Below are 72,089 nucleotides of genomic sequence, written 5' to 3' on the forward strand. Positions count from 1 at the left end.
CATCATCAATGCCTATCCGCGTTGATATAATAAGTACACCGGCCGATACATCCTCCCTCGGGCAACAAACAAAAGAGAGACTTAGACACATATACACATTTGCCAAAACTTATGACACTTGCTGGAAATGTTCATCATAATGAAGCTTCTGGGGAGGCCGGACGACACGAGTCGACCTTCTAGTAGCATGCGTCGGTTGGATGCCAGGCGAAGGATCGCCGTCACTTGCTGGTAGCATTGATGTGTGCCTACTACAGGCGCTTTGTCAAGGACTTTTCACGCATCGCGGAGCCGCTAACACATCTAACCAAATGTGATATTGAGTTCAAGTGGGAAACGCCGCAGGCCGATGCATTTCAAGAAATCAAACGACGCATGCAGTCGCCGCCGGTAGTTGCACACGTCGACGAGGACGCCGATACCGAAATCCACACAGACGCCAGTAGCGTAGGCCTCGGTGCCGTCCTAGTCCAGAGGAAAGACGGAGTTGAACGGGTGATATCTTATGCTAGCCGGTCGCTGTCAAAAGCGGAAGGCAATTATTCTACGACTGAAAAGGAATGCCTCGCCATCATTTGGGCAACTGCAACATTCCGCCCTTACCTATATGGGAGGCCATTCAAAGTGGTCAGCGACCATCACGCGTTGTGTTGGCTAGATAACTTAAAGGACCCTTCAGGACGGCTGCCGCGGTGGAGCCTCAGACTACAAGAACACATCCCTGTAACCTACAAGTCCGGACAAAAACACTCAGATGCCGATTGCTTATCACGCGCCCCCGTTGACCCGCCGCCGCAAGATGACGAGGATGACGACGCCTTTCTTGGAATAACAAGCGCGGAAGATTTCGCTGAACAGCAACGAGCGGACCCGGAGCTAAAAGGCCTCGTCGATTATTTGGAAGGGCACACCGACACCGACGTTGTCCCTATAGGGCATTTAGGCGCGGATTGTCTTCGTTCACGCTTCAAAACAACCTGCTCATGCAGAAGAACTTCTCACCAGTCCGCGCCAACTACCTTCTTGTTGTTCCGTCAGCGCTGTGTCCAGAAGTACTGCACGCCCTACATGACGAAACGCCCGATGGGCACCTCTGTTTCTACTGGACGCTATCGAGGATACAAGAAAGGTATTACTGGCCGCGCCTAACCACGGATGTCGCCCGTTATGTCAAGACATGCCGAGACTGTCAGCGACACACGACACCACCGACAAGGCCAGCGGGATTACTGCAGCCGATCAAGCCTCCTTACCGACCTTTTCAGAAGATCGGGATGGACTTGCTGGGTTCGTTTCCGACATCAACTTCCGGAAATAAGTGGATCGTCGTGGCCACGGACTATCTCACCCACTTCGCTCAAACTAAATCTCTACCGAAAGGCAGCGCAGCCGAAGTTTTTCGTCGAGAACATCCTGCTGCGACATGGTGCTCCAGAAATCCTCGTCACCGACAGAGGAACAGCTTTTACAGCTTAGCTCACCCAAGCCATTCTGCAATACAGCCAGACGAGCCACAGGAGGACAACTGCGTACCACCCGCAGACGAATGGTCTCACGGTGCGCCAGAACAAGACCCTCGCCGACATGCTAGCTATGTACGTCGACATCGAACCCGAGACGTGGGATGCCGTCCTGCCGTACGTAACCTTCGCTTACAACACGGCGGCGCAAGAAACAGCACAGGTCACGCCGTTCAAGCTGGTTTACGGCAGGAGCCCGACGACCGGCCACTCTCGACGCCGTGCTGCCGCACGTGACTGACGAAGAGAATGTTGACGTGGCTACCTGTCCCCAACGCGCCGAAGAAGCCTGACAGCTCGCCCGCCTGCGAATCAAGAGCCAGCAGAGGACCGACAGCCGACACTACAACCTCCGACGACGCTTCGTCGAGTACCAACCTGGCGACCGTGTTTGGGTCTGGACCCCAATACGTCGACGAGGACTCAGTGAGAAACTATTGCGACGCTATTTCGGACCCTACAAGGTCACCCGACGTGTTGGAGAACTGTACTATGAGGTAGTGCCAGACGGCATTTCCCATTCACAGCGGCGCCGCTCACGGCCTGAAGTAGTTCATGTTGTGCGTCTTAAGCCCTTTCACCAGCGCGAATGAACTTTGAGGACGTCGCATAGCTTAACTTTTGATTCTTTTTTTTTTGGACATTGTCACCTTGGACTTTGTTAATTGTTACTTTGTTTAACAAGTGTCCTTTTGTGTTTTACTCCTGTTATGCTTGCAGCATCGGGACGATGCCTTTTGAGAGTGTGGAATTGACACGTGAACTCGTTTATCTTTTACGAGTGAGCGCTTTTACCGTCCACGAAATGCTATCGCTCAACGCGGGACGCGTCTACATGTATCGGAAGTCTCTGGAATGTTATCGATGCTTCTATCCGCTGTCTGTTGTCGCCGAACCTTGTGTAATCTGATTGCATGTATGCGCGACGCGAATGGCGTAGAACTTTGTGGAAGGCATGCGTGTCCCAGCGATTACTCTGGAACGTTCGACGACGATCGATAAAAGCCGACGCGCTTGACCTGCTGTTCAGATTTTCGACGATCGCCGACCGTGTTCGCCGCTATCGTTGTGCTATAAGTGTAGCCTGTTATCGTGGGCAAAGATTCACCCAATAAAAGTTAGGTTTGTCTTTCACACTATTGCTACTGTGTTCTCCATACGTCACTCCACGTGACAATATTAAAGCAGGCGGCGCAGGATCTACGGGCCACCCAAGCGGTAGCGGGGGGATCTAAGCTGGAAGCAGAAAGGCCCGTGGGTTGGGGCTCGCAGAGGCCTGCACGTGCCAGGGGCGTATAAGATCGGCTGTCCGCTATTGCGGACAGCCAATTTTTTATGCGAGCACCCCCTGGCACGCTTCGGCCTCTGCGGCCCCAACCCACGGACAAGTCCGGCTTTTAGCTTTGATGTCCCCGTTGCCACTTTGGTGTCCTGGAGGCGCCACCAATAATGCGAAATAATGACACATTCTTTTCATCAGTGAAAACATGATTGAATAAATATAATTGCGTCCAGCCGCCAACTTGCGACGCTAAGTTCAGCGCAATCACGCCCCGCGACTTCTGCCGGCACGCCTAGAGAACTCCAAGCCAACAAACTCCTCCATAGTACCTAGGCAGAGTCGTATTTTCAAGGAGCAAAATTCGCCGCATTTCCTCTCTCGCACACTCTCTTACTCGCGCATGCGCGCAAACGTCCGTCGTCAGCGCAAGTGCCACACCACGCTGTACCTGCTAGCAATTGGAAATACACATACGGGCTACTCAGCGCCTTCTCACCCGGCGCTATGATGTGAATTAGCGATGATGTGCGTGCTTGGACGCGCACGTGTCTGCCTTTTCAGTCATAAAAGGTCTCCCGTCATGCCAACACGGCTCCCCAAGCCTTCTTTTCACCTCGCAGTCGTTTCCACCATGTTCATCTAGACATGTTAAGCCCTCTACATGTGTCTCAAAGCTATCTTTATATATTGGCCACAACCTCCTATATGAATACTGCAGTCGAACCCCGGCACTCAGTCCCCAGCAGCTGCGAAGCAACTGACCATGGCGGCGGTCAGACCTGCGACGCAGCAGAGGGTGCTAAGACTCCCTGATACCGGACAGGCCGCCATTGGACTCTGAACCTGGAAACGCTTAATGCTAGAACGTTATCTAGTAAGGCGAGTCTAGCAGTGTTTTTGGAGGAATTACAGAGCAGTAAATATGATATAATAGGGCTCAGTGAAGTTACGAGGACCAAAGAAGCATATACAGTGCTAATAAGCGGGCACGTCCTGTGCTACCGGTGCTTAGCGGTAGCACTATACTGCCGCTAAACTGCACTATACTACCGCTAATAGAATATACTGATGGGCGACTTCAATGTCAGGGTAGGCAAGAAGCAGGCTTGAAACAAGTCAGTGGGGGAATATGGCATAGGCTCTAGGAATAACAGGGGAGAGTTATTAGTAGAGTTTCCAGAACAGAATAATATGCGGATAATGAATAGCTTCTTCCGCAAGCAGGCTAGCCGAAGATGGACGTGGAGGAGCCCGAATGGCGAGACTAGAAATGAAATAACTTTATACTCTGCGCTATCCCTGGCATCATACAAGATGTGGACGTGCTCGGCAAAGTGCGCTGCAGAACCATACGACGGTAAAAACTCGAATTACCCTAGACTTGAGGAGGGAACGGAAGAAACTGCTGCATAAGAAGCCGATCCATGAGTTAGCGGCAAGAGGGAAACTAGAAGAATTCCGGATCAAGCTACAGAACAGGTATTCGGCCTTAACCCTAGAAGAGGATGTTAGTGTTGAAGATATGAACAAAAATCTTATGGGAATGATTAAAGAATGTGCAATAAATGTCGGTGGTAAATTCGTTATACAAGATGCCAGTGAGCTATCGCAGGAGACGAAAGATCTGATGAAGAAACGCCAATGTATGAAAGCCTCTAACCCTACTGCAATAATAGAACTGGCTGAACTTTCCAAGTAAATCAACAAGCGTAAGATAGCTGACCTAAGGTAGTAAAATATGAATAGAATTGAACGTGCTCTCAGGGACGGAGGAAGCCTAAAACATGTGAAGAAGAAACTATGAATAGGCAAGAATCAGATGTATGCGTTAAGAGGCAAAGCCGGCAATATCATTACTAATATGGATGAGATCGTTCAAGTTACTGAGGAGTTCTATAGACATTTATATAGTACCAGTGGCCCCCGCGTCGATAATGGAAGAGAGCTAGAATAGTCTAGAGGAATTTGAAATCCCACAAGCAACGCCGGAAGAAGTAAAGAAAGCCTTGGTAGCTATGCAAAGGAGGGAAGACAGCTGGGGAGGATCAGGTAACAGCAGATTTGTTAAAGGATGGTGGTCAGATTGTTCAAGAAAAACTGGCCACCCTGTATACGGAATGCCTCATGGCTTCGAGCGTACCGGAATCTTGGAAGAACGCTAACATAATCCTAATCCATAAGAAAGGGGACGCCAAAGACTTGACAAATTATAGGCTGATCAGCTTAGTGTCCGTTGTCTACAAAGTATTTACTAAGGTAATCACAAATAGAATCAGGAACACCTTAGACTTCTGTCAACCAAAGGACCAGGCAGGATTCCATCAAGGCTACTCAACAATATACCATATTCACAGTATCAGTCAAGTGAGAGAGAAATGTGCGGAATATAACTAACCCTTATATATAGCTTTCATTGATTACGAGAAAGCGTTTGATTTAGTCGAAACCTCAGCAGTCATTGAGGCATTGAGGAACCAGGGTGTAGACGAGCCGTATGTAAATATACTGAAAGATATCTGTAGCGGCTCCACAGCCACCGTAGTCCTCCATAAAGAGTGCAACAAAATCCCAATGCAGAAAGGCGTCAGGCAGGGGGATACGATCTCTCCGATGCTATTCACAGCGTGTTTACAGGAGGTATTCAGAGACCTGGATTGGGAAGAATTGGGGATAAAAGATGTGCTGTCCCGTGTCCATTTCAAGTTTCCCGCCCGGGCGCCGCCTTCGTCTGCGAACATTGGACTCCTCTCCCCTCCCTCCTTCTTCCTTCTCCCTGTGCGCCGTCACTCTCGTTTCCTCCCTCTCGGATTGCATTGTTTACGCGACCGGCGCCTCTTTTGTTCTTTCGCGCTGCACGACTGTGGCAGCACCGCGTTTTTACGAGTATGTAAATGCACAGGATAAAGTTTTAATTTTCTTGGTGTTTGCGACTCGTTAACTATCTGAGGAGTGGCCGCAGCCCCAACGCGTGCCACGGAATCAGAACAGTAAAAACGCGATGAACGCCGAGTCGGCATCCCACGCGCGTCTCCAAAGCGCCTAGGCTTAGGCGGCTCGGCTCGCTGGCTCCGCGCTGCGAAGCTCCGTTTTCGCCTCGCAGCCACACACGGCATGGCGTCGCAAGACCGCAAGTCGCCCGCTGCTCAAGTGAGTCCGGACCAATCTCGTCTCGCATGCTCTGAGAAAATGGCAAGCTCTGTGCAGTCACGGCATTCGTCGCGCTCAGCCCGTTCGGAGCGTTCGACCGCCTCGACAACGCCAAGCATGCTCGCCGCCAGAGCAAGAGCGGAGGCCGCCGCGGCGCGAGTGCAGGCTTCTCTTATGAAGAAAGAAGCCGCGGTGAAACTGGAAAAGGCCAAACTCGAAGAACAAGAGAAAAATGCGGCCGCGGAGATCGAACGCAAGAAAGTCGAGCTAGACACCGAGTTACATGTGTTGCAGTTGGATAGAGAAGCGGCCGCCGCGGAAGCACAAGCAGAGATCCTGGAGGCTGCCGTAGATCAGCACGGCGGGGAGCATCACATCTGTCGGACTGTGGAGGAGGCATCCGAAGACCGCGCTCAACGTACCTTTGACTACGTGCTTGACCAGGCTCACGTGCGCATTGGCCCGCGCCAGCAATCGCAGCGGCATGACGGCGGAGAGCATTACGTCTTTCAGAACGTTGATGAAGCAGCTGAAGACCACGCTCCATGCACTCCTAGCGCTCACAACCAAGGAATCGCCCAGAACGTTGCTCGTCAGCAGGGAGATGAAGCTAACGCCCCAGAACTGACCGCCATGGCAAAGTATCTGATTCGACGCGACCTTGTGAGTACTTCACTTACGAAGTTTGACGACTGCCCTGAGAACTACCGGGCGTGGAAATCTACATTCAAGGGAATGACACGGACTCTCGAGGTTACGGCAAGCGAAGAACTTGATCTTCTCGTGAAATGGCTTGGTGCCGAGTCGTCGAGCTATGCAAAGCGGCTGCGTTCCGTGCACGTCGACTGCCCCGAAGCCGGGTTAGATGTAGTTTGGGAAAGACTTGAGGAATGCTATGGTCGTCCGGAAATTATAGAAGAGGCCATCTTCAGGAGAATCGCAAGTTTCCCCAGACTGTCCGACAAGGACACCGAGAAACTGAGAGAGCTGGGAGACCTGCTTCTTGAAGTTGAGGCTGCAAAATGTGACCCTCAGCTGACTGGGCTTTCCTATCTGGACACGGCAAGAGGGGTAAACCCCATCGTAGAAAAACTGCCGCAGCGCTTGCAAGACATGTGGATAGCGAAAGGATCGAAGTACAAACGAGATCATCGGGTCGCCTTTCCCCCTTTTTCGTTCTTTGCCAGCTTTATCAGGGACCAAGCGAAAACGAGAAATGATCCTAGCTTCAAACTCAACACTGCAAGTGGCACCCCTTCAAGGCTCCCAAGAGCAGACAGATGGGCTGCGAATGACGGCACGAGAAGAACGCCCATCTCAGTGCAACTGACGGACGTGGAAGCAAGCACCGACCATCCGCCCTCAAACGCACCAAAGTGGCATGATACAACCAAGTATTGTCCTCTGCACAGGAAGCCTCACCCCCTCCGGAAGTGTCGTACTTTCCGAGAAAAACCGCTGGATGAACGAAAATCTCTGCTGAAAAATTATGGAATATGCTTCAGGTGCTGCGCTTCAACAGACCACTTTGCAAGAGACTGTAAAACAGTTCTCAAATGTGACGATTGTGGTAGCGAGAGGCATGCCACAGCACTTCATGCCGGAAATGTCAACCATAAGTCTCCTGCAGCTCATCACGACTCTGAAGATGTAGGTCGAGACCAAGATTCCGCACTTGAAGTGTCATCAAAGTGTACGGAGGTCTGCGGTCAAAGCGGCGGTGGCAAATCCTGCTCTAAGATCTGCTTGGTGAAAGTTAGTCACCCGACTCAGCCTCACAACACTGAAAAAATGTATGCCATCTTAGACGACCAGAGCAACAGGTCCCTTGCAAGAACAGAGTTCTTCGACATTTTCGGGCTCAATGGTGACAGTTCCCCCTACACTCTAAGGACATGTGCTGGAACTGCAGAGGCGATAGGAAGAAGAGCATCCGGCTTTCTCATTGAGGACATTCATGGCTCCGTGAAGCTACCCTTGCCAACGCTCATCGAGTGCAACGAGATGCCTAACAACAGGAACGAGATTCCAACACCGGAAGTGGCATCGCATCACCCCCATCTCAGAGCTGTAGCTAAATTCATTCCTCGTTTGGACCCAGAGGCCAAGATTCTACTTCTCCTCGGGAGAGATATCCTCAGAGTACACAAGGTTCGACAACAGCGCAACGGACCGGCTGATGCTCCATTTGCTCAGAGACTGGATCTGGGATGGGTCATCGTGGGGAATGTCTGCATAAGTCGAAGTCGCCCACCGGACTCTGTGAGCAACCTCAAAACAAACGTCCTTGAAAATGGACGTCCCTCCATTTTCGAGCCATGCCAGAATCATTTTCTTGCCAAGGAGAAGCTCGCTGACACGCAAGGGTCGACAAACTGCTTCCAACCAGCTCAGAACGCTGCTAGGAAAGACCGCTGTGGCGATGGGGTCGCTGAAACGCTGTTCCACACAACGAAGGATGACAACAGACCTTCCCTTTCCGTCGAGGACAGGAAGTTCTTGAAGCTGATGGATGACGAGTTCTCAAGGGACGAATCCAACAGTTGGGTAGCACCTCTTCCATTTCGTTGTCCAAGACCTTGGCTTCCGAATAACAAGTGCTTGGCCGAGTCACGCCTCACTGCTGTCCAACGGACCTTGAAGAGAAAGCCGGAACTGATGGAACAATTCGCGAGCTTCATGGAGAAGATGTTCAAGAACGGCCACGCCGAGGAAGCTCCACCGGTTCGAGAGGGAGAAGAGTGTTGGTACCTCCCCATCTTTGGTGTTTGCCACCCACGAAAGCCTGGGGAAACACGAGTCGTGTTCGACTCCAGTGCACAGTTTAAGGGCCTGTCTCTAAACAGTGTGCTGCTTACCGGTCCAGACATGATCAACAGCCTGCTTGGGGTGCTCATCCGATTCCGGAAAGAGCCAGTGGCCATTACTGTGGACATTAAGCACATGTTCTACTGCTTCCTGGTACGAGACGACCACCGAAATTATCTGAGATTTCTGTGGTTCCGCAACAACAACATCTACAGTGACGTGGTAGAGTACCGAATGAAGGTACATGTGTTTGGAAACAGCCCTTCACCAGCAGTTGCAACGTACGGGCTGCGGAGAACAGCACGAGAAGGAGAGGAAAAATTTGGCAGCGACGTCAGGCAGTTCATTGAGAGGGATTTCTATGTCGACGATGGGTTGAAGTCTCTCTACAACGACGAGGACGCCATCAGCCTAATACGCCGCACGCAACAGATGTTGGCCGCATCGAACCTTAAGCTCCATAAGATAGCCTCTAACTGCCCTACAGTGTTGGAAGCATTTCCAGAAGAAGACCGTGCCAACGATTTGAAGGATCTTGACTTGAGCAATGGCTCACAGCCGATCCAACGCAGTCTGGGAGTTTCTTGGAATCTGAAGAAGGATGTCTTCACATTTACGACTCCATTCCAAGAAAAGCCATTCACTCGGCGCGGTGTCTTGTCAGTGGTAAATAGCCTGTACGACCCACTTGGGTTTGTTGCTCCAGTCATCGTTCAAGGAAAGTCCCTCCTCCGAGAGCTAGTCGCTCTGACATGCGACTGGGACTGCCCACTTCCTGACGAAAAGAGAGCCGCCTGGGAGGTGTGGAAAGACTCCTTGCAAGTACTCGAGCAGCTGGACATACCTCGCACCTATGCCCCTGCCTCACTCACTACCGCACAGTGGAAGGAACTGCACATATTCTCCGACGCATCAACGAAAGCTGTGGCTGCAGTGGCGTACCTCAGAGTGACATATCCAGATGGTGCGTGTCATGTCGGGTTCGTCATAGGAAAGGCTAAGCTAGCACCGCATCCGGAACACACCATCCCAAGGCTTGAACTGTGCGGCGCAGTCTTGGCAGTGGAGCTAGCAGAACTCATCAGTCGTGAAATAGATATGGAACTTGATGCTGTAAACTTCTATACTGACAGCAAGGTCGTCCTAGGCTACATACATAATGAGACGCGAAGGTTTTTTGTGTATGTCAGTAACAGGGTGGAACGCATAAGGAGCTCTACACGGCCAGACCAATGGCACTACGTTCCTTCTGACATGAACCCTGCGGATCTAGGAACCAGGTCTGTGCCAGCGGCCCAGATGGCAGGATCGACCTGGCTGACAGGCCCGGACTTTTTGTATCGTCAAGAACACTGCTCGCAGGTATTGAAGGGCAAGTTCGACTTGGTCGATGCGGACTCCGACACGGAGGTGCGGCCCCAGGCAAATGTTCTCGCAACCAGTGTGGACGTGAAACAACTCGGCAGCAAGCGGTTCGAGCGCTTCTCAAGTTGGATTACGCTGACTCGCGCAGTTGGAACGCTCGTACGGCTAGTGGACAAAATTCGGGGCACTTCTGAAAACGTGTCAAACTGCCCGCGTAACAGCTCATCTCACCAAGTGCGACCTTCTGCAGAACACCTAGCCCGAGCAAAGGCAGCCATTATTCTATCTGTCCAGAAGGAAGCCTTTTCAGAGGAGTTCAAAAGCTTGCAACGAGGAAAGCGACTACCGAAGTCAAGCCCTCTGTGGAGACTGGATCCATGGGTTGATTCCGACGGTCTTTTGAGAATCGGTGGCCGACTGGGCAGGGCCAACCATTTCGACCAGCAAGAGCAGAAGCCCATCATCATGCCAGGGCGACACCATGTCACCACCCTGGTTGTGCGGCATTATCACGAACAGGTCAAACATCAAGGACGCCACTTCACTGAGGGAGCAGTCAGGGCAGCTGGGTTCTGGATCGTCGGAGCTAAGCGTAGCATCGCCTCATATATACACATTTGTGTTACATGTCGCAAGCTCAGAGGAAGGCAGCTACAGCAGATGATGGCAGACCTGCCCGCAGAAAGACTAAGCACCGAGCCACCTTTCACTTATGTCGGACTAGATGTATTTGGCCCGTGGCAAGTCACGTCTCGTCGCACCAGAGGCGGTGAGGCCAACAGTAAACGGTGGGCCGTACTCTTCACTTGCATGAGTATCCGTGCTGTTCATATTGAAGTAATCGAGAGCATGGATACCTCAAGTTTTATTAATGCGCTCCGCAGATTCTTCCATAAGGGGTCCGGCAAAGCAACTGAGGTCTGATTGCGGGACAAATTTTGTTGGAGCATGCACCGAACTAAAGGTGAGCACCACTGGCCCAGACCACGAGAAGCTAGGAACATTCCTGTCAGACCATGGATGCACTTGGGTGTTCAATCCCCCTCATGCTTCTCACATGGGAGGAGTGTGGGAAAGGATGATAGGAGTCACACGGCGAATTTTGGACTCCATGCTTCTTGAGAATACCTCTCGTCGCCTTACTCACGAAGTCTTGGTAACCCTCTTGGCAGAAGTCTCAGGGATCATAAATTCACGACCCCTCGTTCCTGTCTCAACGGACCCCGAGTGCTGGGAAGTGCTGACTCCGGCAACGCTTCTGACCCAGAAGGTCGGCGGCAACACAGTGCCACCAGTCTTTAATGACAAAGATATATATCGGCGACAGTGGCGGCAGGTTCAGTGGCTGGCCGACGTCTTTTGGTGCCGCTGGCGACGCGAGTTCCTTACCACCCTGCAGAGTCGTCGCAAGTGGCAGACCCCAACGCGGAGTCTCAAGGCAGGTGACCTCGTCCTCCTGAGAGACAGCCAGGTTCACCGCAACGAGTGGCCCATGGGACTCATTGTGAACGTTATCGCGAGTGCGGACGGCAAGGTGCGAAAGGTGGAAATCAAGACGGCAACACGGGGAGTGATCAAGACGTTTCTCCGTCCTGTGACCGAGACAGTCCTGCTTATTCCGTGTGAGGACTGAAAACATCATATAGTGGTTATATGTATAACCAGACGGGGAGTGTGCTGTCCCGTGTCCATTTCAAGTTTCCCGCCCGGGCGCCGCCTTCGTCTGCGAACATTGGACTCCTCTCCCCTCCCTTCTTCTTCCTTCTCCCCGTGCGCCGTCACTCTCGTTTCCTCCCTCTCGGATTGCATTGTTTACGCGACCGGCGCCTCTTTTGTTCTTTCGCGCTGCACGACTGTGGCAGCACCGCGTTTTTACGAGTATGTAAATGCACAGGATAAAGTTTTAATTTTCTTGGTGTTTGCGACTCGTTAACTATCTGAGGAGTGGCCGCAGCCCCAACGCGTGCCACGGAATCAGCAGTCATTGAGGCATTGAGGAACCAGGGTGTAGACGAGCCGTATGTAAATATACTGAAAGATATCTGTAGCGGCTCCACAGCCACCGTAGTCCTCCATAAAGAGTGCAACAAAATCCCAATGCAGAAAGGCGTCAGGCAGGGGGATACGATCTCTCCGATGCTATTCACAGCGTGTTTACAGGAGGTATTCAGAGACCTGGATTGGGAAGAATTGGGGATAAAAGATAATGGAGAATACCTTAGTAACTTGCGATTCGCTGATGATATTGCGTTGCTTAGTAACTCAGGGCACCGATTGCAATGCATGCTCACTGACCTGGAGAGGCAAAACAGAAGGGTAGGTCTAAAAATAATCTGCAGAAAACTATTGTTATGTTTAACAGCCTCGGGAAGAGAACAGCAGTTTACGATAGGTAGCGAGGAACTGGAAGTGGTAAGGGAATACATCTACTTAGGACAAGTAGTGACCGCAGATCCGGATCATGAGACTGAAATAATAAGAAGAATAAGAATGGGCTGTGGTGCGTTTGGCAGGCATTCTCAGATCACGAACAGCAGGTTGCCATTATCCCTCAAGAGAAAAGTGTATAACAGCTGTGTCTTACCAGTGCGCACGTACGGGGCAGAAACTTGGAGGCGTACGAAAGGCGTTCTACTTAAATTGAGAACGACGCAACGAGCTATGGAAAGAAGAATGATAGGTGTTACATTAAGGGGTAAGAGAAAAGAGCAGAGTGGGTGAGGGAACAAACGCGAGTTAATGACATCTTAGTTGAAATCAAGAAATAGAAATGGGGGGCATGGGTAGGACATGTAATGAGGGAAGATAACCGATGGTCTTTAAGGGTTACAGACTGGGTTCCAAGGGAAGGGAAGCGTAGCAGGGGACGGCAGAAAGTTAGGTGGGCGGATGAGATTAAGAAGATTGCACTGACAACATGGTCACAATTAGTACATGACCGGTGTAGTTGGAGAAGTATGGGAGAGGCCTTTGCCTCTCCCATACTTCTCCTGCAGTGGGCGCAGCCAGGCTGATGATGATGATGACTCACCATGGTCGACCGTTTCACACGCTGGTGGGAGGCTCACCCCTTAGACTGTTTCCCGCGCTTTAATTTCTGCGTGGGTATCTCGCTTTGGTTACTCTAGCACCGTGACAAAAGACCGTGGACGCCAATTTGAGTCCTCGCTTTTTTCTTACCTTTATCGCGTTCTCGGCGCCAGACGTTCCCGTACCACTGCGTATCACCCCTGTGCCATTGACCTAGTTGAACGCTTTCACCGACAACTGAAGGCAGCCCTGGCTACCCGCCTCAATTACGCCACCTAGGTTGATGCCTTCCCCCTTGTGCTCTTGGGTTTACGGGCCGTCCTCCATGCAAACCTACAGCGCTCAGCAGCAGAACAGCGTGTGTATGGTAGTTCTCTGCGTCTCCCCGGAGACTTCTTTACACCAACACAGCTACCAGCCCAGCCACAAGCATTTCTACAATGCCTCCTGGACTGTGTTAAAGACCTTTGGCCAACACCGCCCCGTCCTTCCCGCCACAATACAATCTTCTTGGAACCCCGACCTGGCCACTTCAACACACGTTTTCGTGCGCCGCGTCGCTGTCCGACCACCACCAACCCCGGCCTACGACGCACCATTCCGCGTCCTCCACCAAACCCCGAAAACCGCCACCCTGATACAAAACGGCTGTGAAAAGACAGTCAGCTCAGACCGCCTTAAGCTGGCTTACGTGGACACCGCGATGGAAAGTTTCGCTTCGCCGCCTGACCTCAGGCTAGAGTGCCATAACCGGCCCTCAGTCCGGTTTTGGGTTCCAGTCTAGGTGGGGGGCCCTGTGGTGCCCACCCTTGCGCGCCAACTATAGAATACAGATAGCGCGCGCCCCGCAAGAGAAGAAAATAAAGAAGGCGCCTGGTCTTCGCACGCGAAGCCACGGCTTGCGTGTTTATTCCTGCGTCGATTCGGTTCAGCTGTCTTTCTCCTTCGCGCCTGAGACATAAGCCTACATCCTCAATGATTTCCTTTATTTTATTGTCTCTTGCCTTTAGTATACAAAAGGCATACATTAGAAAACACTATTCTTTGAATTTTTCACTGCTTGCATTAATTTGATTTTCATATCAAGATGCTCAAACACACGAGAGTATGTTTGAGCAGAGGGACAGCTAAACCTTCTAGGTCGTCCTGTAGTTTGAATCTTTTGATTGCACTTTAAGCATCGCCTAATTTCTGTTATATTATTTGACCCTCATCTTTCTTTTTTCTCCCCCCACCCGCTTGATGATGTCGCTTCAGAAGCAAGGCATCCCAAAGACCCAGGTAAAAGGACCTTTAGGGTGAACATACAGGACCATATCGAAATGGCTGGGGGCGCGTGGTGTGCTCCTGTAATCCAACGACATGGAGGCCTCGGTATGGGACCGCGTCCTTGTGAGAGAGTTTAATGACCACGTTGTTATGGCTGGGGCTTGGTTGCGCAGCCCTGTAATCCAGCTTACTGGAGGCCACAGCGCGGAAGGCGGTTCTAGTATGTCGGCCCTGAACGAGTCTGACAACCATTCATGATCCAGAGGTGCCTGGACGATGCGGATTGTGGCGTGTCCGTGTAATCCAGCCTGGGTGGAGTCGCGGCCTCTGGACAAAAGCTCTCCCCACCTCCTCGAGGTGCGTCATGGGCAACGTGCGGGTGGCTTCGGATGCTCGCGTGGCTAAGAGGGAGAGCGGGGGCTGCCTGCCAAGGAGTCGGAGGGCGGCAGTAGCAGGGGCAGAAGTCCTACTCTGGCACGTGCGTTTCCGTGCCATCGTCCCTTTCGGGTTCGGTGCCCCTGAGAGGCATTCGGGCAAGGGGTAGTGATTACTCCTTGCTCAACAGCGCTTGGCAAGTTCAAAATAAGGAATTCTGAAAGAAAGCCTCTGCCGAGTGGCAGTAGCACCAAGCGTGGTCCCAGATACATGGGTCTATGCATATGATGACCATCTGATGCCTGTTGAAGACTGCTTGCTGAAGCAAGCGATACTTGTGACTGTGGCTGGCTGTGGTGTGCCTCGGAAGCCTCTGGAAAGTATAGCACCTCTTCAAGCACCGGCGATTGAAAACGTTCCAAAATGTCCCGTGATTCCGCACTCATGCGACGCCGTACAGTGTCGCTGCTTCCGCTTGAGACTCTTCATCCGACGGTGACGGAACTTCAAGCCTTACCAGATCGGAAAACTGGCACATCTTCGTTAAGATGTCCGCAGTGATTCCCTCCTCACTCTATGGAGGCACTGGTTGAAGGTTGCCGGACGATCTGCATGTGAGCGTAATAAGGTTTGCACATATTGTGAATGTGCAAATAATGTGCCGGTCTAAGGTAGCAAATATGTAATGGGTCATGTACGCCCACAGTTGTTTCAATGTATCATTTTATTATAGAGAAACGCCCAAGCTCTGAGTTTTGTAGGGACAAAACTGGCTTGCATACACAATTAGAATTAACATTTTTTTAATGCAGTGAAGTGTAGCTTTTGTATTCTCTTTTCATGGCTTCTGACGCCTTTAAACAATTCTTATGAGATCTGCCTGCCTAACGCCCAGTGATACCTTGTACTTGAAACAGTGCATGATATCCGGAATGTTTCAGTTTCTAAATAATTATTAAAGTCAAGCATTCTACTGCACTTATTCAGTACAACTACTTACTTCATTTAACGTTGAAAGGCCTACGTTTGTGCTTTCTACACATAGAGTAATATTAACAGAACAGATAACTAGACCTAAGGCAGCCATCACGGTTTTTTCAGTTAATCTGGTATGGTATGGTATGGTATTCCTTATGGGATGGCGCACACCCACTGTGGGGGATTGGCCAAGATTTGGATGAAATTAGGCTATTTTTATTAAAAAACTGAAAATGGTAAAGCTAACTGGAGGAAATGAACAAAAATAAAATGTTTAAGAATTCAAGACAATCTCTTTGTAGCAATTATAAAATCCTCCATGGTTGAGCAAATATCCCTGTGGCACTGTCCAAGAGAGGAGGCTCCTAGAGAAAGGATATTTATAATTGAAAAGCTCAAACCAAGCTGTGTAAATCTTGATTCTAGATTTTTTCTTAAAGAAGTGAAACGGCGGCAGAATATGAAAAAATGATCTATTGTTTCATCTTCTCCACAGACTGGTCCGCCCCCCACTTCTTCGTCTTCGGAATTACGTTTCTCGCCTATTCTTCGGCTAGGTTACACTTCCCCACTTTTCTGCGTCGCTCCTCCTGGGGTGATAACGAAGAACGTTGATTATGGCCGCAAACTCCGGCTGTCCATTATTTATGTACCCCACAGTCTTGAGTACACCTTGTCGCACCGATAACGTCACTATTTCAAAACGTCCAAGAATGTTTGCGTCCCTGACAGGTAGTCCTTTTCAACCGAGCACATGGTCTTGTATTCCAGCATCTGGTGTATCGCCTTGGCACCGCTTGTCAAAGGGAAACTTCATTGCTTTTCTATATCTGTATCGCTCCTCAGATTTTTGGCAACGTTCAGTTAGCATTAGCCTGTCTGCAATTCCAAGCACTTTGCCTGCGCTTAGCTTTGTAACCTCGCCATTGGCAGCAAAATACGGACTACACCCAAGACTGCCTGTACGGGTCCTGTTATGATGAGCCACAGCCGCTTCTAGGCAACATTTCCAGCGGCCGTTAAAATTTGAATACATCGACATGAATTGTTTCAAACCACATATCACCCTCTTCCCCATACCATTTCCCTGTAGGTGATAGGGCGTACAACGCTGTAGTGTGATGCCACGGTTCTCTGCCGACTCTTGAATCTTCCTGCTAATGAATGCAGGCCCATTGTCCGATATCACAACGTTCAAATTGGAAAATATGCCGAATATGCTGTTTGCGTTTTCCTTGCCGGGCCGTGCAGCCACCATTCTGGTACACTGATCTATTGCGACAAGAAATGATTGAGTTTTGCGTACACCTGGACATTCCTTTTTCAGCTAGGTGAAGTCCACATATGTATTACTTCAAAAGGTTTGTCCGAGTGTTGAGGCCACACAAGCTCGTCTGGTCGTGGTCGGTACTTGGCTTTGTTTATCTGGCACATACGGCATGACCTTACATAGTTTTCAATGCCTCTTTTCATGTGTTTCCATCTAAACTTTTGAGAAACCTTGTTTGTACGCCAGAAGCCATCGTGGCCGCCGTACTCTGCAGTGCCGTGATACTCGTGGAGTATTTTTGAAACAAGTCTCGTGTACCATGAATTTCCCGTTTTCAAAATATAGGTCGTCACATCCTTCCCACAACTTGGTCATATTAATCATCTCCTCTGGGAGCTCAGTTGCCAATCGAGACAATGCATCGGCGTCTGTCAGATGGCTGCCTGAACGATGGAATATTTCCAATTCATATTGTTGTAGTTCATTTATCAAACGAGCAAGCTTCCTTCTTGGTTCCGACATTTCCAGAAGGTAAGTCAAGGCTTGATGATCTGTATAAAATTTAAACTTTATTCCATTTGATATATGAGCGAAAATAGTGCACTGCCGTTAAAACAACCAAGGCGTCTTGGTCGTAGTATAACTTCACGAGGGCTGAAGGTGTAGGGACCGTAAGCTATCACTCGTACCTGCTGATTCGGGGAAGATCGTGTGCCTCTTTGGTATAAGACTGCCCCAGTACCGTAATTAGATGCGTCAGTATTCATCTCAAAGGGCGCTCTGAAGTCAGGTAACGTAAGCACTGGGTCAGGCGATATACGATGTACGAGTTCCTGGTAGGCTGCCTCACATTCTTTAGTCCAGAAAAAAGGGACGCTGTTCAATTCAATCTTCCTTCAGCCATATCTTCTTATCTCGAGACATGTTGTAAGGCTTGCGTTTCACAACTGTTGTATCTCGAAGCTCGAACGGTACTTTACACTTGAAAGTAGCCTTAGAATAACCTCCTACACAGAGGAGCTCCGGATACATCCTGGTGACGTCATCCGCTGTAGCGTGCTCCCGAAGGCTTTCACTAAACAGGGAGAAAGATGCATGATCAATGGCGATCAACTTCAGTTCCATCAAGCATTTTGCTATTTTAGCAAAATGTTTGAGAAATACTCCGAAGTGGCCAGCAAGTCTAAGAAAAACTCTGAGTGAATGCAGATCATGTTGCTCCGTAAGCTTCATGATCCATTGCAGCAACTCTCCTTTGGCGCTCTTGGTTACATCATCAAACACCCTTCCAAGAAAAACTACCCGAGGCTTGAAGAATTCACTTTTTCTGTCGTTTATCTTCAGATCTGTATCATTAAGCGATTGCAGAATAGTGGCCAAATGCCCAGAGTGCTCTTTTTCTGAACACGAGTAAGCTATGTCATCAATGTAGACGTTGCAAATGCGTCCAAAATGTGGCTTTAAAGCATTATTCATCATCTTTTGAAACCAAGCTGGGCAATTTTTCCAAGCAAAAGGCAGTCTGTTATATTCATATGTGTCCAAAGGTTCCACAAATGCTCAAAACTTTTTGGTCTCCTCTACTAAAGGCACTTGCGAAAAGCCCTTACAAAGATCCAAGCGAGAGAAGACACTGCAACCACCAGTTTCGTTGACAATTTCGTCGATGTGTGGAATCGCGAAAGGGAACGGGTCAGTTTAATTTTACGGTGGTAATTGGTGCAAAGTCTATATGTTCCGTCTTCTTTCCGTGCTATAGTGATGGGTGATGTAAAGGTAGACGGTCCGATAAGACCAGCGCAAATCATTTTCTGCAGTTTTTCCTTGAGCCATAGCTTCTTATCTCGCGAAATGCTGTAAGGCTTGCGTTTCACAACTGTTGTATCTCAAACCTCGAACACTACTTTAAATTTGGATGTAGCCTTAGCATAACCTCATGCGCAGAGGAGCTCCGGGTACATTCTGGTGACGTCATCCGCTGCACCGGGCTTCCGAAGAATTTTACTAAATTGGGAGAACGATGCAGAATATCGGGCCATAATCTTGAGTAGTAACTTGGCCATCCCAATAAATTTGATATTTTACTCCATCGAGGACGAGCGCTCTGGTTTTAATATTCTTGGCCTGACACGAGATGACTACATCGGCCCACTCATTGTGCCCTTGCTTTTTGCCGTCGTATCCATACAAACTCACTGGAAGATCTTTCACTGGGTTCAAGTCCTGAATATGTATGTTGTTCACAACGGTGATGGAAGCTCCATTGTCAACCAACGCACTGACTTCTTTTCCATTTACATGCACCGGAACGTATACCAAGTTGGTGCGCTCTACAAGAAATATTTTGTTTTGTGGTCGCGGTGAATTGTAATCAGAGGTGTGTGTAGCTGTCTTCCTGCTCTCCGCTTGATATTCGAGTTGTTTCTTCGGTAAGGCCAGTTCATCTTGGGATTTCACATTATCATAAGAGCTCACAGGTTGCTCAACATTATAACAAAGCTCTTTTATGGTATGAAGTAACTCTTCTGTGTTGTTTGACTTTCAAAGCTGAACACGACGCCGCATGTCTTCAGGAAATCCCAACAAATGAGCGCGACCAATGAAGCCTGGGATAGAGCAGAGTCATCTAAATGCAGCAGTCTCCATTTCTCAATGAAATAGTCAAGAACCGGCCCTGGGTTGTACTTGTAAGAAAGCTTTATCCCAGCTTTGAAGCTTGTTCTCACTGAAAATAAAACGCTCTGTTTTCACTCATTCCATGGGCGTTCACATTTTTCAAAAGCTCGAAGCTCGTGCTAAATCGTTGCACTACCTCCCAAATACAGACGCATGTTCGTAACTTTGTCTTTATTCTCTCGCCATCAATTCCTGTCGCAGGCGTATTTGTAAAAAAAATCAAGCCATTCATGGGTACTTCCTGTGTGCGACCAGTCATAGACCTCCAGCCTGACAAGCTGCATGGGTGTCTTCCTTTGCCGAAAGCTTGCTTGCAATAGAAAATCAAATAGTTGCTGCTGATACTGGCTATTCGTTTCTTGAAACTTCATTATATCGTGCATCAGTGCACTTCCACTCTGGTCCTCTAAACCGCAGTTACGAGAGACTACTTTCTTTTTCATGAAGACGGGATTTGCTGCGGTGGAACCGTGAAGCTCACAAGAACGCACGACGTCTGCGTCATGCTGGGGATCACTCATGGCAATCTTGAAATCCCTCGCCAGCGTTCGACTTCAGGTAGACAAGTTCCAGTAGTAAGAGTTCAATATGACAACTGCTCACCCGAACAGGGCCGCTCTTCACCGTAGACGCACCGTGCAACGTTCACCAGCTTATCACGGGAAACTGTAACGTCGGTGCACATTGTCCATGGAAACTCGGTATGGCTCAGGTGAGTAGCATAAAGTTCCATATGCGACTGGGCCAAATTTGTAACAGAACAGGTAACTGCTGTAGCGCCAGTAACAACAGACGCAGTAGGTGTAAGCAATGGAATGGTTTATTGAAGATAGCGTGGCTGCTTTTATTCCGTACGAATCAGTAGGTACATGCGCACCATGTGATGCGATAGGCGGGCTTGCAATGACGCGATATGGCACTTCCTCCCCGTTAGAAGCCTAGCCTGTCGGGTGGTCTCCTTGTGTGCGTAGACCGCCTAGGAAGTCCTAAGCCCGCCGGTACACTTGAGGTTGTTTCACTGGAAGCATGAGATGTACAAAGTGATCCGTCTGACGATGGTTCAGCGTCTTCCACTGCAGAGGGTTGATTACTCTCTGTGACTTAGTTGTCTCCAGGTCGAGTTGCATAGAATTCTTGCTTTACTTCATCCGCTGCGAGTCGTGACCGCACTTGGTCTACCTGACGGTGCTGCACCCCTCCTGTGGTGTCCACCGTGACCATACGCCTACCTCTTGTTGACGTCGCCGTGCCGGGTAACCATCTCTGGCAAGCCTGATTGTACTGCCGCGACCAAACAGGCCCTCCCGGTGAAACAACTTGTGGCAACGGTGCCGCGGGTCTGCTCACCGTGGGATCCCGTGCCACCTGTTCCTCTGGAAAATGTGCACTTAGGCGGGTCCTGGTTTGAAAACCCAACAACATCTCCGCGGGCGACTTGCCATCTCAAGTCGGTGTTGCCCTGTAGCGTAGCAAGAACTTGGAAATACGACTGAGCAGACTTCCATCCTTATTTTTCTTGATACCTTCCTTAATGGTGCGCACTGCATGCGCCGCCAATCCGTTTAACTGCGGATACTATGGAGCGGAGGTAACATGACACGCATGGTTATCTTTAGAAAAATCTTTCAGTCACTGAACTGCTGAATTGTGGCCCATTGTCGGAAACGACTGTATGGGGCAGAGCAAAACGCGCGAAGATCCCTCGCAGTACTTCGACTGCAGTTTCTGCACTTGCTGTTTTAAGAGGTACTGCCTCTATCCATTTCGTTTCCGCATCTACCACCACCAAGATCATGTGACCTTCCAGTGGCTTTGCATAGTTGATATGCAGGCGAGACCAACGTTTGTTGGTTTTCGGCCAGCTTGAAGGGACCTGTGCCGCTGGCATTGGCCAACATTGCATGCATTGCTGGCAGCTTTGTACCAGCTTGTCTATGTCGTGGTCCCATCCGGGGTACCAAAACATCGCACGGGCCAGGCGCTTCATTGCAGTCATGCTTGGGTGGGTGTCATGAAGTTCTCTCAGGATAAGTGTCCGCACGGTCTCGGGCAAAACTACGCGATGACCCCTGTATATTAGTCCTTTACTCACAGTGAGTTCGTATCTGTGGGTGAAGTACGGCTGAAGGCACTGTTGCTCCGGCCCCAGCTGGTTTGGTCAACCACAAAGGATCCACGTCTTCACCTGTCGGAGGAGCATGTCCTCGCTCGTGCTGTCTGCCAACTCCTCTGCGCTAAGAGAAAAATCTGTCAAAGCTTGCGCATGTAGCACATATTCGACGGGATCATCTTCACCAGGGTGCCGTTGCTCCGGCAGCGGCAAACGCCTCAAAGCATCGGTATTCGCGTGTAATGGTCCTTTCCGGAATTCTATGTCATACTGATCGCTGATAAAAGGAGTGCCCAACGCTGTATCCTGGCCGCCGCCGCCATCTGCGGAATCGGTTTCTCGGGATGGAACAGCCCTGTCAACGGCTTGTGCTCCGTTATCAGACAAAATTTATTGCCGAAAAGATAGTCTCTGAACCTTGTCATACCTAAAACTAGGGCGAGCGCTACCTTTTCCAGTTGCGAGTAATTTCGCTCCACCGGCGTCAAGGTTCTGGAGCGAAAAGCTATCGGATAGTCTTCGCCGGTGATGCGGTGGGACAGCACTGCGCTCAAGCCGACCGATGAGGCATCGCATTCCAGTCGAAGGGGTTTTCGCGGGTCGTAGTGGACCAGACATTTAGCCTTGCCCAAGGTACTCTCTGTTTCTCTAAACGCTCTGTCCTGGGACGGCCCCCATTGCCACAACACCTCCTTTGCCAGCAAGCGATATAAGGAAACCAGCGTCGTTGACAAGTTGGGCAAGAATTTAGCGTAATAACTAACCAAGCCCAAGAACGATTTCAGCTGGCTTACCGATGTTGGCTTCGGCGAGGCCAGTAGCGCCTCTAGGTTATCTTGCAGAGGATGAAGACCTTTGGCATGAATTCGATGCCCCAGAAACGACACTTGTGCATCCCTAAACCGCCACTTGGCTGTGTTCAACTTCAGGTTCTGTTCACGAAGCAGCTGAAACACCTGCCGCAGTACCGATGTGTCGTTTTCCTTTTCCTCCGCAACGATGTCGTCGAGGTACACTTGAACATTCGGCAAACCTTGCAAAATTGATTCCATGCGTCGCTGGAACAAGGCGGGGGCTGAAGCAATTCCAAATGCTAGGCGATTGTAGCAGTAAAGGCCCCGGTGTGCGTTCAGTACCACTGTCTTGCTAGCTTTGTCGTCTAGAGGCAGCTGATTGTACGCGTTGCGTAGGTCCAGAGTGCTGAAGACTTCGCCTCCCGAAAGCGCCGCAAATATGTCTTCAACTTTGGGCAGGGGATACTGTTCCAAGCGAGACGCCGGGTTGACTGTTAACTTGAAGTCGCCGCACAATCGTATATCGCCGTTCTTTTTTGCTACCGGAACCACCGGTATTGCCCAATCTGAAATGCTTATCGGCGAAAGCACTCCGTCTTCCACAAAACGGTCGATCTCGGCCGAAACTTTGGAGCGCATGGCATAAGGCACTGTACGTACCTTACAGAAACGTGGGCGGGCTCCTTCTTTGAGGTATAATTGCACAGGGGGGCCCTTGCAACAGCCAAGCTTGTTCTCAAAAAGATCCGAAAATTCAGCGAGCAGAGGAGTCATCTTGTTATCCCGAAGAACATTTACACTTGAAGCGGTTCTAGTGTCCCAGAAGGACACAGCCGCCTTATGGAAGGCCTCTATCGTGTTCCGGCCGCACAGCAGTGGTCCGTTACATGCCACCACGATTAGCGTGCTGGTCACAACAGTCGATCGAGACTGAACCCTCATGGTTATCTTGCCGACAACTGGCAATGGCCCGAGGAAGCATGTTGAGCGGAGCTACGTTTTTTCCAGTGCCAGCCACCATTTGCGATGTTTCTTAAATATGTTCTTTGGTATGACGCTGACCGGAGAACCCGTGTCTAGAATCATTCGCAATTTCCGGCCTTGCCATGTCAACTCTTCCTTGAGAGGCTTCAACGTAGCTCTGTTGGCGGAGCTGTGAGCGACAAGAGCAAGCAACATTTCTTCTTCGCTCTCACCTTCCATTTCCTCGACGGCAAAGGAACCACGTTCTCGAGGGCGGCCACTCCTGCAAACCTTCGCCAGATGACCTTTCCTGCCGCAATGGTGGCACTTGGTGTTTCGATGACGGCATACGTGTGTTGCGTGGGGGCCGCCGCAACGCTCACATGAATGGTTGTTCTTCGCCGTGTTCCACTTCGTCCAGGGTCGTCGTCCTCGCTGCGACTGTACAACATTGATGCTGGTTCCCGTAGTCACTGGGTCTGCTTCTCGCATGTCACGAACGTCGCCTAGGGCCTTCTCTGAAGCTATGGCAAATTCTTCAGCTTCCTCAAAAGTTAGCTTCTTCCGCGTTAATAGGCAGCGTCGTGCATCGTCGTCCCTGATTCCGCATACTATGCGGTCTCGCAGCATACGGTGCAGCGAGTTGCCGAAGTTGCAACTTTCCGCCAGTCTCCGAAAGTCGGCTATGTATTCCCGAACGCTCTCTCCGTCCCTTCGTTTGCGCATGAAGAACGAGAAACTCGCCGCTATTTCATTAACTTGAGGATTTAATGTTCCTCGAGGTGTTCAACGACTTCATCGTAAGTCTGGCTGTTAACCGACACGGTTGGAAGGCGTCCTTGCAACAGGCGCACGACATTATCGCTCAATGAAGACACCAGCAGAGCGCGGCGTTTGGCCGTGTCGGTAATTCCATTGCCCTCAAAATAAGCTTCCAGCCATATCCTGTACGTGCTCCAGCTGCTCACCGTCTCGTCGAAAACCGGTGGGCGAGATGCCATCACTCGATCCTGTCAGTCACTGACCACGCTCACATGAAATCCCATCTTCGTCCCCACTGCGGCTAACAACAACAGACGCAGTAGGTGTAAGCAATGGAATGGTTTATTGAAGATAGCGTGGCTGCTTTCATTCCGTACGAATCAGTAGGTGCATGCGCACTTCGTGATGCGATAGGCGGGCTTGCAATGACGCGATACGGCAATAACTATACCGACAAGGCTGCCATCCCTGTTTATTTCAGCTCATCCCCACCCCCCATTTCTTCGTCTTCGGAATCGCCTTTCTCGCTTCTTCTTCTTCTTCGGCTAGGTTACCTTGTTATGTCTTGCTCTAACATAAGGCTTTTAAAGCAAAGCTTTCTGTACCTCTTCCTTCGAATTTCCTCGTGCTGCTGCTGCCACTGCTGCTGCTTCTGTTGGTGCTGTTGCCACTGCTGCTGCTGCTGCTGCCGCTGCCTCTGCCGTTGCCACCCACATTAGAACCACCCCCGACGGCACACCACGTCGGGGGGTGGTCCAGAGCCTATGTATGCATGACAGGAGTGAGTCAGAGAGGAAAGGCGACGCGAGAAACTGGTTCGGACCTCATCGGGCGTCGAATGTGCACAATGCCCTATGTAGCTCCTTGTGTGTCGCTACACTAGCCTATTGAAAGCTGTATTTATTTATACGTGACCCCCGTCAAAAGCATTCAAGAAACGGCAGCGCTTCCCTTTCTATTATCGCACGAGTCCAGAGGGGACGTACATAGAACTGTCGAAAGGAGAGAGGAGAAGAGGTAGTTCTCATACATTGAGCAGTGGGAGGCGACGTGAGAAGGCAAGGAAACCCTACTACAATACTATAGCGGTTGCGGGGAAGCTGCATAAGCTAAAGTTCAAGGAACGGTACAGTACGTTCCTGCTGTTTCTGAAAAATAAACACCATTTTAATATGTCGAAAATACAAATTACACAGAGCGTGCAGAAGCTTAACCGTGTTAGTAAAAGCACACCGCAGGGTCCAGGCGACACTACGGTAGCGATCGACCTTCAAATCAACACTTCTGTTCTCGCCGCGGTAGCTTTGCGTCTATGGCATTGCTAGAGGCCGAGGGTTTGATCCGGAGCGCGGCAGGTGCATATTGACGGGGCTGAAATAGAATACGCACGTGCACTTAGATTTTGGACACACTAAAGAACATCATGGTGTCAAAATGAATCCGCAGTCAGCCACTTCAGCGTGCCTCATAATCCGACTGTGGTTTTGGTACGTACAGCCACATAATCCAATTTAAGTTTAATGCTTCTGCCACGATGCGATGCGCCATGTGAGGCAATGACAATACGCAACCCTCTCAGATGTTATGAAATATGGCGCACAACAACGCCTCAAGCAAACACCTCTCCCTGTGTGTTCTGTGTACTACGCGAACAGCAGTGGTACCCGCAGGTAACGTGTAACGTCAACTGATCACTCTCGTGCTAGACTAAACGTTGAAGAAATTAATCTTTCACCGTCAGCATCACCGCTAACTATCGTCAGTCAAAGCAATCAGCACAAAAACTTCGCTTTCATCGATTCCCGCAATGCGTGAGATATGCACAATATTTTTCCTGTTAGTTTTTTACTTGAAATGTTTTGGCTTACAACTTTATTTTCCTTTCACTCGCTTTTAAACTTCATGTCACACTTATCTATTTTTCTTAAGTGAATGTAAGTGAAAACACAGTACAAAGATTGTATATAGCAGAAAGTGCATTTGTTGTTTGTTTTTAGGAGGTGATGTGAAATCATGTTTTTCATTGTGGGGAAACGGCACAATGTTCATTTCTTGTCATTTTTTTCACGTGTACGCCACGACTTGTGAACTCAATAGAACTGCAAGTTTGAAGAAATCGGAAACCCAAATGAAGAAAGCGAGCTGAGGGCAGGTGGCACGGGAGCTGGAAGGATAAAAGAACAAAACAAAAGAAAAGAAGTGCTAGGTGAAGAATGTGCGGAGGTGCTAGAGCGGCGAAGCCACGGTGGCAGCAGACCCAGTGCGACGATCGGGAAGTGCTCCTGCCGTTGTTCCTGTTGCGGCCGAGAGACCAAAGGCCAGATGCGGAGGCCGGTTCCGGGACCAAGGACGAGGCCTGCTGAGCGGCTCCTGCCAGGGTGCAGTTGCTGAGGGTCATTCCTGGTCGAGGCCTACCGAGGTGCTGCCCGCGTGGGTCAACCCTGGGTTGCGGCCGCACATCGCTGTGGTGTCCTCAAGGTAGGCAGGCGCGGCATACTGTAGCGCAGCCGTGTGCCGGGCCACCTCTGCCTCGGCGACCGTACCGCGCAATTAGTCATGGCGCTCGTTGGCCATAGCTGGTCATTGCGCCATTAAAAACCACATATCATCACCATCAACAACGACGAGCGAGTTGTCACGACCCAAAATGTGAGATGGTCTTTTGAACTCTTGACGCACCGAACGTTGGTGCAGGACTGGCTTAACTCCCTGTTCTTCCCTAGACCGAGCGTCACGTGTATCTGTCTGCGGGTGAAGCTTGATCTGTGATGCTGTTTTGTTTTCTTTTCCTTTCCTTCGCCCATCGTTTGCGCGGAAGAAAAACATTTGTTTTTGCCTACTAGCATTTCTTACACATCCTTTCTCGTCCTAACACACACAAACTAGTGACGAACGTTCATAATCATCACAATTATCTTTTCATCTGCCTTGTAAAGGGTTTTTGGCCCAGTGAGGCTGTTTTTAGCGAGGAAACTCCTTCAAGAGGTTTCTAAAAGTGAAGATTCCTCTGTTTCTTCTTTCGAATTTCCCATCGGTGCGGCTGATGTCTTGCCAAATAGCTTTCACTGAATGGCCCATACTGAAATTAATGCCGCTTAACCACTGTCATCCCAGCTGACTGCTGACTACACACTTGCACGAGTGACCAGTACCGGAAATAGTACAAATACCCGATATAACAATTTAATGAATCGTTTAGCAAGCTAGGAAAAATTCGTGCGTTCGTGGTGGAGCACTGATTCGCACAGCGCTGGCAAGCTACACAACGCAAAATTAAAGCTATATATAGCAGTGCCCAAGACAGACGTGAAAATAGCAATATTTCACACTGAGATACATACAGCCTATTGATTTGCACACTGCCTTCTAGGATCAGTGTAAGGAATCGAAGGAAGCCACCTGCATCTAACACTACACACGCGTCTTGGGGTATATGATGACTACTGCAAAGGTTTTGTTTTTGTGTGTGCATCAGGCAAGTCGTTTTCTTTTCATTCGTCCTGCTAGTTCGCATGTGATATTCTTTAAACTTCTGTGTTGCGCTTTATTATTTTAGGTTTTTACGTGCTGCTTTAGCTGTTATTTTGTGCCTGTACTTCCGCTTTCTCTGCGCGCCACCTCAAAGCCATATTGGCATCGTGGGTAACTAATAACTAATAAAATATAAAGATATCCTTGTTTATTGAATATATGTCTCCTCATTGGATTACATTTAGCGAAATGTGCGTTAATCGAAGTAGCAATGCCGCACAAAATTTTTAATGCCAATTAGACAAAGCTGAACGCAATACTCCACGAGGCAAAGGTTCGTGACCAGGAGAATGTGCGCCTCAACAAGTGGCGCAAGATGCTCGAGAGCTGGGACAAGTACTACCTGAAGGAGAAAGCAAGTGCAAGTTTCATGCCCTTGGCCGAGTCTCTTGCCAGAACGCAGTAAAGAAAAAAAAATTTAACAGCTAACCAGCCTTGATCCATGCTTCACAAAGAAATGTGCTGCAAGTAACTTCTCTTTGCGTAAGTAACTAGCTTCCCTTTGAGCAAGTAACTAGCTCGCCTTTGAGTTTTCATAAATTGTTTCTTCCCCGATTTCGTTTTTTCCCCTCAAGTAGTTGCTCATGGCAGGTTTCTTTTCATTGACGCCCCTCATGAGATTATTTCAGCCTCTCTGACTTTCCGCCTGACGTTCTTTGTTGTTGTGTTGCCCACCCTACAGGCCGCATACTTGCTGATAAGCTTCCTAGGTTCTTTTCCTCCACTGTGAATCAACGTTTTTTTTTTTTACAGTACCTCAACACTCTCCCAGACCATTTTCTTTCTTCCATATTCCACAGTAGTTCTTCATACTCAATTTTACTGCGAGCTTCCCTCACTTCAAAACCTGTCCAGCCCATTTCACCCTGCACACCTTCAATTGTAGTGTTCCCTTGAGCGCCCAATGCGAGGCGCTCCACTCACCTTTGGTTCCCATCGAGTGCTGATTGTACCCCTCATTTAAGGCAAAGAAACGCATTTCCAAAAGTAAATCCTGGAACCATTACACCTTTCCGCATACCTCGGAGCACCTATTACCTATTGTATCCCCATAGCGCTCTGTGCTTCATTATGGCTGCATTACTCTTCCCCTTCGCTGTTATTGTCTTTTCCTGTGTTTCCATATATCTATTCCCTTCGTTTATCCATATACCAAAGTATTTATATTCTGTTACCCGAGGTATTTCCTGGCCCTGTATTGCCACTGTCCACTGTTCTCATTGAATACCATAACACCTGATTTTCAAACACTTTCGAACAATTTCGAATTTTGAAATTTAAAACCTCAATTTTTGCCTTCCTGTTCACAGGTATTAGCCAGACTTTGCAAATCACTTTGCTTGTTAGCTAGCAACACAATGTCGTCCGCATAAAATAAACCTGCGAATTGCTGCTCTACTACTGTACCCCCCCGTTTGTATGAGAGATTAAAGCCCATGTTACTTCCTTCTAGCGCCCTCTCCATCCTCACCATCTACATCATAAGCAGCAGTGTGAATAAAGGGCACCCCTGATTCAGTCCCTTGATCATATTAACTTTCTCCTCGCTCCTTATCCCTTCCCGTTCAACGCAAAGGGTATTTTATATGTAAATGTCTCTCAAAAGCTGTAAACAATCGTCACCTAAACCTTCACCTTGCCGAATATTCAACAAAATGTTGTGGTCTACGTTGTCATAGGCTCATTGTCAAGTCTAAAAAGGCCACATATAACTGTCTGCTTTCTACTTTTGATGTTTCAATACACTGAGTAAGAACAAATAAGTCATCATCTAAACGCCTACCTATACTGAAGCCATTCTGAAGTTCTCCCAAAATTCCATAATTATCTGCCCATGCTTGATGCTTTAATTCAATTGCCTGCGTTGCTAGCCTGTACATTACCGATGTAATGGTCAACGCTCTATACGAGTGATTTCTGTCATTCTCCCCCTTACCTTTATAAATTAAATTCATTCTACTTTGTCGCCAGCTGTCTGGTATTCGTCTATCTTTTAAATTTTTTTCCCCAGCTTTCACCAGAGCTTCCTTACTTATTGGTCCTAGTTCATTAATCGGCCTAACGGGAACCTCGTCTAGCCCTGTGGCTGTGTGCTTAGGAATTTTCTCTTTGGCTTTCTTCCAGTTGAAATTTGTCAGCACCAGCTCCTTTTCCACCTCTTTCATGCTCTTTTTTTCTTCAAACACAATCTCGTCATTCCCTTGGAAACATTCGGCTGTTACTTTTTGGATGTAATTTACTGCCGCTTCTCGTTCCAGTCTGTTTTCATCTTCGTCCAGGATATGTTGTTCTATTGTTGTTGACTTCCTGCCTAATAATTTTATGTGGTTCCAAATTATTCTAGGTGCGGCATTATTTTTCTCACGTATTTCTAACAAACAACGTTCACTTTCACCTTTTAATTTTGCTTGCACCTGTATTTGAACGACTGGCTTTGTCTCCCGGTATATTTCCCATTTACTGGTTACTTCATCCTGTGGCAACTGCACCTTCTTTGCCTGCCTGTGCTCTCGAGATGCTTTCTGTCGTTCGGCGATCGCTTCTCGTATCTCCTTGTTCCACCAGCTTTTCGGTTTTTTTCCTTTCCAACGAACATGTTGTTTCTCTTTCCGTATTTCCGTCGCTATTACACTTAGAAGCTCACCATATTCCCACTCTTTACTAGGCCATTTGCTAAGTTCTTCCTCAACTCTAATGACTATATTTGCTATTTGTTCAGGGTTCAAATTTGGACTGGCCATTTTGCTCTCCTTGCTCTCTTTCCCCACTACATATCCCAATTTTAATATGATGTTTATGGTCACTCCCTATGCTGCTATGCCCTTCCTCCATCAAGAACCCTTTCTCTCAACTTATCATGAATTCCTTCTGTCATCAGACAGTAATCAATGGTTGATTGCCAGTTTCCCACTTCCCACGTGATCTGCCCTTCACACTTAGGCTCTGTGTTCACGATAACGAAGTTATTTTGCTCACAAAGGTCTGGCACTGGCTTGCCGTTATTGTCGGTATAGCCATCTAAATCCTGTATGTGGGCATTCATGTCACCTAATAGGACATTCAGCACAATTCCCGAAGCCCTTAATATCAGCGCTTATGCATTCCACTAAGTATTTATTCTTCTCCGTGCAATTTTTCCGGTCCACAAATACGTAACGCCCAGCCAAGTTTCTTTCCCACTCATTGTACCTGATAACCAAAGAGGCTCTTGACATCGTGAATTCACTCTTTTCCACTTGGCTCCCTGATGGATGATCATTCCGACTACCCCTACCTTTCTTTCCGACTTAGTTCCGTTGCACCCTTCCCAAACATAATTCTCAATAACTGGCGGCTCTTCTGAGTCTCTAAGGTGCGTTTCTGTAACCGCATACATCCCTATTTGTTCTCTATTTAACTGCTCTTCAATCTCTGCCCACTTTTCCTTTCTTCTGCCGCCCTGCATGTTTATGTAGCCTAATGCATGGCGAGCTCTTTTTCTTGCTTTCCTCCTTTTTCTGTTATCGACGGCGATGCTCTTGTGATGTTCCCCTAGGGGACCTTCTTTATTACAATCTACTCCGACCTCCTGAGCGCCCGCGGGCCCCATAAAAAAGCCACAGCGCGACCACCAAGTCGTCAGCCCACTTCTTTGAGGAGCTGAGGAGCTTGTTGGAGGATTTCGCTTCTCACAAGCATTGCCAATAGTACTTCAGTTTTTTGCGTAGGAACGGTTTCAGATCTACGGCGGCAGAGACAGCGATGGACAAGTTGCTAGCTTTTGATCCTACAGTTTGTCGGCAAACATGGTGCCTTCAGTGCCTCTATGCCCAGGAACTCAGCACATTGTGACATGTTGTCGAGAGGCACCGGGTTCTCAGAATTCCACTGCACAACCTTTTAACAGCAAATAGCACATTCACGGACAGGAACGTTTAGTGCTGATAGAGTTATTTAAGCTATAAGGAGTCTACACTGTATATAAGTGGTTTTTCACAATTTGTCGTGAAGAAATCGCTGTTCGGCCTACGATCGCTACGATTGGCTTCCTTCTTTGTCTTTTTTTAAGGCAACGTTCCCTTGATAAACATCTTGTGGTTGCATTGCATCGGATCTCTAAAGTCAGTCAGTCGCTGCTCACGTTCTCTCCGAGTAGGCGCTTCTTCACTAGTAAAAGAAGAAAAAAAGAAGCGCGTCTGGCACCGAGGTTCGAACGAGGGTACTTCCGCATACCCGCTTGATCCTCTACCAATTTAACGAAATCTGCCAGCACAACAAGCTCTCGTTGCTCATGGTGGCGTCCTCGTCGGTTAAGCAAAAGTTCGACGTACACTGCTGGGTGGCGTCACGTGGCGACGAATCGGCCACAAATTGGGTGGTCTAATTATCTCGTGTTTCTTCGTCTTCAGGTGTCGTATTGAAATGCCCCACTAGAAGGCCAAGCCGCGCCCTTTGCCGTGTTCCTGGAGGTATTGCGCTGTCTCTGCAGCCGGAGAATCTATAAGCAATGAACTAATCAAGTTGCAAATACAAAAGCAATGCGAGCTATAAGCAATGCACCGAACGCGATCGAGAGAAAACTATATATTGAAAGTGAATACTGCTCCAGCCAAGGTTAAGAAGTTTCCGACGTTTCGCGACAGACAGGAGGGGGGGGGGGGTGATTGAACTGACCGAAGAGCCAGCGTCCTTTAAACTCCTGTCTACAACAAAACAAAGAAGACGGAAGTTTAAAGGACGCCGTTTCTCCGGCTGCTTCAGTCACCCTCTGAAGAAGGGAACCAGCGGGCTCTGAAACGTCGGGAACTCATTAGCCTTGGCTGGAGCAGTTATTGCGTCTGATGTTTCCGACCCAGCCAAACAGATTTCTGTCGAAGATGTTTACTGAAAACTGTATATGTGCTGCCGCGAACGCAAGAAGCAGCGCACGAGGCGAAGTCCCTACATTCGACTCGCCGGAGAGATTTGCCCTCGGTTTTCGCGGGACACACATGAGCTGACCTGGGTTGCATCCTTTCAGTTCGCACACTCGAGGCGCAAACGCAACGCGAGCAGAGCAGCTACATTTCTTATTACCTGCGTGCATGGAGCTTAATTATCAACTTTTTCGAAGAGATATGCTACCGAAGCTTCGACATTTCACATCCGGCGCATTTTCTTGTGGACCCAAGAAATCTGCGGCATTGCATTACGATGAAAGGTAGCTTTACAAGCTTAACCCGAAAGTAAAGAGCGAATGGTAATTTTTTTAAGGCACTAAGCTCAGATTTGAAATGCCTTGCCAAAAAGAAACGTGGTTTCTTTCCGAAGGAGGCAGATAATTATAAAATTTAAGGAAGAATGAAAATATCAAGGGGACAGAGAAAATGCTAGACTGATACATATCTCTAGATTACTTGATTAGCTGAAGCTGGCTAGATGACTATTTGTCGTGACCCGGTTTAGAAGGGACACCATCATCATTATCATCGTGGTGAAATATTTGCGGGAAAAAAAACCTTATAATTTCCGCGCCAATTGCACAGCTACTGCAGTTGTCATAATGAGCCGGCTTCATCGATTCCTTCTGTTCTGAGCACTCTCACGGCGAAAGCATTTTTCAGCCGACACCTAAGGGCGCCGCAATGTTTATAAAAAATTGATTCGTTCTCGTGCAAGCTGGCTCAACTCAATGCAATGACGCAAACATGACAGTGACGGTAACGGTGTCATGACGACGACATTGCAACAACACGGACAGCAACGACGACGACGGATGCTGATGACAGTAGCCTGACGACTACTGTGTATCTTCTAAAACGATGTCAGGACGACTTATGTCGCAGTAAATGTTGTCTAACACATCTGTAAGGAAAGATCTGACAGACTGCTGAAACCCTTTTGGCCTTCCTAATTGTTTTCTAATACAAAACACTAAAATCGAGCCTGAACGGCGTATACGTTTCGTTAAAGATAACTCTTACATTTATTGAGGAATAAACGCTTTGCTGACAACAGTTGTTTGTAAATCGACACTAGGTGCTCGGCCAAGCACCGAATAATCTTCAATCAGCGCAAGCGAACCTTTGTTGCAGGCCACAGAATTTGCTTACGTGAATTATTAGCGAACATATGACACAAAATCATATGAAAAATCTGCAACACTATCAACATCAGAATTACTGGCTGTCTTGGGAGCGAGACTCGTGTTGAAACTTTAAAGCCACATTGTAGTCAATAAGTCAATAAGCTTGCTGTAATGACGGCATTACAAAGGATAGGTCGGCTTTTTCCGCCGTTGGCATTAAAGCCTTGGTGTTCCTTGTTGTGTGTGCGTGTCTTTTTTCCTCAGTGTCTTACTGAAGGTCAATTGTGCAAGGGCGCGTCCCAGCTTTTAGGCTCAGTGAGCGCTTCTCGCAGCTGCAACTTCCGGTTCCCTCAGGCTGATCTATTTAAAAAAGAAAAAAATGTGCGCAAAGTAATAAAGGAAGGCATCGCAGTTTATATTTCATATAGAAAAACACGCGAATAAAAGAAAATGTATATTCTTTCTACGCTAGCAAGAGTCATTTTATCACAATAACTCAAACGCGCTTTCCCTCAATGTACATGAAACTCTGAAACGAGTGTACATATTGAGAAATAGAAGGCATCATTAAGCGTGCGGCACCTTGGGCAGTTATTGATTTTCATGTCCATTTCGCAACTCCCCTCTATGTTGCCTTCCGTTCGGCCGTACTGCTTCAATGACAACAATGACAACGTGTCGGGGTCAAAGAATTACTGACATCTCAATTTCGACATTTCACTTTTTTTTGCAGTAAATGAAGGTTCCGAACGTCGAAACCGTACAAAAGCATATGCATATCCGACGTGCATGTTAGGATCAATGAGAAGGGAAGTTTTTATCATCATCTTCAGTCTATTTTATGTCCACTGCAAAACGAAAGCCTCTCCCTGCTATCTCCATTTACGCTTGTCCTAAGAAGTAGCTGTGCCGCTGCTCTGCGCCAAACGATCCCAACTAGCACACGCGAATGTCCTAATTTCATCGCACCACTATTGTAACCCTAATGGTCCAACGGTTATCTAACCTGCGCATTACATGGCCTGCCCAGTGGCATTTTTTTCTCTTATTGTTGTTACATCGTAAGTCGGACACTGCGCTTGACGCAGGCGAGGCAGACACACGCTGACAAGCTGGAAGAATGGGCGCTTATTTGCAGTGCACGTCGGAATATAAAGACAGGTTAGGGAAGGAGGGGAAGGGAAGCGAAGTAAGAAAACATAAGATAGGCAACCAGATTGGCACGTGTAGCTGTAGACTTCAGCTGAGAAATGATAAGAAGAACACTGCAGCTATAACATTTCTTCATCAATAATACTGAAGACGCTGCACAGGTCTGCGCTCTCGTGTTGAGCGTCGGAGTTCCGGGGCCACTGTAGGTTCACCGTTTCTCTCTCGTGCGTCCAGGGGTTGGGGTGATGACTGACGCTGTGGTGGCGACGTTTCACGAGTTTCGGCTTTTGCCTTTGGTTCGGAAGTTTCTTCCGGAGTTCTCGAGATGGACGAGCTCTCACTTTCCCTGTGGCCTTGGGTAGCCGTTGGGTCTTTCCTTGTGTGAACTTGATCAACGTGTCGCCGAACGAGGCCCTCAGGCTTTTCCACTGTCACCATCCTAGCTCCGTCTGCTGACTTTACCGTGCCAGTCTTCCACTTATCACCTTTACCAAAGTTACGGGTGCAAGAGTCCAGTCATCCGATGTTCCCGATCTTCCTGCAACCAAAGGAGGAAAACATGTGTCGAGGCGGGACCGGATTTGGTAGCCAAGAAAAAGTTCCGAAGGAGATTTGCCCGATGCAAGGGGTGTTCTCCGGTAGTTGAAAAGTAGTCTGCAATGCAATCTTCTAATCTGCCCTGGTTCATCTTTTTCAGCCCATCTTTACCAGTTCGGACAGCTCTCTCTGCTAGGCCATTCGACTGTGGATGAAACGCAGCCGTGCGCAGGTGGGTTATGTTATTGTTCGCAAAATCAGTAAATTCTTGGCTAGTGAACTGCGTCCCATTATCTGAAACAATGGTGCGAGGGATGCCGAACCTGCTAAAGAAGCTGCGCAGGCAAGTAATAGTCGAAGATGTGGTCGCCTGTTTCATTGGTACGGCCTCAATCCATTTGCTGTGAGCATCTACGAGAACAAGGATGTTTCCTTTGATTGGCCCCGCGAAATCTAGATGCACTCTTGACCAGTTCTCCTGGCAGGTCGGCCAGTTAACTGAAGGAGCAGATGCCGGTATTGGTCGATTTTGGATGCAGCTTGTGCACCCCGCTGACAGTTGTTCTATGTCGTGGTCCATTCCTGGCCACCAAAAAGCTGACCGAGTGATTGATTTCATCGCCGATGATCCTTGATGTGTCTCGTGCAACATGTGCAACATTCTATGTTGTGCGTTAACTGGAATGACAACTCTACGGCCCCAATACAGCAAACGGTGGGCCAATGACAGTTCTAGTTTGCGGTCGTAAAAGGGGAGTAAGCTTCGTTCTAATGCTTTAGAGCTTGGAAGCCACCCATCGCTTGTGTATTGCACGACCTTTGAAAGTACTGAGTCACCTGCCGTCAGCGCCTGCAGTATTCTACCGAGACCACCCCCTCCTGGACAGATGCGAGTGCCAGAACGTAGTCAGCTGGCTCCCCTTCCGTGGTTGACTCCAAAGTTTCTTGTGGCAGCCTACTAAGCGCGTCCGAGTTCAGGAGCTGCTTGCCTGGCGAATACTGTAACTTGTAGCGAAATCCTCCCAAATACAGCGCCCAGCGCTGTATGCGAGCAGCAGCCAGAGGCGGAGTGGGAGCGGCTGGTGATATGTGACCAGGATGAATTCTCGGCCTAGAAGATAATCACGAAACTTCATTACTCCAAATACGAGGGCCAGTGCTTCACGTTCAAGTTGCGAATAATTTTTTTCTGCTTTCGATAATGTCCTTGAACGAAATCCGATTGGCTTGTTGACGTTCCCTTTCGTGTGAAAAAGCACTGCACCGATACCTTTTTGCGATGCGTCGCACTCTAGTTTCAGCGGTTGTGAAGGGTCGAAGTGAACCAACACACCTGCTTGCTGCAAACACCGTTTTGCTTAATCGAACACCGTTTGTTGCTCTTGTTCCCAGAGCCAATGTCTCTTCTTTTCCAGCAGCCGATACAGTGGAGCGAGCAGAGACGATATGTTCGGCAAAAATTTTGCGTAGAAAGTGATCATGCCAAGAAAAGAACGAAGCTCGGCTACATTTTTCGGGCTAGGGGCTTCTGTGATAGCGTCGACATTCTTTTCTATTGGGTGCAACCCTTGCTGATCGATTTGATGGCCGAGATATGTAACGGACACTTGCCGAAACTTGCATTTGTCGAGGCGCAGTTTAACACCATTCTCGCGGAAACGCTGTAGAACGGCTTTGAGCACGTCGTCACTTCCTGCTCTTTCGGACACCAAGACATCGTCCAGATAAGCTTGCGCGCCTGATAAGCCTTGTAGAACTGGGGTGCTATGCAGGATGCGCCGAGTTTCTCGTTCACCCGAGTTTTACCCGAGTTTGCTCGACGGCAGTCAGTGAACGGAGATAGCGTGAAACGCGCCGAAGCTGCAGGCAAAAAAATATGTAGACAAAAATCCGCGTATGTCAGCATGAGCGCACCCTGCGCGGCACACTGCTTCCACGTTTCAAGCGCAGAAGACTGCACAACGAAACGCGCCAGCGCCGCGTATTGTTATCAACGGATTATCGCAACCTAGCGATTCAGTGACTGTCCCGCTGTCTGTCTGCACACTTGCCGTGAGCCGCTTGCCACGCCTTTTCCGGGCGCGTCAAGGGCGTGCCTCCTCTTTCTGGTGCTATCTTTCTTTCCTCCGTCGAATGCGAACAGGGTACATGCGGTGCATTTTTGCACCTACATTTCCACTCAAACGAATACGTTAAAATACAACAAATAAAATAACGAACATTTTTTATTTCTTTAGGTATCTGTTTTTCGTTTTCCATGCTAGAAATTTGTGATGACAAACGGAGATCGAGCAAATTATTACATTTTGCACTTCTTGCCGCGAGTGGCGACAGTGAGGCGAAAGCTTAGAAGCGGTACATTGAAGCGGGTCGCACGCACGAGGGCGTTCATACGGTGATAAGTCGCCTAGGGGCGCTGCAGTGCTATTCTCAATAAAGTCGGTCATGATCTATGGAGGGTCATGGCCACTCTTTCTCTATTAAGGCTGTTTCACATGCTGCGACTGCAACGACGAAAATCGGTGCTGTCGCACGCGTCGCAATGCGATTTTTAGAGGGCTCATTTCACATGATTGCGATTTCAACAATGCGACTGGTGCGACGCCCAGGGTTGCTTACAGCCAGGTTTCGCGGCACACGCTGCATAATTACTTTATTGTAGTGAATAAAACGTTTACACTATAATATTATTGACTTATCTTGATTAGAAGCAAATAATATGTACGTTTACTAATTTACAACCGTTAGTTAATATTTGTCTTGGAGTGCGCGACGGCGGTTTCTGTAGATCAGTGCAACATCGCGCACGTAAACAGCTGTTCGCAGGTGGTTCAGCAATTCTTTATTTATGGTTCAGCGCTGTGTGTTGTCTTATCTACCTTCTATGACCGTTTCGTTTTGCCTGCGCTACAACAATCTACAAGATGGCCTACCGACAAGTTCATATAGCTGCCCTCACCGTATATGCAGTATTCGGAGTTCGGCTGCACGAAGTTGTCGTGTCAGCCCAACAAGATCCTCGCGCTACCCGTGCTCGGCGTCAGCTTTTGGAGAAATGATGCGTGTACAATGCCCGTCATTGCGCATATGTGGTGCCTGCTCCTAGCCATATTCTTACGCCAAACGCATCAAGAAGCACCAACCCGAACGCCCGCGTGTGCCCCTGAACGAAGCCTCAAACGATCTGTGTGATTACGACGTGGAATGAAAATTGTGTTGTGAAATTCAACCTTAGCGCTAGCCTGGTTCGTCCATCGCCGTGCTTGCGCTGCGAATATATATATGGGAGCCCTCTATAAATATTTCTAAAGGCGCAAAAGCCGACGAACCAAATGTTTCGAGCAGTTACCGTCACTTTTGTAGAAACCTGTACGTTGTAACATAGCATTCTAAAAGACACACTTCTCGTCCACTTTGTTGTCCCGTGTCTCGCGCTGGTACTATACTCGGAACTTCTAACAAGAAGACCATATCAATACGCGCTATCCATAATGCAGGATCGTGGGCCCACGGCAGGCGCACTTGCCGTAGAATTTTTCAGCTTTCTGCTCAGCCTCGCACGCCTCTCACGGTTAGCCTGTTCTGTGGAAATAAATATTATTATCAATGTTATTAGATATTATAGTTTCTTCACTGTAATTTATAGCAATCTTCCAGATTTCTTAAGATAGTCATGCATTTAACCTGTATTAGATCAACATTGTTACGACATGCTAATGGGAGTCATTTCAAACTAGATTGCTCAGCCAGAGAAAGTACAAATGCAAGCCTCCATGTTTATTCCCATTTGGTATTCCTAAACAGATTATATTGGCAGAATTTTGTGTCTGCTTGCATTTCCTGCAATTCGATGTTCAGGGCTGGAAAAACTGATTCCTTTTCTTGCTGTCGAAAGGCTGCTTCAATGTCGATAGCAAGCTATAATTATTCATTTCGAAAGTGTTAAGCAATGTCTATATGTCTAAGCTTATCAATGCATTTTTGTTCCACGAACACAATCAAGTTTTCTCTCCGTCTCATTGACAGCCATGGAATGAAACCGTTCACTTTCATAAGTATCAGGATGCAAACATTCTGGAGTTTGTCCTGAGCATTTGTCTGCATCCTATAGTGTGCATGTTTGTATCAAGTTATGGTGTTACAATCTATAGTAATTAACTATAGTGCAACAGAAATACGATGGACAGGAACGAAGTGAACACACAGAGCACTTCGTTCTTGTCTGTTGTCAATCTGTTGCACTTTAGTTAATAATGATTACACACAAAGTCATCTAGTTTTCAGTTATTATGTCGGGCTTATAAGCCTGCTTGTGTCCTGGAATATCTGCACGGTTATGTATCCTGTAATTTAATTTCTGGCCATGTGCTTGCAAGTCGCGTGTCAATCTCCTGATTTTCCTGACAATCTTGTGTGATATGCAGGCCCAAATAGTTTCTAGTGAATCCATGCAGGGTGTTGTGCAGGGTGTAATCTGCACTACAAGTGCTGCTTTGATTGCTTTCAGTTCAGCTTTTCTAGGTGTAGGATGACCTGGAATGGTACTCACTTATATAGGGTTTAGCTTTATGTAGTGTCATACTACTGTTACACTGCTATTGCCATGCCATATGTGCCTTATGTTTGCTTGCATCTTCATGATTAGCAACCTCCTCTGTGTGTTTGGCAGTTGCATATAGTCTCCTGGCTTAATTGTTTGCCCCCATATTCCACGGTATGGGCCTGTTGTGTTTCAAGTTCAGGCACTCCCGAGGTTGTGTTTCTGAAGGGAGGGGTAGTCGTCTTTGCATCTCATATGCTAGCTGGCATAGTATCTTGGGACGAGGTTCTGAGCTCTTGAGACAAAGAATTTGTGCTGCAGGCTGCAACTCTACTGTCTAGGTGCTTGTTCGTTAGCTCTTTCTCATAGAGGTCTTCAAGCATGGTAAAGTTGGAAAGACCTGTTATTACTACCCGATGCCTGTATTCGACGAGTTGTCTTTTTTGTGTGCTGCTGGTAATTCATACCGTACCATACCTTGGACACAAGCACAGCATCTGCGATTTTCTATAGTATCCACTTGTCCACCCCCATTATTTCGAGATTATTCTTTTCACCAGGTGTGGAAGTTGCGTCCAGGCATTGCATAATTGTTTCACCCACGTGCTGGCTCTGCCGTCATGGGCTTACACTGGCTGAGGATTTGTGGATGTTGTCTTGTGGGCATACTTGTCCAGCTATGTGGATCACAATGTGCAATCTGGGGCAGTTCTTGATTCTAGTCTTTCTTTTTTTTTCGACGTTGATATGAGCTGACTTATCAGAAAGCGAGAGGCCAGACCGGCCAAGAAAGTCTGAAGTGTTGTCGAGGGCTTGTTGCATCATTCTTGATTTCTGCATAAGATAGCTTTCCCATAGACTGTAATACACCATAGGCTGTAGTGTTTCTTGTAGTATGCCCGTGTTGTTGGTATGTGTGGGCCAAATGTACCTCCAACTCTCACCTGGAATTTTCTGCCTTTCAGAAAGTTACTGTTTAAGTGCTCTACCAAAAATGTTTTTGCTCATCGTTCCTCTTATTAGAGCAGCATGAGGTACTCCTGTTAAAAGCCTCTTAACTCTCTTCATTCTTTCATAAGCGGTATTACACAATGTCCTGCAATAAAGTTCCTGCTGCTTATGGCCCACTCATATCTGCCAGAAGGGACAACTCTTGAAAAAGGTTTTCTTTGTGCTATGTGTGCGACGTATATGTAGTATGAGCATTCATGCCTTGATATTATACATCTGTAGAACCAGCTTCCTGACAGAGTACTTGCTATACCTGATCATGCTTATTTGTGCAGTGCTGTTGAACAATACATATTGATGCAATGAATATTTACACACTCGAATTATCACGAAACATGGTTGTTTTACAATTCTGCCTTTTGCTTTCTATTGGTGTTAGATTTTGCATAAGCATGCCCCCCTATGCAATAGTATATCGAAGTGTAAGGGTTCAATAAAAGGTGATGAACTAAATCTAAGTGCAAGAGCTTTTTTTTTCACCTATGACTCCCATTGAAATGCGACTTCCATGGCTGGCAAAACAACCCCTCGCCTTGTGTTAGCAGCAGAATGCTATAGCCACAGTGGCAGGTGAACAAATTGAAGAACAATATTTCTGTCTATAATTTTTTTTCTTGCCTGTATGTAAGTAAAGTTTGGAATAAGTTTGTCATTGCAAAAAAGCCCAGTTTGTGTTATTTTATTGAATAAACCACATATTGTGTATAGTTGAAATGCAGAAATTTGTTCTAAAATCCTCGGGTGATATATGTTCTTGCAAGTAGCATGGTATTTCATTATTTATAAAGATAGTAATCGCAGCGGATATCGTTATATGGTTTTACACACTAATATATGTAATCACAAACTTATTAGAAACTTACTAGAAACATGTAAGGCATGAATGTTTCTGCACACTTGATCAGCCGTGAACGTGCAAGAACTGCTTGTACTGGCTGACTTCACTGCACAGTTTTGATTTACTTTTCTTCAGCGTGTCATTTTATACTGTTTTATCCCCACAAGAAAAGGCCATTTGCCTGCTTTTCGCATTGTTGCACGAGTTCTACATAATTGTGCAGGAGGGTACGTTGTCACTGTGCCATTATAGCAAGCAATTTACTTAATCTACTAGCTGTACAGTTAAGTACCTTGCAGAGCATGTGTTCATACAGATGCAGTAAGGATACAAAGTCCGCAACATAGTCAATGTTTATTGGTTTCTGTGCAAGAAAAAAAAATATCCAGAGAAGAGGTGCAACTTAACGTGCATGTAATGCTTTATTCAAGCCACGGATTTAATGCTATCGTAGCAAATTCATTACGATAGCCTACACTTTCGCTCTGTCAAATTTAATAAGAGGCAAGATAAGCTTTCAAGATGCATCGGGAAATTCATGCTTGAAAACCGACAAGAAAATGCAACTGAACGGTACCGCGTTCAGCGCAACGTTGAAACTTCGGGTACTTTGCTGTCTTGTCATTTGCCCTTGCCAAGTTTGAAGTAATTCAAGCTGCTTTGTAAGCGCGATTTCTGCATGCTACTCAGCAAAAGAAAATTGTGACGACCTCGTCATCTGCTGGGGTTCGAACACCTCCTAGTACTGAGAACTCCCAAAGGCGTACGAAGCAAACGTGAAAATGCACTTCATTTGCTGTGTAGCGTGTCAACAAACGCATAGCAATCGGAGAATGCAATCTGCGGTACAAGTTTTTTATTCTCCCTTCGCGTACGTACCGAATTCGACGATCCACCTCTCCGCGCATTGCACTTGTCGTGCGAGGCGCCATTTTCCAAAACAAACCGGCGGAATAGCTCCGTTGACAGCTCTCCGCGCAATTTCGACGGAAAATCGCAGCGATCGGTGCGACGGTGCGACTGTGCGACCAACCGGTTGGTCGCAGCCGAAAATCGGGGGGTCGGCACTGCGACTGCGATTTTCATCGCAAACGACGGAAATCGCACTTCCGGTGCGACGAAAATCGCATCATGTGAAACAGGCTTTAGGGGAATAGACACGCAGCGCCGCGGTACGGCTGTTCATCGCAGGCGCTTCACTAGGCGATTAAGGCCCCCGCTTTATCAACTAAAAACGACACAACGGCTGTCGCGGCGAGATGGCGGCATGTTATTTTGGAGTGCGTAGTGACGCAGTTCAGTGAAAATGTACCAGTTTATCTTAGTGCGGGAAGCCTCTGCGATACTTTTGCGAAAAGTGCGTGCTTCCCAGCGACACAATTCATCGCTTGTCATCGCTTGCCCAGTGAAGGTGCCTCTGAGCGCATGTACGCAGTATATGAGTGTGTTGTGCAGTCGAAGGTGCTTGCGGATTACCTCTGCTGGAGCCAGCAGCGATCGCAGATGGATATCGTAACGACACCGCAGCACTCGCATTTTGGCAGGTGAGGGCTCTTGTGTGCAGTTATGAAATCAGACTTCGAACGGAGAAAGGTGTGGAAACTGTTGAGTGCGCAGTGCTTGTGATGAAAAAATGCCATTGCACTGGGTCTAGGAGAGCGAGTGATTCTCGGACGCTGATCGTGTTTACGACGCTGTGGCTCCGTTTCATCACCGATGACAGAGCAGCCATCTCAAACGACTGCTGCAATACGCACTCCTCAGCATCGTCGTCCCCCTCGGCGCATCGACGCCTTGCAAGCAGCTACAGTGACGTGCCGATAATTATTTAGTGTGTGCTACGCGCCACAATGCAGGCAATGAAACCGTGTTGTGGGGCCATCTCAGCCCGAGAAGATGTATGCATAAGCCAGCGACAGTCAACGCTTTGTTTTTGATAGTGGTGCTCAGTACATCACCGATGACAGTGCGTTGTGCGTGTTTTATGTCGGCGGTCAAGATTGTTGATGCCTCTCAGGTCGACACCGCGTCACTGTTGCCGGAAGATAAGTTGGGCGTGGCCCAACTGTAGTGGGTGCGCGCACAAGAGTTACACGCCTCGCGCGGGGCGTGACCTCTGGTTTTGATTGACAGGCGAACTCGTGCTAAACTCGCACATCGCGAAACCCCCTCCGAGTTCAACTCGAGAACATGGCGGCGGCAGCAGCAGCCTGTTTCATTGCATCCAGCGGCAGCAAGCGCCAGTATGACCGTCCGGACCCGTTCACCTACATGACCGACGGGGAGTTTCAGCGTCATTTTCGCCTGTCGAAGACATCAGTGCGCTGGCTGTGTGACGAGCAAGGCGAAGACTCTCGTCTGCGGAGACAGCGTGGCGGGCTTCATTCGCTCACCGTCGTAGAGCAAGTCATCTGTGCCCTCCGTTTCTACGGGACTGGGAGTTTTCAGGGAAGCGTCGGCGCCGAGCGTTGCATTGGACGCCATCAAACTACTGTTAGCCACTGTGTCAGAGATGTGTCTGACGCGCTTATCGATGCGGCAGTGCGTAAGCGGTGGCTAGCTTTCCAGAATACTGCAGCTGAGCGGGCATATATAGAAGAATGCTTCCTACTTCGTGGGAACATTACGAACGTAGTCGGGTGTGTCGACGGAACGTACGTAGGAATTAAGGCGCCTTCAGTGTCAGCGTTACTGTGATTAACATTGAAGCAATGTTTAGACACGCCATATTGCCAAATTTGTCACTTCTGTGTAGCCGACTTAAATTTTGTGTTAGCGACATCTCACATGCGGCTGCTTATGATACTAACTTTTTCGCTGGTTGATGACTTTTTGCCGATTGTACTACTTGTCTGGCAGGGTGCCTTCCAAATGGCTCATTTTCTTGGGAAAGAGGTTAATTAAGTACAAATAGATAAATGGATATCACAAATTGTGTGAAGTAACCTATGAATCCTAATCTCATAAAGAACTTGGGGTTCTTCATTGGTGAAGTTACTTAGTATGCACAATGCTGAATTTTGGTTATGCGTAATCTATCGGCCGCACTATGAAACAGCGAGGCATTGCACAATTTGTTGCAGCGCGAGATGTGGATGTTGCACCAAGCCGGTTGTGCCTATGCATGTGTGGCGAAATGAAAATGCATTGAGAATCTTAGTGTGTTGGCTTGCATGAAGAGAATACTTCAGATTGTTTGCTCTGTTCACTGTCGATGCATGTGCCAGAGGTTCAGTGTATCTTCTTTCTTTTGGGGGGCGGCGTTATTCTGGATGGATAAATTGTATATTTTCGTCTCATAATGGGGCTCTAATTCTTAAGCTGTAGAGCAACGCACATCCAATGCTCTGCAGAACTCTCGGTACGTGAAGATGTCATGAACCACCAAGGCAAAATTACATATCGGGAGAAATGTGGTGCAGATGCCAATGAAAAGTGGGTCTTTAACCCACCATGATAAAAATCAAAATTGCCAAGCAAATAGACCATTTGTACAGCTTTAGAGCAATGATTACACAAAACGTGATATGCTCAAACGAGTAAATGCTCGCCGCAGTGCCAAAGTAGGATGAGCGACATGCAGCATATTTTGGCATTGAACATGTCTCGTAACCGTTATTTTTATTGTAAGCCCTCGCTGTCACACCTTTCCCTTTGGCACTCCCTTTACTGAAACGTGGCACTGTCTTTCCATTGGTGTCATGATGATAATGGTAACGGCAGCAGCAAGGCTGGTTAATGCTTGCCCCTTTGATTCCTGTGAGTTTAGTGGTAAAGAATATGGCACGTGCGTACATACACCTGTGCTGCAAAATTTAACACTTGTGATTTTTTGGAGAGCTAATTTGTGTTAGGAAATTTCAAAGATGTGCATCATTGTGGCCTAATAACTAGAGCATTGGTGAGGTTGAAGACTGGGTGTATTGGTATGGAAGCTTGAAGTTTAATTGCACAACAATTCGATGGGACACAAAGAAGAAAAATACACAGCAGAATGCTCTGCTGTGTGTGTTACTCTTCTTTGTGGGCCGTTGAATTGTTGTGCGATCCAACTTCAAATATAGCATTCGGCTTCTTTGGTGCAGGACCGAGGAAGTGTGAGCTATTCGACAACATGCCAGTGCCTTGCCACACAATTATGGGAGTCTGAAGGTTTGCAAACAAAGCTTTGCTTTCAAATCCACCTGCTCATGTAATACAAGCACTGATTGAAAGAACCATCATACAGAAATAATGGTGAAATCAATGGCCTGTGAAAAGTGTAATTTGTATATTGACGCTGTTGACATAATAGGTGCCATACCAGCCTCAAAATTGTACTGGACAGAGCAGTTTGTATCCTGTGTGAAGCACAACCTCCCATTACATGCTGTGCAGATAACCAAGCTCAGTTTGTTTTGACGTGCTACACAACATTCACTGTAATCTGTTTTTGATTCTAAAGAAGTGCCAAACACCACCTCTTTTTCAAGAAGGTCATGGGAACATTTGGCGAGACCTTTTTACAGCCCCTCGTAATGGAAGTGTGGCCAGCCAGCTTTGCTGGGATGCCTTTATAGATTTCTGCTCCTGATCATTGTGTGCTATCAAGTTGCAGAAGTCTATGCAACTGGTGCAAGGCATTATGTGTTTCTATAGTCGGATACAACTTTAGGAGACTGCGGAATCTGCACTTTAAGGCAGGTGAACACAAGCTTGCACCAATGGGCACGCACTCTAGACTGACATCGTGCCGCCGGACAGACTAATACCTGCTCGTTGGAGAGGGACTATTTCTTTAGACGTGGAGGCAATCAGCTGCTGCGCTTTGGTCATCTCGGCGGGGCCTCTCTTTTCTTCTGAAGTTTTATCCGACTGTAAAGAATGCTGCTTTTCATACAACACAAAAGCACAAAGTGTACAATTATTTGGCCTATGAAATGGATACATCAGAAGTGTGTTATAAGGGCTTAAGATGTGTGAAATATAGTACATGCAATTATAAGACAATGTTAAAGACTATGTGGTATCGAACATGCATGTAATGGCACATTTGAATCGGGGAGTGTTGCAGTCATATGCACAGTCTATAGGTGATAGCATTATTAAGCTCCTGCTGTTTCCTGTCTTCATTGTGAATTACACACACCGTTCATCTTGTGGCTAATCAACACACACTGTATTCTTGCACATAGAAAGAACAAACAGCACAATGTGTATGCTGCATTAGTGTATTTTTTATTTACATGGTCCAAGAGTGGCACAGGTTGTCTTACGTTTTTGCCTGTTTTGAAGGGACACCAAGTGCATGTTACAAGTCTCCTAATATGCACAGCACAATGTTTACTGCAATAATTTTATTCTTGTTCTTGAATAATAAACAAAATATTAAACTGAAAGCTCCTTTATAAGGTGCCTTTTGTGGTTTCAACAGGAGAGCAGTGAGGGCACCGATACTACTGTTGCAGAGCAGCCCTTTGGACCTCTGCCACACTCTCAAGAGCACGTGCCTGGCGCTCGCCTACTGCCACCAGGCAGTTGAGTGCCTCCAGCAGCAGAATGTTTTGCTGCAAAAAAAGTGTATTGGAATGAATCAGCCGCATACATACCATTATTTACAAAGAAAAGTGCTCGTTGCACTATTAGTACTAAGTGCCCTTAACTGTGGAAACCTTTATGTAGTATGCATAATAAAACAATGTGTCGGGACAACGTTGCTTTATTTTTCATCACTGGGGTTTTCTTTTTTAGAGCCAACTGTCATGTTGATTAGTGTGCCAGCAGCTGAGGTGGCCCCGCACCTTCACGAGTCTCTGCTGTCGGCACCACAAACCTATTTTTGTTCGCTGCAGAACAAATGCCTCACCCTACAATCCCGTCTTATACGAGCTGATTGCATCCTATGCCTACAAACATCATATTTTTGTCCCATTACGCAATTTTCTGCCATCCTCGGCTGTACTTCTCTCTCCTTGACATCCATTCTGTCATGCTTATGTAATCACCTGTTATGAATTGGCAACAAGTGATCGAATACGTGCATGGCCTGCCTGCAGATTCCTTTCTTTTTTCTTTATCTCAACTAGCATATCAGTTGCCACGGTTTACTACGCCACTGTCTTCCTGCCTTAATGCTATCTCTAACAATTTTTGTTACTTCGCTTTCTGCACAGTCCTTGACATCTCAAGTTCCTTTGTTAACCTCCGGGTTTATGTCCCATATTGCATAACCGGTAGAATGCAATGATTCTAAACTTTTTTCAAGGATATTGGTAACGTGGCGATCACGATTCGGTAATGCCTTCCATGTGCTGTTCAACCCATGAAACTTTTGTATAAGTTTCCTGCTTTATATCAGTACCTGCTATTGATATTTCACCTGGATAAACATACTCTTCCATAAATTTTGCGGGCATAATGTCACTCATAAATTTCTGTTTTCTCACCAAGTTAGTGAAGGTTACCTTCATCTTTTCCATATTTTCGCGGGCCCACTTGCATGTAAAAGCACAAACACTCATTGGTTCTCACTGCCTTCTTTGAACTGCTGGACATTCAGTTCGTTACTACGAAAGTGACTTAATCCGTGCACTCTTATTATGCTAAATATGAAACAGTAGAAATATACTTATCTGCAGTTTGTCGATGTCCCCTTCACTGTGTTGGTAGCGAGATCTATCGTCGCTACCACCTCCTTGTCGCATCGTAGCTATATAGGCTGTCTGCCTTTTGCCCACACTATGTAATGTTCGTGACGCTCGCAGTCACGCAGATTGGAGGAACTCGGCGCACTCGCAGAAGCAACACCGGACAAGTTGTTTCTTCGGCACTGCGTCGTGAACAGTAGATGCGCGTTGCGATCTGTAAAATCGCCGAAGCTATTGGGAGTCTTACTAGGTGCACGGAAAGATTGCTGACGGAGGAACAGAACTATCCAAGAAATAGTGGTCATCGTCGAGCCTGATCACTAAGTCGCGCACTGGAAGCTCGTTGTACGAGTTTGTTTACACTGGGCCTCTTCGATGTTTAGCCGCCATGCTCGCCCAGTGAATGGATGTGATGACGCCACCACAGCGTTCCCTCGCGGTATAATGCGAAGCGTACTAAATTACAAATTAGTCTAATGCACATTCAGTGTACATGTTGTAAGCTTTAAAATGCTTCTAAACCACGTTAAACTAACTAATAATATTGTACTAAATGCGTTTGTTTTATAACTCGCTTGTGCATGTAATGCACTCGGTGGAACGACAAACAAGTGAAAGAAGGCACGACCATGCACCGACGGTATGATTACGTGAGCCCCAGTTTGTCGACCGCCCAGAAGGCAACGCCCAAGGAACGATAGCCAGCCAGAGTGAATCTAGATAAACCAATGAAACTGGACGCTTGTCGAAAGATAAACTGTGTCTCGGTACCATTCGTGCTTTCATCTTGGGGTGTCGCCAGAGCTCGTGAAGATCCCGAGTTTCGCCAAACTCGGCGCATCCTGCATAGCACCCCTGTTTCCATTCTGCGTTGAAAAATGGCTGGCGCAGAGGCAATGCCGAAAGGTAATCTGTTGTAGCAGAAAAGACCTTTATGCTTGTTAATCACGCATAACTTGCGCGATTCCTCATCGAGAGGGACTTGGTTATATGCGTCACGCAAATCTAGTGTGCTGAAATGTTTTCCACCGCTTAAGGACGCGAACATGTCATTGATTACTGGCAATGGGTACTGCTCCAGCTCACATGCCGAATTTAATGCGACTTTGAAGTCCCCACAAATCCTAACGGTGCCGTCCTTAAGGACGGGTACAATGGGCGTCGCCCACTGGGAATGCGGCACTGGTGACAAGACGCCTAATGCCACGAGTCTATCAAGCTCTTCAGATACCTTGTCGCGTAAGGCGAAGGGAATAGATCGGGCCTTACAGAACTTGGGCGTGGCTCCCTCCTTCAGCTGTAGGTGTGCCGCGGGTCCTTTGATGAGGCCCAGATCCGAGCTGAAAACATCTGGAAACTCGACAAACACGTCAGCAGTGACCTGCGTGGCGGTAGACGGCTGTGCGGTCAGCTGCTTGGCTGAGAGGCTGAGGACGGGGGAGCCTGCGTCGCTCAGGAGGGAAATTAGGTCTCGACAACATAAGCTTGGACCGGGGCAATCTAGCACCACCAATGTGCATTCCACAGTTGTACTGTCGTACGACACCGGCAAGAGGAGCTCTCCAAAAACTGGCAATTTTCCGAGGTAGCATGATAACTTCATGCGTGAAGGCCGGAGCGAAAGCCAAGTGTTTTTGTGCTGCTCAAATAGCTGTCGGGACAAGACGCAGACCGGGGAACCCGTATCGATAAGCATTGACACGTCCACACCTCCCCATGTGAAGGTGCATCGCATTGGGGGTTTCACATGTACCTCCAGCGACGATTTTAGCGTCCAAATGTGCATGCTATCCTCTTATGTCTTCATCTGCCTCCCCTTCCTTAACAGCCAGTACTCTGCCACGAAATCCCCGGGCTCCTTCTCGAGTTCGAGATCTTGCGCTTTCTTCGTTCCGGCATTTTACTGCTAGGTGACCATGTGGACCACAGTGATAACAACGAGCATTACTCCAACGGCAGGCATTACTGTTGTGTTTTATGCTGCCACAACGCCCACATTCGGCCAGTACCTCTTTCGTTGAGGCTGACTGCGCCTTAATTTTAAGCACCGCCGACGTGTCTGCGGCCATTTTATTGGCGTCCTTATCTGCAGCTTCAGCCGACAGTGCCATCGTTTCAGCTTCCTCTACGGACAGATCTTTCTTTGTCAGGAGTTGTTTCTGCAGTGCACTCGATCTTATGCCGCACACAATTCTATCCCGTAGCATTCGGTCGCGCATGGTACCGAAATTGCAGTTGTCCGCAATTCGACGAATTTCAGTAATGAATTCTTGGACAGACTCACCATCAAGCTGGCAGCGGTTGAAGAAGCGGAAGGTTTCGTTAATCTCATGGCGCTTGGGATCAAAAAAACTCGTTAAAGACTTTCACGACGTCTTCGTACTCCAAAGAATTCGGCTTCTTCGGCGCTACTGGTCCTGCTAATATTTGAACAGTGCGCGTGCTTAAAGCTGCCACCAAAAGCGCCCGTTTCTTTGCCGACTCCTTCACGCCTGTTGCCTCAAAGTATGCCTCTGCCTTGATAACATAGGCCTTCCAGTTGTCTCTTTCGTCGTCGAAGTCGGGCAGTTGCTGGTGTGCCATCGTCGAGTCGTCGCCTCGTAGCGTAGCTGCCGTCCTGTGCTTCAAGGTTTTGCCAGGGGTTTTGCTTTCCGTTTCTCGTCGGCACTGTTACATCGTAAGTCGGACACTGCGCTTGACGCAGGCGAGGCAGACACACGCTGACAAGCTGGAAGAATGGGCGCTTATTTGCAGTGCACGTCGGAATATAAAGACAGGTTAGGGAAGGAGGGGAAGGGAAGCGAAGTAAGAAAACATAAGATAGGCAACCAGATTGGCACGTGTAGCTGTAGACTTCAGCTGAGAAATGATAAGAAGAACACTGCAGTTATAACAATTGTCAATTAGAATATCGGCTATACCCGTTTGCTCTGTGATCCAAACCACTCTCTTTCTGTCTCTCAAGGTTTTGCCTAGCATACTTCGTTCCATCGCTGTTAACTTGTTCTCACGCTTCTTTGTCAGTGTCCAAGTCTGTGCCGCATATGACAGAACCGGTAGAATATACTGATTATACACCTTCCTTCTCAATGATAATGGTCAGCTTCCAGTCAGGAGCTCACAATGTCTGCCGTATGCGATCCAACCCATTTTTATTCTTCTATGAATTTTCTTCTCATGATCAGGCTTCCTAGTGATTAATTGACCAAGGTAAATGTCCTTTTCCACGGATTCTAGAGGCTGACTAGCGATCACGAACTCTTGTTCCCTTGCCCAGTTATACATCAGTATCTTTGTCTTCTGCATAATAATCTTCAACCCCATTGTTACGTTCTCTTTGTTAACGTGATCAATCATTTGTTGTAACTCGTCTGCAGTGTTACGGAATAGAACGATCTCTTCGGCAAACCGAAGGTTGCTGAGGTGTTCGCCGTTGATTCTTGCTCCTAAGCCATCCCAGTTTAAAAGCTTGAATACTTCTTCCAAGCACGCAGTGAATAGCATTGGAGAGATTGTCTCCTTACCTGACCCCTTTCTTTATGCAGGTATCTTCTTAATTTTCTTGTGGAGAATTAAGGTAGCTGTGGAATCTCTGTAGATATTTTCGAGAATATTTAGGTAAACGGTCTGTACTCCTTGATTACGTAATGCCTCTATGCCTGCTGGTGTCTCTACTAAATCAAATGCCTTTTCGTAATATATGAAAGCCGTATATAGAGGCTGATTGTACTCTGCGTATATCTCGATTACCTGATTGATGACATGGACGTATTCAATTGTAGTGTATCCCTTCCTGAAACCGGACTGTTCATTTCGTTGACTAAAGCCCAGTGTTGCCCTTATTCTATTGAATATTATCTTGGTGAATATTTTATATAATACTGGGACTAAGCTAATGGGCCTATAATTGTTCAATTCTTTAACGTCTCTCTTTTTCTGGATTATTATAATGATTGCATTCTTCCAGTTTATTAAAGAACTGGTTATAAAAAACGCGTTAAATGGAACGCTTTGCAACTAACGGCGATGCATATGTTGTGCAACATATACAGCTTTTAATCACGTACGTTGTATATTTACAACCAAAGTAACCACTTCTTTGTGATACAAATGTTCGTTTTTTTTTGTCTTTTTGCTATACCGGGGCTCACAACCTACGCCGAATCATAAACACCAATTCATGGTCACGCAAAGTGTGAGCAGGCGGAATCGCGCCTTTGGAAACACTTTGAGAGCATGACGACGGCGACATGTGCACAATATGATGACGACTATATGAAGAAAATAGAATGACGGGGGCATGATAGCACTGAAATGATGACGATGGCATGACAACAATGGGCTAACAACGCTATGTTGACTACAACGGTGTGGTGACGACGAGCGTACATAAACGACGTGGTGGCAATTGCACGAAAATCATGCAATGACAACTACAGCATGAAGATGACGGCATGACGACAATGGGATAACGGCGCAGGAATGACAACGACTAGATGACGAAGACAGTGTTACGGAAGACTGCATTACAACAACGCGATAACGACGCTGAACTGATGACAATGGCATCGCTGATTGGGTAACCATGGCAGAATGGCCATGACGGCATGACGACGTCTATACTGTTACGCGAAATGGAAATAAACGATAAAGGCTATTTACAATGTATACTTACCATATAATTGCACTGCCGACCAGTTAAGCTGAGAGGTCGAGGCACAGAAGCAGTTCGACGTCTTCGTCGCGGCGCCCACACGCATTGTCCTAAACAAACAAGCAATATGCATGCAGTATTATCCCCAGCGGCAGAAGCACCGTGCCAGTGCGTCTAAATATCGGTGTTAACAGAAGGAACATAATTTTTAAATTATGGGGTTTTACGTGCCAAAACCAGTTTCTGATTATGAGGCACGCCGTAGTGGATGACGCCGGAAATTTCGACTACCTGGGGTTCTTTAACGTGCACCTAAATCTAAGTACACGGGTGTTATCGCTTTTCGCCCCCATCGAAATGCGGCCGCCGTGGCGGGGATTTGATCCCGCAACCTCGCGCTCAGCAGCCTAACACCATAGCCACTGAGCAACCACGGCGGGTGGAACATAATTTTTCAGGCGTGCGATATGCACAACGTCTGCGGAATGCGGGGCGCATGAGCCACTGGCATTGACTGGGCCAATTTTATACGTCCCTGGAGTTACGGCACGGAGCACTCGGTATGGGACTGTGTACCTACACAGGAGTTGTTCTGACTGCCCAACGTGACGGGTCGAGGACCACAGCAGTACCAAAGATCCAGGCGAAAAGTTGACGTCTCTGTGTTGGCGATCGTACAAGCGCCGTTGGTTCTCTCGGGAGGTCAGGAAGCGAGCACGGGCAATTTCGGATGCTCCATGGGGCTGCCCTGGTGATCTCGTCAAGTGCGGATACGCTGGCCTCTGCTGCGGCGGATGGAAGGGATGTGTCCAGTGGCAGTGTTGGTGCTTGGCTGAACAACAGAAAGAACGGGTAATAACCAGCCTTGTCATGGTAAAATGAAAACAATTATACGCAAATGTTACAATTGTACAGTAAGGTCCCAAACAGTATGGTCGAATGAGACATACTTTGCAAGCATGTCTTTCAGGGTTGGATTCCGACGCTCCGTGAGAGCATTAGTTTGTGGGTGGTAATATGTAGCCAGCTTGTGCATGGTTGAGCAGGACTACAGGATGTCAACGATGACTTTTGATAGGAATAACCAGTCACGGTCAGTGAGGAGTTGTTGTGGAGCTCCATGATGTAAAAGCACGTCGTGTAAAAGAAAATTGCAACATCTGTGGCATATCTGGTTGGGAGCTCTCTGGTTATTGTGGAGCGCTTTGCGTTATATGTTGCCACAGCGACCCAATATTGACAGACGTTGATAGCAGGAAAGGGCCAAGCAAGTCTAAGCCAACGCGAAAGCACGGCTTCGACGGGACGTCGAGCGGTTGAAAGCGCCCGGCGGCAAGCAACACGGTGTGTTGCGGGGCTGGCATTTCTCACACGCCGCAACGTATTTACGAACGGAGCTAGCAAATCCTGGCCGTAAGAACCGTCGGCCAATCCGGTCCTAAGTGCGGGAAATGCCGAAGTGACCGGCATTTTGTAAGTCGTGAAGTTCGTGAAAAACAGCTGACCGCAGGTGCTTAGAAAAGACGAGGAGTAGGGCAGCACTGTCGGGGCGAACGTTGCAGTGGCATAATGCACCATCCTGGAGGACAAAGAAGTGAAGGGACGAATCGAAAGGCGAAGATTCCATGCGATCAACGATGGCGCGCACGGTGGCATCACGGCGTTGCTCGTCGGCGACGTGGAGTAGTTGACAAACGGCGAAAACGCAAGCGTCGGCACCCGTTTCAGGGACGGCGTGTGGTTCGTCCACTGAACAGCATGGTAAACAGTCTGCGTCTTGATGTAATCGGCCCGACTTGTACACTGCTGCATCGGAATATTCTTGCAGCCGCAGAGCCCAGCGACCAAGCCGGCCGGTAGGATCCTTGAGTGACGAAAGCCAGCCGAGCGCATGATGGTCTGTGATTACAGAGAAGTGCGTGCCATACAAATACGGGCGGAATTTGGAAACCGCCCAGGCAATAACCAGGCATTCATGTTCTGTGATCGAATAGTTGCACTCCGCTGCTGTGAGGAGGCGGCTAGCGTAGGCGATAACACGTTCTTGTCAACGCTGGCGTTGTGCTAAGACGACTAGAATTCCGTGACCACTGACATTGGTAAAGCCTTCTGTAGAACAAGACGGGTCAAAGTGGGCAAGTACAGGTGTAGTAGTGACAATGGTGGGGAGGTGGGAAAAAGCGGCAGCTCGAGCGAGACCCTGCGTAAACGGCACACCATTCTTCAGGTTACTAAGTGGTCAGGCAATCGCTCCGAGATTTTGCACGAACTGTCGGAAGTAGGAACATAGTCCTACAAAACTACTGACGTCTTTGACAGACGTACTTAAAGCGAAAGACGTGACAGCACGAATTTGCTCCGAGTCTGGCCTAATACCGGAAGCGACAACGAAGTGGCCGAGCACAGTAATCTGCCGGCGACCGAAGTGACACTTCGATTAATTCAGTTGGTGCCCTGCCTTCCGGAATACTTGAATAGCCGATAAGTGTCCAAGGTGCGTCTCAAAGGTAGGTTAAAATAAGAGAACGTCGTGTAGGTAAAAAAATCAATTATGGGGTTTTGTGTGCCGAAACCACAATCTGATTATGAGGCACGCCGTAGTGTGAGCCTCCGGAAATTTGGGCCTCCTGTGGTTCTTCAACGTGCACCTAAATCTAAGTACACGGGTGTTTCCGCGTTTCGTCCCCCACCTAAATGCGGCCGCTGGTCATCTAGGTAGCAAAGGTATGTTGATGATTTGAACACTTGACGCAGATAGTGTTGTGACGTTGCTAGATAGTGACCCAGATCATGTGTTGGAACGTTGCTGAGGCGTTTCATAGACCGAAGGGCATAACTTTCAATTTATATTGACTATCAGGGGCGACAAGCGCGGTTTTCTCTTGGTCCCTTTTATCCACAGAATTTCGCGAATAACCAGTCCGAAGGACAATTGATGAAAAGTAGTTGGCATCGCGGAGACAATCAAGGTTGTCATCGATGCGAGACAAGAGACAGATGTCCTTTTTGATAATTCTGTTTAGATAATAATCTGCGCAAAACTTCCACGTGCCATTTTCGTTTTTAACAAGCACAACAGGTGACGCCCAACGGCTCAACGAGAGTTCTACAATGCCTTTGGCTAGCATCTTGTTCAATTGATCTTGAATAGCTTACGCTCTGATGCATAAACCCGATGTGGCCGGCGATGAATGGCACAAGTATCACCAGAATTTATGTGATGCTTAACAAGTGAAGTCTGGCGCAATTTTCAATTGTTAAAGTCTAACATGTCGCAAAACAAGAAGGCGGCATAGAACTGCTGCTGCTTCTGGTAATGGGTCCGCAGCAGTCACTGAATGACCCGCCGCGGTTGCTTCAACGGCTGTTGTGTTAGGCTGCTGAGCACGAGGTCGCGGGATCGAATCCCGGCCATGGCGGCCGCATTTCGATGGGGGCGAAATGCGAAAACACACGTGTACTTAGATTTAGGTGCACGTTAAAGAACCCCAGGTGCTCGAAATTTCCGCAGTCCTCCACTACGGCGTGCCTCATAATCAGAAAGTGATTTTGGCATGTAAAACTCCATAATTTAATATTTAATGGGACTGAATGTGGCGTCGAAGCAAATTGCATCCTGTGGACATGCCGAAGAATCAGAGCAGACTTCTGAAAAAGTTGTGACATGATCGCCTGGTATACCACGCAGCGTGACAACCGATATGCCTTGTGGCAGAACTTGATTTGTCAGGCCAGAGTTGACGATAGAGAGCTATGTCCGGTAATCCCAATGTTTACAAGGAGTGGGGCAAAGTGATATTGCGTATCCAAAGCACATCAGGAACAGGTGTGACGCCGTAATCAGTATCGGGTACAAGGAAAAGACGATCGCAAATTGACAAAAGTCAAGGCTTGAGGCGGAAGAGGGATGAAGGCGGTCGAACTCACGTTGTCTGGGAGTTCAGCACGACGTGCGGGAGAAGTTCAACACAAAGGCGACCGGCAGAACAGTCGATGCTAGCGGAACGCGACGTAATAGAGTCTATTACGCATTTATGGCAATCAGTCAAGACATTGGTGGTGCATTGAAGCTGTGTTTTGGTCAAGGATGGGCGGTTATGTCACACGACAGGAGCAAATGGCTTTGTACCCTCCCGTCAGAGGGCACATTGACTTAAGGAAGCGCGAAATTTAAGCCGTAAAGCAATTTATTACAGCTGAAGTTTGAATGGTAATTGCAGAGCCAGTGTCATTCAGTCTGTTTGCACGCGCATGCTTTTGTGAGCAGCAAAGAAGGAGACACACGCACGCATGCCTTGAGCATGCGTGCGTGTGTACTTGCATTTGCATGCGAGCGCGTGTTTGTGTCTCCATATTTGAATCTACGTGCGCACGAGTGCGTGTATGCGTGTGCGAGCATACGCGCGTTTGTGTTTGTGCGTTTCCGTGTGCTGGCGTGCGTTCATTTTGTGCGTATGTGCATGCATAGGTGCATGTAAATGTGTATTCGGGCGAACATGTGCCGCATCTCTCTCCCTGCGTGTGTGTGTGTGTGTGTGCGTGTGTGTGTGTGTGTGTGTGTGTGTGTGTGTGTGTGTGTGTGTGTGTGTGTGTGTGTGTGTGTGTGCGTGTGTGTGTGTGTGTGTGTGTGCGCACACACACACACACACACACACGCGAGCGAGCAAGCGAGCGAGCGAGCGAGCATTTCCCTGCTTACACCTGCACTGACGAATGGGATATAGACTTAATTTAAACCCATATCTAAATCAACAAGACAACAACAAATGACGCTGCATTTCATGCATTATCTTTTCTGAAAGCAAAACCAACGCAAAAAAAGTGCCTGAGCCGTCAGTATCACGACCCCAGATTTCACAAGGATGGCACCGTAACCGTCTACACGGCTCCTTGAGCCGCTACCGAGCTGTTCACCTTTCTTATCTCCGTTTCCTCGGCGGCAGCGCATTGACTTGGTACCAGCGGCGCGCTGAATCGGCACCGTCATTGTGTCATTTATAGCTTATGCGATCCAAGCAAGCTTTCGGCTGCACGCGTTCCCTGCTTTATTGACATTAAAAGTTTAAACTGCCTGCCTTCGAAAAAACAATGAATAAAAATCGAAAGCGCACTGGACGCAAGGAACATGCTTACGGAGCCACACTTCACTGATGACAATATCACAAAAGGCTAAGTGCGGTCAGGTTTACTTTACACACGTGCCTTTTCTGCGTCGGTTATGCTTTCAGAGAGCGTGTAACTTCAAAATATTGGTTCCGATAGATCTTAAAGAAGCATGTTTAATCAAAATTTCTTCGCTCGGCTAGATAATATAGAGGACGGGCTCCAAACTGCCCATTTTCTTTAACCAGCTAAAATCAATTATCGGGAATTTAATTACCGTAGCTTCGTTAATTACCCACACTTCTCAACCTGCTCTCCATCTAGAGGTTACCGATATGAATAATCGAATGATAATATGATGTCACCAATATTTGTATTGGTTTATTAGTTTTATTTTTTGCAGTTAAAAGCAACCGGCATATTGACGGTGCAGTGAGCTTCTTATGAAGCAAGCGTGCCCGCTTGGACAGTATTTCTTGGTGCAAATCAATTTCATCACGTGCCCGTCAGGTGCTCAATCGTGCACTTCCGCCTTTGTAACTGACTGAACATGAACATTCACGGCTGTTTACCCCCTAATTGACGTGACAGTTTATCGGACACCTTGCATTAAGACTGAATACACTTCCCGTCCGTAAACGTTTAACTAAATGGTGCTACCACTATTTCATGCTTCGTGAGCGCTGTCACATGTTTGTGGTCATGTGGAGAAACTGCACTGAATATTTCCTATCTGCTACACGTATTTCCAAAAATGCATTCACGCAACGGAAGGCCTTCCTTAAATCGCAATATTATATTACCGTATTTACGCGAATACAAGGAGACATTTACTTCAAGGTTTCTGGGGTCATAACGTGCCTGGCAGATTCTTCGGCTTCATAACACAAATTTAATGGATATTCTTTTTTCTTTTTATGGTCGGCTGCTCTCCGTGCTGTGCCGTGCTCAGCATGTCCGCTGCCACTTCGCCTCAAGTGAGAGAGGCGAGTTGCCACTGTGTATATTGCGCTGTTTTTCTTTCTCGGATTAATAACTCAATTATTGGTCACAAGGTATAAATCGCAACCTCGAGTAAGACGATAGGCGCTGTTTTGCAGGCGCGTTAAGCGAGTGCTCTTCGAAGCCACGTGTTCGCATCGCCACGCAATCCTTGCTAGGCTTTGCCAGAAATGTCACGGACATTTCTGAATTGATGTTTGCCCATTAACCTTGCTGGATGTTATGGGCTATGACGGCGTTCTCGCCGACAGTGATAAATATGTCAGCCCTCACCCTTTCACTTTATTTTGCGACGGCACTTCGCACTAACGATAGGTAAAGCCCGGCGGCCACCTGCTTTTTAGCGTTCATTCCTGTTTCTATAATAATAATTACTGTTTATATCGTAAGTTTTACGAATATATTGTAAGCACTATTAACGTACTTCGTCGTTTTCATTTGTACATAGCCATCATCATCTTCCCTGTTCTTCTACTTCTTCGCGCGTGAGCTGGGAGCGTTGCCTTTTTTGGAATAAACAGCGCTGGACAACTTGATCGGTCTCGGTATTTTAATATTTTTTTCTTTGGCGCTTTGTTTTGTCGATGGACAGCCAAGGCTGTACCTGGCCTGGTGGCCAGTAAATGGGACGTAATACTGCGAGCAGCTTCGGCCATAGCATGCTAACGCACGACGACACAGAGACAGCATGCTCAATTCTTGTGTCGTGACTTTTGAGTTAAGGTGCAAAACCAACATATTCATGTATATGCCTCAATACTTAAGTACATCTCAATTTGCAGCTGTTACGGCAGCCCATGAGTGCGAATAGCAATGTCGCTAAGGACATAATTTGGGCCACCTTAACGAAATCGATAGGTCAAAACCAAAAGCCGTCCACGATGGCGTCTCCCCTAGACGCTGTACGATTTTCGGACGTTAAGAATGTGTGCCGACTGAAGAAAGACTGCCAAGGAGTGCTTCTGACGGTTACGCTAGCTTGTTTACCCGTAGCATCCAAAAGAAAAAAGAAAAAGTAAAAGAACAGAACCGCATCAAAAGCCCTGAATCAATCATCGCAGGTCGCGACTATATTAGGATGATAAGTCCTTTTCAGACGACAAGCGGCTACGCTATATCAAGAACACTCATTATGCCGGCGGAACAAGCATTTTGCCGAAGTCCAATGCGCAGGGATAGCTTTTTTATTATTTTATTTTTGTTTTGTTGGCGTCATCACGCGTCAGAAGTTTGAAAAGTTTAAAGTCAGTGCGCCACGTGGTGGCACTCACGCGAACTAAACCCCCGTGTCCAGAAAAGCTGCATACAGATGAACGGCAAGAATGTAGAAGCTTGCAGAAGGCCACAAGTAAATCAAATGACCTTTTGAGCAGCATGCTCAGGTGGTGTGCTATGGTAGCGACGTCTATTGAAAATCCTCTACGATATGAACAGAGGTAGAAAAAAAGCTTGCAGTAACTCCACTGGAGTTGTCTAAGTATGCGTAAGCATACCCCCAAATTTCAAGTTGGCCCACCCTCAAATTTGAAATTTCCAGTTGGCCCGTCCCTAAATTTCAAGTTGGCCCATAATATTGCAAGCAGCTTCGGCCAAAGCTTGCTAACAGACGACGAAACAGAGACATTTCTTGTGTCATGCCTTTTTCCTCAAGGTGCAAAACCAACTTGTTCTTTTGTCTATCTTAATAGGCACATCTTTTCTCGAGTTGCATTTGCTGCGGCAGTCCATGAGTGGGGATAGAAGAATTACTAGGAAAATAATTGGAGCACGTTAACAAAACCGATACGTCAAAACCAAAAGCCGTCCACGATGGCCTCCTTCGCTGACGCTGTGCGACGTTCAGGCGCTAATGATGTGTGCCGACTGAAGAAAAGCTGCCGCGGAGTACTTCGAGAATTACGCTAGCCTGCTGACTCTGTAGCATTAAAAGAAAAGTGGCTGCCTTTCGTAAAGCCTCTAAAAAATCCGGAATAAATAATTGCTGGGTTTGCCTCGCCCTGACTAAACGCTCTTAGGATGATAAGTCATTTCCAGACGACGAGCGGCTACGCTTTATCAAGAACACTTATAATGCTGCGGGACGAGCTTTGTGGTGAAGTTCAGCGCGCAGGGATAAGTTTCAGTTCTTTTATTTTTGTATCGATCGCATCATCACTACGTCCCCGCAGGAAGTTTGAAAAGTTTAATGTCACTACGCCACGTGGTGGCACTCCCACGAACTAAACCCTGATTCAGGACAACATTCATTTGGGCTAGATGGTGCATACTTCAATTAGGAAGGAACAGCGCCCACTAAGATGATCACGAGAGGAAGAACGACACAGGACAAGCGCCATGGATGTCCTGTGTCGATCTCCCTCTCGTGATCGTCTTAGTTGGCGCTGTTCTTTCCTAATTCAAGTAAACCCGGATGTTCGGAAAAGCTGAATACGTAAAAAGTTACTGGGGTGAACAGTGGACGCACATTTTCCGCAGTCACCAATAACAATTGCAACATGGCATTTTCCCAGAGGACGCCTTATTACATTTTCAGACCCTTTTGTTGTACAAAACACTGCACCATATTTCAGCCGCATGGGACGTCTCTCTTCTTTTACTTCAGGGAAATTATGGTGGAATCCACTGACGCCGTCATAAGCGCCTCTCTTACACAAGTCCACAAATATAGCCACTTCAACAGTCAGGAAGTATGCTAATTACAAAGTGTTTATCAAGAGTACTGATTTTAACCAGTGAGTTAAGGTATTTTGCGAGGCACGTGCTACCTAGAAACTGCACCTGTAAATGTTCACCGTATGCATATATGCCAAGCACAGTCCACGAAATTGTTCGCGTCCATACATTGTGTTCTATATACCCTCCTGTTAAGAGAACAAGGAAATAGTGAAATCTGAACGAATATACAAACAAGGTGGAAAGCCACAACAAGGCTGAGGTTTAACGACACCTATAATCGTCAAACAAGGAATGTCGTTGGAACCAAGAACTCGATCGCGGCACTTGTTAAAACTGTGGCCGTGACAAAGACATGTCCCGATGTGAAACAATAACTCCAGCGGCCTTCCTTGTTCACCAGGGCTGATAACGTGAATGGAAGGTCATGTAAGGGTGCTTTTTTTAGCTTCACCACAATTTTAAAATGAGAAAAATATAAATCAAGGAAACGTTAGGTATACCATTCGAGTGTACGCATTGGAAGCATCTAGCTACAGAGCAATTTCCCTACTTACGCGCATAATTAGCAAAGTTAGGGTAATTACCTTTCTAATTATCTACGATAGTTGGCTATAACAAATAAGTACATTGGGGCCCGTCGTCGACATCACGTATCGCAACAATCTAACTTTGAGTAGCGGAGCTCATGTAGGAACTACGTGAACAATTATTCCCTTGTCAGGCTCGTTGAAACCGAAACTGCCAGGAAAAAGAGGGGCTCTGTCATTGATGTCGCGCCCATCCCCTGCCTTTCGTCACATCGCCGGGGTCACTGCCGGTACGGCCCCGCAACTTGCGTTATCTCCTTGCTGTCTGCGGCGTTGGCCTAGCGCTTCGATGCCGGCGGGCTTCTTAATTTACTTCGCCATACCGTTGGGCATAACGGGGTTGGCACTGTAGCGCCAACCCCGTTCTTCGGGCTTTTAGATATTGCAGGCACGGTGTCATATCAGTAGTCTGTAGCGTCGTCCATATGGTATTCCTTTCTTTTTTCCCCTTCACTCGGTGAGTTATGTTCCTATCTGTTTTAGTTTACGCGTTTTTATTTACACAACTCGCACGGGCGCGTTTGAGAACTCTTTCTCGGAGAAATCGAATTTTGACTGAATGCTGTTCCCATCCAAAAGCATGAAACAGCATTTCTTCGGTGGAAGGGGACACGTGGTGTCCAACGGAATGACGAAGTAAATTTGGCGGCCCGCCGGCATTAAAGCACTGGATCTTCGCTGGACCTTTGCCATCGCGGCCGTGCGCCAGCCCATCATTGCAGGTAACTTTCTTGGGCACTATAGGCTCGTCGTCGACGTGCGGCTTGGTCTCCGAGACGAACTTAACCGTCCAAGGCGTTTCCTGTCGCGCTCCACCTCTCCACCTCCGCCTTCTCCGGGCTCACATGGCTTTCCCGAGTCTTGGTCAGCCTAAAGCCCCTCCATACACGTTTCCGCCGACCAGGTTAAGTGCCGCCAACCTGCCCTCCTCCTCCACGCTCCTCTCCCACTCACCCCCTTAGCTTCCGGCGGCAAGCGGAACTTACGTAGCTGCAGCTTCCTCTTACGAGTGGAAGTGATGCTTTGTTTTTTAACGTTGTTTAGTTTTGCGTCGTTGGAAAGGCTTTAATTGCACGAGCTGCGGTTGAAAGTGTGAATGCGATTCCATCCAAGAACCACCGTCTACTGTAACCAGCGATCTGCTCGTTTTTGCTGCTTCGCGTCAACCTGCAACGGGTTGTGGCACGAGCGACAACGTACAGTGGAATGCAGTGCCTAGGCGCTTGGAGACCACTGCCGTTTTTCGTGCATTTGGAAAACAGCGACCGCGAACTACTACTTCGTCGGAATACACAGCTTGTCCCCTTTGCATTCTTCTTATGGTGACTGCCACAGCTCTGCTAAGCACGCGCGGGCGTCTCACCATCGTCCAACGGCAGTCAACGCGGAAATTCCCGCAGCGCAACTCCGGGAAGCGGGAACGCCGGAACCGGAAATTTTTAAACCGGAAATACCGGAACCGAAAATACCGGAACCGGATTTGGTGTGAGGGGAAAAGGCGGCGCACAACAAAGGTTGTCGCTACTTAAGAAAGCGCTGGTGGCGCGTGGATGTAGGAGCTTTAGGTCAGCCGTCCTTGCCGAGTTTCCGGACGTCTTCCGACCTCCCTCCTTTCAGTCCCTTGTTCGCTCACAGCTTGGCACATCACATCGTCCCAAATGGCTCTCACGTGTTCGTTCGGGCTTGTCGCATCGCACCGGATCATCTAGCTCTTGCGAAAAAGAAGTTTGAACACATGCTTTACCTTGGCTTCATTCGTCCCTCGTCCAGTCCTTGGGCCTCGGCACTCGATATGGTGCCTAAAAAGACTCATGACTGGTTTCCTTGAGACGATTACCGTGCTCTCAACAAGGCCACTATCCCGGACCGGCGCCCAATACCTCACATTAAGGATTTTACGTCGGCACTGCACGGCTGCACCATTTGAAGCAAGGTTGACCTGGTGAACGCCTACTACCATATTCCGTTGGAACCCTCAGATATTCCAAAGACCGACATTATAAGACCCTTCGGCCTTTTCGAATATCTACGCATGCCTTTCGGTCTTTGTAATGTGGCCCAGGCCTTTCAGTGTTTCGCTGACCAGGTATTACGTGGCTTGACGTGGTGTTTGCCTACCTTGACGACCTCCTCGTCTACAGCACCACCGCAGAACCTCATAAACTTCGTCTATGCCAAGTGCTCGCAAGACTAAGCAAGTTTAGTCCTGTCCTTAATGGTCCGAAGAGCGAGTTCGGCGTTACGGAGTTGCATTTCCTCGGCCATCGCGTCAACGCACATAGCATTCGTCCACTCCCAACCGTCGTCACAGCCATCCGTGAGTTTGCTAAGCCATCCACCACCAGGCGACTGGACGAATTTCTTGGCCTTACCAATTATTACCGCCGCTTCATTCCTCGCTGCGCGAATATGCTGCAACTTTCTCCACTCCAAATGTCAAGCCCCAACATCTGTCATGCTTGAAGCATCGGACACTGCTGTCGGCGCAATCTCGCAGCATTTCGTTGCTGGTGCTTGGCAGCCCATTACCTTCTTTTCCAAGAACCGTGCGCCCCCTGAGCACCGCGACAACACGTTCGGCTGCGAGCTGCGAGCTATCTATTTGGCTGTGAAGCACTTTCGACATTTTCTCGAGAGACGCTGCTTCCATGTCCTCACCGACAATAAACCACTGATTTCCGCCCTAGCGTCCGCCAGCACCTCCGACGCGCCCCGCGAAATCAGACAGCTCGCCAACATTTCTGAATACACCAGCGACATTCGTCACGTCAGTACAAAATCCAACGCCGTTGCCGATGCTCTTTCTCAAGCCACCATCCATGTAACGGACCACGGCCGACCGGTCATCGACTTCATGGCCATGGCTACCGCCAGAGTGTCGACACCGAGCTCCAGCGGCTTCGCACGAGTGGTGCCTCTCTGGTGTTTCAAGATATCTTGCTACCTCACTGCAACGTCCCCTTCAGGTGAGGTACGTCCAACGAACGTTCTCGTCCATACTTACCCCTCCCATACCGCCGGGCCTTCTCTGATGCCCCCCATTCTTTGGCTCATCCTGACATTCGTGCAACGCACCGACCTGGGACTTCGCGTCACGTGTGGCCCAGTATCAACGTAGACGTTCGTCGTTGGTCAAGCGCGCGCCTCAACTGCAAACAGTCTAAAGTGCATCGCCATAGTGCGACTCTTCTTGGCACATTCCCGTCCCCGGACGCCCGCCTCAGCAATCTGCATGTCAATATTGTTGACCCCCTTCCTCCCAGCGGGAACCATCGCTACCTGTTAACGTGCACTGACAGGTTCACCAGATCGCCTGAAGTGGTGCCCCTCCTATACATAACGGCGAACTCGATAGCTCGAGCACTCGTAACACTCTTGATTAGCCGCTACTGTATCTCTTCAACCATTACGACCCACCGTGGTCGCTAATTCTACACAATATTATTCGCCAATCTATCTCGTCTACTCAGCGTCCATTACATCAAGACTACTATCTTACCACCCGATATTCAGTGGTACCTTAGAACGTTTTCACCACCAACTGAAAGCGTCGACTCATGGCGTCGACATTCCCGTCATCATGGATCGAGCGCCTTCTTTTCGGTATGTTTGGCACCCGCACCACTCTTCACAGTGATTCTTGCACCAGCGTCACCGAGCTTACGTTTGACGCCGTCCCGGGAGTCCCTGGCGAATTCTCAGACGAATCGCCCACCCTACCTGCTGACGTTTCCGACCACGCCAACTGTCTACGCAGCACTATGCGTACTGTCGCCCCCCTCCCTCTCCAACCATGACATTGCTCCCAGCGTGTATACTTCAACCCTGGCCTTGAGAACTGCACGCAGGTCTTACGCGGCACAACTGTGCGTCTTCCCTGTCGACCCTCGTATGATGGCCCGTTCAAAGTACTCAAGCGTGCACCTAAGCACTTTCTATTGGTCATCAATGACCGGGAAGATACGGTCTCCATCGACCGTCTGAAGCTTGCCTGCTTATACTCTGACCCTTTTAGCCACTTGTGCTGTCAAATTGCCTCCCGACAAGGCCAGTTCTATTCGCCGCGTGAGCTTCGCCCCACCGCCACCCGCACTTCGCCATTCGTCCAGGTCAAGGCTTCCTCGTTAGAACACCCGCCGTGGTTGCTCAGTGGCTATGGTGTTAGGCTGCTGAGCACGAGGTCGCGGGATCGAATCCCGGCCACGGCGGCCGCATTTCGATGGGGGCGAAATGCGAAAACACCCGTGTGCTTAGATTTAGGTGCACGTTAAAGAACCCCAGGTGGTCAAAATTTCCGGAGTCCTCCACTACGGCGTGCCTCATAATCAGAAAGTGGTTTTGGCACGTAAAACCCCAAATATTATTATTATTATTATTCCTCGTTAGAAGGGGGCGCTGTAGCACACTACTACGTGTCATAATGGTCCGGTCACGAATAACGATGAGGACATGCCCAGCACGCTGACGGTGCGCGAGCAGTGGTATCGGTGGATTCAGGCTTCCGCGTGATTGAGTGGGCTCGGCTAAACATATAATTTGTGGACACAAGGCACGAGCATGTTTCTGGTTTTCCTTCTACCACAGCTGTATAAACTTGCAGAGCGGATAGCTGGATGCGTCGGGTAGTGCGAAGTGTCTCGGGCACCAGATGTCTTGTCAGTGCTCTTATCTTACATGTTCTCATATCTGTACATGTATGATTAGTTACAACCGCCTTCCAGCATTGAACTCTTTCGTACTGTATGAAAGCTGCAGTCATGAGCGGAGTAAAGGTTACTGCCCCAATGAAATAAATCGTGGATTTTTTTCGGAAAAAGAAACTGGGAAAACAATAAAAAATTATGCTGGCAAAACAGACGATCAGGCTACTGGAGGAAACCGGAAGAAGAATATATGTAGGAAGATTTGCTATACTTTTTCTATTTTCTTCACTAAAAATGTTCAACAGTGTATTCTAAGCTGACGTAGAATAACAACAAAATTTCATAATTTGGGGCACAGGGCCTCTTTAAGAAGTTTTCGCAGTAAAACTTACATAGAGAAACGTTATCTAGTACTAAATAACAGTTGATACGTCGTCGCACAAGTGTGTGCGAAGCAGCTTCAGAGCGCAGACGGACGCAAGTTTTATGCAGAGGCCTTACATACTCTCGGAATAAATTATTTGTCACAGTAAAAAAAGCGTTTTTTTTTTAACGGGGTATTAGAGTTTAACTTTACGAGCGCAACCTTCCGTGCACATTATGTCTGGTTAAACGTTATATGTTAGTGGACTAAGGATGGATGGATGAATGGAAAACTTTATTTGGTGCTGCAAGTAGTGATAATCAACCGCTAAGCGGGCCGCTCCCACGTCGCGACCGGAAGGCCAAGCCTCGCGGCCACGTCGTGAGCCTGCTGGACAGCCTAGAATTGTTCATCCAGGTCCGGGCTGCGAAGTGCAGCCTCCCACCTGGACGCGTCGTCAGTTCTCTCGCAAGACCAGAGCATGTGTTCGAGCGTGGCTAAAGCACCACAATCCTGGCAATAACGCTCTGTATACATCTCAGGACAAAATATGTTCAGCCTACGTGGGCAAGAATAAGTGCCAGTCTGCAGTAAGCGTAATGTATGTGCCTGAGCCCTGTTTAGTTTAGGATGCGGCAAACCCTAAACCCTGCGATTAAGAAGGTAATACTTCGTGATCTCATTGTATGTAGAAGGGGAGTCCCTGTTCTCGGGGAGTACCACCCCGCCGTGGCGCGGAGCAGAGCGGAGGGTAAGATCTCGCGCTGCCTCGTGAGCGGACTCATTGAGATTCGCAGGGGCTTCCTCAATCATCCAAAGGTGAGCAGGAAACCAACGTAAGTGGTGTTGAGAGATCTCGAGGGTATGCATAATTTTAAAAGCAACCTTAGCCACCGAGAACTTCTCAAAGGCCCCAACGGCCGACTTTCAATCACTATATATAAAAGGCCTGCGCCTGTCAACCAGGGCGAGCGCAATAGCCGCTTGCTCCGCGACCTCTAAGAAGACTAAGGAAGCAACCATTCTATTTGCAAGTTACTGGCAAGAAAAGTTGCTTGTAAGACGACAGGCTTTTATTTCATTTCAACTAACGATTTTCCACCTCTTTTACAGTCCGCGCAAATAGCTTTTACTTTATTAACTATGATACAAATATGGCCATTATTTTACAAAAGGCATAAAAAACAAAACGAAGCATAGCACCACGTGTGAAATTCACGGTCATTACACATTTCGACACGCCTCGAGGTCAATGTTGAATCTCTGACGCTGCTGCATTATGAACAAAACAGATGGCTCATGTTTTGCGTTGTCATCACTCCTTTCATATCGATTTTTTTTTTCGTTCTTCTATATGCAGCGATTCTGCAGGGGCGCCTCTGAGCATTTATATACATTAAGCGCTTTACGCAGCTGCAACTTCAGGCCATTTCCGGTGGATCTGTTCAGCTAAGGGGAATGCTCAAAAATGATGAACGGATGTTTTTGTCCTTCAACACACAAACACACGAGCAAAAGCATAATTTCTTTGTGTTATGAATAGAGCTATTCTGTGGCAATAGCGCTTATGTACCTCCCCTGAATGTTTGGCGAGACTAATCTGCTAATTGAGGAAAAAAAGGCCATAGATAAGCACGTGGCGCCCTCGGAAATCAAGGATGTTGTTGTTTTCATTGCAACCCTCCCGAATGGTGTCGTTTCGCACAGGTGTTAATGCTTCAACGACAGCAGTCTGAGCGTTCAATTCAAATATATAGACGTTCAATGTCTTTATATACATGGCGAGCAATACTTCGACGCGTCATGACATAGAAATTCAGGGTCAAAACAGCCGTGATATCACAGCGTGCGCGCCAATGCCAAATCCGAGCTACATGTCTTTTTTTTTTACTGTTTGCCTTTTTTTCAGTAAAGTTTCAGAATATTGTACGCAGAGTTGGAGTATAAATTGAGTATATATAGGCCGATGTCACACCATCGACAGCACCGTACATATTTTGTTGTACATCCGGACGGCCTATCCGGCCTAACGACGACCTCATCTGCCATGCCCGCCATTCTGCTTCTCCTGGGGCTTCTCATACCTGCAGGCATCGTGGCATGCAGCAGTAAGGGGCCATTCTTCAAATTACACGCGTTGCTTGAATTCTCTGACTTTACGTAAGTTCAGTACTGCAGCGTCGTTTCTGCGGCCCTCAATTGCATCATCATCATCATCAGCCTGGTTACGCCCACTGCAGGGCAAAGGCCTCTCCCATACTTCTCCAACTACCCCGGTCATGTACTAATTGTGGCCATGTTGTCCCTGCAAACTTCTTAATCTCATCCGCCCACCTAACTTTCTGCCGCCCTATGCTACGCTTCCCTTCCCTTGGAATCCATTCCGTAACTCTTAATGACCATCGGTTATCTTCCCTCCTCATTACGTGTCCTGCCCATTCCCCCCATTTCTTTTTCTTGATTTCAACTAAGGTATCATTAACTCGCGTTTGTTCCCTCACCCAATCAGCTCTATTCTTATCCCTTAACGTTACACCTATCATTCTTCTTTCCATAGCTCGTTGCGTCGTCCTCAATTTAAGCAGAACCCTTTTTGTAAGCCTTCAGGTTTCTGCCCCGTACGTGAGTACTGGTAAGACACAGTTGTTATAAACTTTTCTCTTAAGGGATAATGGCAACCTGCTGCTCATGATATGAGAATGCCTGCCAAACGCGCCCCAGCCCATTCTAATTCTTCTGATTATTTCAGTCTCACGATCCGGATCCCCAGTCACTACCTGTCCTAAGTAGATGTATTCCCTTACCACTTCAAGTGCCTCACTACCTACCGTAAACTGCTGTTCTCTTTGAGACTGTTAAACATTACTTTAGTTTTCTGCAGATTAATGTTTAAACCCAGCCTTCGGCTTTGCCTCTCCAGGTCAGTGAGCATGCATTGCAGCTGTTCCCCTGGGTTACTAAGCAAGGCAATGTCGTCAGCGAATCGCAAGTTACTAAGGTATTCTCCATTAACTCTTATCCCCAATTCTTCCCAATCCAGGTCTCTGAATACCTCCTGTAAACACGCTGTGAATAGCAGTGGAGAGATCGTATCTCCCTGCCTGACGCCTTTCTATATTGGGATTTTGTTGCTTTCTTTATGGAGGACTACGGTGGCTGCCGAGCCGCTATAGATATCTTTCAGTATTTTTACATACGGCTCGTCTACACCCTGATTCCGCAATGCATCCATGACTGCTGAGGTTTCGACTGAATCAAACGCTTTCTCGTAATCAATCAAAGCTATATATAAAGGTTGGTCCTATTCCGCACATTTTTCTATCACCTGATTGATAGTGTGAATATGGTGTATTGTTGAGTAGCCTTTACGGAATCCTGTCTGGTCCTTTGGTTGACGGAAGTCTATGGTGTTCCTGATTCTATTTGCAATTACCTTATAGATACTTTATAGGCAACGGACAGTAAGCTGATCGGTCTATAATTTTCCTAGTCTTTGGCGTCCCCCTTCTTATGAATTAGGATTACGTTAGCGTTCTTCCAAGATTCCGGTACGCTCGAAGTCATGAGGCATTGCCTATACAGGGTGGTCAGTTTCTCTAGAACAATCTGCCCACCATCCTTCAACAAATCTGCTGTTACCTGATCCTCCCCAGCTGCCTTCCCCCTTTGCATAGCTCCCAAGGCTTTCTTTACTTCTTCCGTTACCTGTGGGATTTCGAATTCCTCTAGACAATTCTCTCTTCCATTATCGTCGTGGGTGCCACTGGTACTGTATAAATCTCTATAGAACTCCTCAACCGCTTGAACTATCTCATCCATATTAGTAATGATATTGCCGGCTTTGTCTCTTAACGCACACATCTGATTCGTGCCAATTCCTAGTTTTTTCTTCAGTGCTTGTAGGCTTCCTCCGTTCCTGAGAGCATGTTCAATTCTATCCATATTATACTTCCTTATGTCAGCTGTCTTACGCTTGTTGATTAACTTCGAAACTTCTGCCAGTTCTATTCTAGCTGTAGGGTTAGAGGCTTTCATACATAGGCGTTTCTTGATCAGATGTTTCGTCTCCTGCGATAGCTTACTGGTAACCTGTCTAACGGAGTTACCACCGACTTCTATTGCACACTTCTTAATGACGCCCACAAGATTGTCTTTCATTGCTTCAACACTAAGGTCCTCTTCATTAGTTAAAGCAGAATACCTGTTCTGTAGCTTGATCTGGAATTCCTCTATTTTCCCTCTTACCGCTAACTCATTCATCGGCTTCTTATGTACCAGTTTCTTCAGTTCCCTCCTCAGGTCTAGGCTAATTCGAGTTCTTACCATCCTATGGTCACTCCAGCGCACCTTGCTGAGCACGTCCACATCTTGTATGATGTCAGTGTTAGCGCAGAGTCTGAAGTCTATTTCATTTCTAGTCTCGCCGTTCG

At 47.8% G+C, this 72,089-nt stretch overlaps 1 pseudogene; it reads right to left on the reverse strand.

The window, feature by feature from the left end:
• Positions 1-14,638: 14,638 nt before the first annotated feature.
• LOC142591576 (uncharacterized) lies at positions 14,639-51,213 on the reverse strand (annotated as a pseudogene).
• Positions 51,214-72,089: the final 20,876 nt, after the last annotated feature.

The sequence above is a fragment of the Dermacentor variabilis genome, chromosome 8, assembly GCF_050947875.1.
Source record: "Dermacentor variabilis isolate Ectoservices chromosome 8, ASM5094787v1, whole genome shotgun sequence".
Taxonomy (NCBI): Eukaryota; Metazoa; Arthropoda; class Arachnida; order Ixodida; family Ixodidae; genus Dermacentor; species Dermacentor variabilis.